Source organism: Puntigrus tetrazona, chromosome 19 (assembly GCF_018831695.1).
Source record: "Puntigrus tetrazona isolate hp1 chromosome 19, ASM1883169v1, whole genome shotgun sequence".
NCBI lineage: Eukaryota > Metazoa > Chordata > Actinopteri > Cypriniformes > Cyprinidae > Puntigrus > Puntigrus tetrazona.
This window is the reverse complement of record NC_056717.1, coordinates 4,792,177-4,864,265: the sequence shown is the minus strand read 5'-3', so window position 1 is coordinate 4,864,265 and position 72,089 is coordinate 4,792,177. Positions and strand designations below refer to the sequence as shown.

The 72,089-nt window shown below is 40.3% G+C and overlaps 5 protein-coding genes and 1 pseudogene across 7 annotated transcripts in view; 2 read left to right on the top strand and 4 right to left on the bottom strand.

Annotated features, from left to right (window-relative positions):
* Nucleotides 1–9,137, bottom strand: part of LOC122324248 (synaptotagmin-11-like) — a 19,246-nt gene extending 10,109 nt beyond the window's left edge. Inside the window, 1 exon segment of the mRNA XM_043218573.1 lies at nt 8,899–9,137. Within this exon segment, the coding sequence (XP_043074508.1) occupies nt 8,899–8,932 (34 nt within the window). The 5' untranslated portion in view covers nt 8,933–9,137.
* Nucleotides 9,138–14,363: 5,226 nt separating this feature from the next.
* LOC122323730 lies at nt 14,364–31,454 on the bottom strand (annotated as a pseudogene).
* A 455-nt stretch (nt 31,455–31,909) lies between these two features.
* LOC122323731 (SNARE-associated protein Snapin-like) lies at nt 31,910–35,848 on the bottom strand. Its single transcript, XM_043217806.1, has 4 exons — nt 35,688–35,848; nt 35,413–35,459; nt 34,155–34,273; nt 31,910–34,080 (listed from the first exon to the last, which is right to left on the bottom strand). Exons 1-4 carry the CDS (start codon nt 35,801–35,803, stop codon nt 33,973–33,975), a joined length of 390 nt encoding a protein of 129 aa, XP_043073741.1. The 5' UTR covers nt 35,804–35,848; the 3' UTR covers nt 31,910–33,972.
* Nucleotides 35,849–36,350: 502 nt separating this feature from the next.
* On the top strand, nt 36,351–42,529 carry LOC122323699 (chromatin target of PRMT1 protein-like). 2 transcript variants are annotated; one of them, XM_043217749.1, is made up of 6 exons: nt 36,351–36,624; nt 37,584–37,713; nt 38,671–38,821; nt 40,167–40,344; nt 41,138–41,272; nt 41,725–42,529. In XM_043217749.1, the coding sequence occupies exons 2-6, from the start codon at nt 37,649–37,651 to the stop codon at nt 41,922–41,924; spliced, it is 729 nt and encodes a 242-aa protein (XP_043073684.1). In that variant the 5' UTR covers nt 36,351–36,624; nt 37,584–37,648; the 3' UTR covers nt 41,925–42,529. The 2 variants fall into 2 exon arrangements, with proteins under 2 accessions (XP_043073684.1, XP_043073683.1); XM_043217748.1 differs by having other exon boundaries at nt 36,352–36,624; nt 37,622–37,713.
* A 1,709-nt stretch (nt 42,530–44,238) lies between these two features.
* On the top strand, nt 44,239–55,152 carry LOC122323359 (uncharacterized protein KIAA0895-like). 2 transcript variants are annotated; one of them, XM_043217137.1, is made up of 8 exons: nt 44,239–44,471; nt 45,849–46,513; nt 48,824–48,967; nt 49,160–49,292; nt 50,643–50,948; nt 51,276–51,373; nt 51,719–51,910; nt 52,299–55,152. In XM_043217137.1, exons 1-7 carry the CDS (start codon nt 44,444–44,446, stop codon nt 51,875–51,877), a joined length of 1,533 nt encoding a protein of 510 aa, XP_043073072.1. In that variant the 5' UTR covers nt 44,239–44,443; the 3' UTR covers nt 51,878–51,910; nt 52,299–55,152. The 2 variants fall into 2 exon arrangements, with proteins under 2 accessions (XP_043073072.1, XP_043073073.1); XM_043217138.1 differs by having other exon boundaries at nt 44,375–44,471; nt 51,719–55,152.
* A 579-nt stretch (nt 55,153–55,731) lies between these two features.
* Nucleotides 55,732–72,089, bottom strand: part of eepd1 (endonuclease/exonuclease/phosphatase family domain containing 1) — a 27,189-nt gene continuing 10,831 nt past the window's right edge. The window contains 6 exon segments of the mRNA XM_043217788.1: nt 55,732–56,169; nt 57,471–57,665; nt 57,736–57,871; nt 58,537–58,671; nt 60,235–60,345; nt 70,952–71,003. Coding sequence (XP_043073723.1) covers nt 55,973–56,169; nt 57,471–57,665; nt 57,736–57,871; nt 58,537–58,671; nt 60,235–60,345; nt 70,952–71,003 — 826 coding nt within the window. The 3' untranslated portion in view covers nt 55,732–55,972.

The window sequence follows — 72,089 nt, the reverse complement described above, 5'->3', positions numbered from 1 at the left end:
TTAGCGACACACTAATGAAGGCTAGCTGACATGTAGTTGCAGAGTTATTCATCTACTATGATACTATTAACAAAATGTTCAAAGCAAATCTGTCATGTTACACATTCATCTGATCTGACATCTGTATTGTTAGTGTTATTATTTGTCTGCTTTAAGTAAAGTAGCATAATTCAAATGGCAAGATATGAGACTTAAAATGCATTATAACTATGAGAAATATTGTAACTTAAGTGGATGAATATTGTGTTATAAATGCTCATGCTCTTATAAGCTATAACCAATAAATAACACATTACAACTGTTCCTATGAATATTTTTAAGATGATACAACATATTGTAATTTTTTTTTATAAAGCATTATACATTCATTTTTAATGCCTTAAAATATGCTTATAATGTATTATAAATACGAGCTTCATAGAAAGTGTTACCGATTGTATTTAAAATTTTGTCAATTTGTTTACGCAATTAAGTTGCATGTACAAAATTTAAGAGTATGGCACAATGGATTATAGAACAATTCTATTTAAAGCATCGATTTCACCAGATGCACATACAAAAGGTTTGTAGATTTAGAGTAAAATAAAAAATTCAGAACAAGCCGTTCACCAAATCTGTAAAATATGACATCGCATTGTACAAGCCCCGCCCACAATTGTTGAAGGACACTGCTGTATCATCAGAGACCCCGGCCTGAGTGAACCACACACAATCCTCCATGTTTATCCTCACACTAAAGCATGTCTTCTCACAGCTATAGAATTTATTCAGTCTGGAGGAAGTGAGTGGTTGTCAGTTTTTTAAGAAGTGTGTCTGAGGTAGGAGCTGTAAAGCCACAGATCTTTACTCAAAAAGGAGGCGGGGAGCAGCAGCTCATTTGCATTTAAAGAGACAGTTTCTGCTTCCGCTCCAACTTTTCAAAATTTTATATTAAATGATCAGCTGAGATATTTCAAGCTGAATCACCACAGACACATTCTGGGGATATCTGATGCTTATATTAAATCTCATAAAAAGGGGCATAATAGGTGCCCTTTAAGAAACGCTCTGGTTGGTTCTGTGTGTAGAAAAAGTGCTTTCTTTGATAGACTGGCTTCCACTGGCTCCATTTTCTTTGTCATTCCCTTTCTATCTCATCCTCTTTCATTTCTCCATTTACTGACTTGACACTCTTCCCTATTCTCTTTTTGTTATATTCATTTCACACCCTTCTTTCGTCGCCCCTCTCTCCTCCCCTTCACTCCTCTCATCTCCTCTTTCCTCTTGCCAAACTCCGAACTCCAAGGCCCGGGGTGGTGAAGTGCTCGGTCGCCGTGGCAACGACAGGTCCCTTTCTTTGCTCGCGGCCGTCAGAGCTGACTGGAATTGTGAGTCGGCCCAGCTTCAGTGAGCTGATGAGAACAGGATGTGCTCTCCTGCCCCGCACAACAGCCGACAGCCAATGAGAACGCAGGAGCCAACCACACGCCCGAGCAACAAACACACAACAATAACGTCTAAGGACGAGAGCCACCAACAAAACACTACCTGCTGAAAATGAGTTTAACGAAAATTCTTTGTGAAAATGACCAAATTATAATTACCAGGCTAGTAAAGCTGTAAATACCATTCAAACAAAAAAGATGTACACTCTAGCATGCTTCTAGAAGGAGTATGATATACTTTAAGAGCATATAGATGCTTGAACCAGCTACTGAAACCTGCACAAAAGATTACATGGTTTCGAATAGAATTCAATTATTATATGCAAACAGAAATGACCTCAAATGTTCTCAACCGCAATTTTGAAACACTTGAAGTCTTACATCTGAAAGTGCAAGATGAATAAAGTCACAAAATAAAGAATCCACTCTATGCCGCCTAAACGAGTCGTTAGTAATTCGAATCCCCCTTCGCAGGGTAACACATTTGCATAATTCCCATCTATGTTCTACACTGGAGGTAATATGAGTATAACACATATTTTGAGAAAACAAACGCGTTTTTTCACCTTGCATGAATGTAAACCTATTGTACGAGACCTCCACAACTATTTTTGAAGACGGTGTGCTGCGGGTCTGTTACTGAGGATCAGAGCAAGAGCCTGCAGGTTTACAGGGACCTCAATTAAAATAATGTGATGAAACCTTTCATCTAAGGTGTGAGTTAATGAGCGACGGTTGCTCACGGAAAACTTTTTAATTTGACATTATGTGCACAAAAGTGCACTTTAAGCGTGTTAATTATAGAAGCCCGTTTCCACTTCATTGCCACTTTATGTTTTACGATTCTGACATGTTTTAAATTTCGAGTTTTATATTGTAACTGTATATCTCGCAGTTGCTGATTGCAAAGCGTTATGAATATACTTTTAAGAGTTACACTAAAAAAGCAGATTTAATGCCATCAAGTGAACATTAAAGCTATAATTTCAGGTACCACAAAGCTGCTCTGCCCCGAGAGTACTGAGAAACATGCGGATATTTAGTGGGACGATCAGAACATAGCCGTTTGATAATAAGATGAGACAAACAGATGAGAAAGTGGGGGGAAAACATGATGTAAAGATACTGTGTGACAGACGGAGAAGAAAGAGCAATAGGCAACGCTAGATTAAAAAGAACAGAGACGTTTGAAACTCTTGACTGAAAGCTACATCTCCGAAATCATCTATAAATCACGGGACTGCGTGACTCTGACGTCCGCCAGCACAGACGTTTAATACCACTCTGAGATGTTTGACCCTGATTTCGACCCCGCTGGCTTTATATTTCCTGTCGTTCACCCAAATGATTCTGCCTCTGTTTCCCCCTCCCCAGCCCGGGCCGACCCAGCCTAGCTTCGGTCCACACAAAGGCCGGACCCTCCCCGACTCGACTGGACTCCAGGGACTCCAGATCACATGATGTCACTTTTGGCCGCACGTTTAAAAGCCAGCTGCTTCTGTTGCTTGGAAACAACCCCTCTGAGAGACCAAGAGTAGGGGGAAAAAATCATTTTGCCAGCTGATCCACTCAGCTCCCGCTCTGGTAATGGCTTTATAAATGACAGATTAGCGTCAGTATCCTAGCTGAAATCTGACATTGTGTTTACGAGGAAACGAGCGTCTTGATGACCTCTGAATGGCTATTAGTGGTGTTACTATCGCTCGTGTTTATGGTCTAGGTTTGGACAAACACCTGATTGTTATGATTACACGTTTCTGTTACAAACACGAATGAGGCTTCAAATCAAGTGTGCAGTTATTTTTCAGTAATAGTTATAACGTTAAACTATAAAATGGTGCAAAAATCCCACAGACTTAGATTTAAAAAGCCATAACCTCCTGTGAAAAATAAGGGCACTTAACTGTATGCTAACACGCTTAAGTAGACTTTTGAAAAAGTGCACTTTATAACAATTTCAAATTAAACACTCTAGGATAGGGGACACTTGTTCACTAATAACTATGTAACTTTTCCCTCAATAAATTCTCAATGTGCTGTTAATTAATAGTTATTAAGTTGAGTAATGCTTTAATATGTGCTTAATTACTAATAATAAATGTCTAATATTCGAGTAATGCGCATGTTAATAAGCAACTAGTTAAGAGACCCTAAAATAAAGTGTTACCATGAGTTTTATTTTAAGGTACATTTGAAATCATTTTAATAATCTTTAACCAACATACTAATACATACAATTTTAACTGTAGTGTGTTATTATTACATTTCAAGTTGACATATTTTAAATGTGTTAAGTTACAACTTCCTCTTTAAAACACACGACATACGAGTTTCAATAGAAATGACAAATTAGAAAATCAGGATATGTTGGATGTATGTGCGTGTATAATGTGAAGCGGGATTTTGGACAATGAGTTTTGACTGTGGGCGGAGCTACCTAGTACAAGTGCACTTAATTGTATTGAATAAGCAATTTAGTTTATCATGAACGCTAATCAGTGCAATCAGCAGTAACTTTAACCACAGGCAATAAAAGTAATTCTGAAATCACATATAAAGATGAACTTAAGTCCTACTTAAGTAGGTTAAAAATCACTCTTGAGTTCAAACGAATTACATTTAAATTAAATGAAACTGCAACCCACTGTATTTAATTTCTAGTAACTTTGAATGCCGGAAAATTTAATTTTCTTTTTGTAATTTTCTCTTCTTAAAAGTATACTTAAGTGTCCTTTTTTTCCAGGAAAGTCTGAATATGTGGTCTCGTACTGGTCCAAAACCAAACTTGACCTAGCAACCACTTAGTAACGCACTAAAATAACTAAAACAACCGGCACAGTGACAGCAACTTCTACACATCACTAGTTTTTTTTTCCATTACATTTGAATTTTTAATGCGACATCTTTTAGCGCTCCAGAAAGTGCGGCGGCCTCCCAGCAGATATTAATGTACGTCAGCACGGCTCGCTCCTCAAAAAAACCAATGCATTATCTCCCCCAAACACACGCCTCTGTTCATGACACCCTCCATAGTGTGCTGCAGACGCGCGCGCGAGCCCAGTGAGTGCGCGCGCGTGTGTGGGCGCTCGTGATTAATAAGCCGGACGAAATGGCCCACAGATGAGAAACGATGGCGCTCGTCTGTCGCGGCGGGGCGGAGAGCGAGATGAGCACAGATGAGGAGAAAGCAGGACGGGAAAACGACGAGGTTAAGAAAAGAGCACGTGCCCTCGGAGGAGAGGACAGGTGTGAGTGACGACGCTCGGCTTTCATCGCTCTTGTTTTGGCTCGTAAGCCGCCCGCCGTTTCGCTCTCCTTTCGGCGGGATCACGAGGAGGTTTAGTTAGCTGCCACGTCAGGCTCTCCGCGTCTGCCGTTAGGGGTGATACGACGGCGGCGGCAGGGCGAGTCGTGTCGAGGAGAGACACCGTGTGCTGGATTTCAGCCGGGACGGAGAAGACGTGTCACTCCGACACCAGTCACACGCATAAATCAAGCCATTGTTCAATCACTGCAGCTTCACACACACACACACACACACACACACACACACGCGCGCTTGAGGGAGAGAGGAAAAAGAGAGAACGAGGCATGTACGCTTTGCAGATATCTGCGATAAGCTGAGATCAAATGTAGTCAAGGCTAGGACTTCGCTTCAAAGCCTGTTCAAAAACAACCCTCGAATTGAATTATTAATTACTTGCTACTCTGCAGTGAAAAGAGTTGGGAAATATTCCGTTTTAATATAGCCATCTAATGGTGCAAAGATATAATACAAGGTTAAACTATAAACGTGCTTTGTCTAAAATATTGTTTATATAGTTTAATAGTGGAATAATTCTGAAATGGTTGTATAATATATTTAGTAATTACATTTAAGGCAAACCAGAATCAGCTTAACACCACTGTTACACAAATAAGTTTTATGCTTTTTTTTTTTTTTTATATATATATATACACACATATGTGTCTGTTCTGTGTGTATATATATATATATATATATATATATATATATATATATATATATATATATATATATATATATATATATATAAATAAATACACACATGCAATATATAAGAAATTATTTACATGTATATAATTATATATACACATGTAAATATTATATATTGCATGTGTCCGTATTTATATATGCATAATAAATATACACAGAACACACACACATACTATATATACTATGTGTAATATTATTATTTATTACATGTATATATAATTCATTTTCTTGCTGCAGGTTATAGTGTGTATACTGAACTTCTAAGCAATTTTGAATCAGGCTCACTCAAGAAACGTGACGTCACTCTATCTGCGTTTGCTGCCAGCGTTAATGATCTCAATCAGACGCTTGAATCTCCATCAAACGAGCAAAAGAGAGCTGCTATTGACGTTCGAGACTTGACCCGAGCACCTTCCGGCCTCAAAGCATTTTCTCGATCCCGTTTCGCCCGTGAAAACGATGACCTACAAAGTGAGTCGATTCTCCGCTCAATCAATGAAGACCCTGTTATTATCTGAGAGGACTTGACATTTGATTAATATCGATGCACAAGTCACAAACCGGCTTCTTAGTTGGCCATTTTCAGTCATTACCACCCTTCCCTAGACGTTTTCAAACTTGAACGCATGATACATTGTGGAGCATACTCAGAGCGCATAAAGCGTGTAATCTATAGTTTTGTGGAAGTGGGATTTTGGACCAGTGATATTTTAAGTGTGGTTGCGGCAGTACAGCGTAAACAAGCTAGAAACCGCTTATCTGGTAGACCGTGGCGTCATTATCCGTCATCATATCTGCCTGGTTAAGATACAGTGGTATACAGACTTGTTTTATTGTCAGCATTTTAGTAGACTCCTGAAGTACATCACGCGTGCTTTAGTATGTTAGTCAACACATAAAAAACACGTGCACCTAACAGAATGTGCTTTAAACATTCATTTTGAAAAGCTGAGATTGCTACAAAGTGCGCTTTTTAAAAGTGTAGGCTACTTAAGTGTTAAGTACTTCAAAAAACAAGTGAACTTCCATAATGCACACTGATTTTGTACTAAAAACGATTCTTTAGTACTTCTTAAGATCATCTAAGTGTACTTAACAGTGCTATTTTGAGACATCACGAATAGGAACTAAAAGACACTTTTAACACACTATGTCTGTATTTGGTCACCACTTGCATCACACCCGAACCCCTCTTTCATACACTAGTGCACTCGAGTGTACCGCAAGTGTTTGCTAAATACATTTTTAAATACAACGGTAGTATGTTAAAAGCGCATTTTAGTTCATATTCACTTTGTTTCAAAAAGGCACAGTCGAGTACACTTAGATGATCCCAAGTTTATCTTAAGAAGAACTACAGAATCATTTTCAGTATATTAAACACAAAATTAGTGTGCGAAAATAGAGCACTTTAAGCACATTATGAAAGTGTACTTGTTTAGTCATGGGTAGTCATGAAAGTTAGCTTAAGTGGCCTTTTATTTCATTAATATTATACTATTTGCAAATAAATAGATAGATAGATAGATAGATAGATAGATAGATAGATAGATAGATAGATAGATAGATATGAGATATGAAGTACACTACAAATGCTTATTCAATACAATTAAGTGCACTTGTACTAGATAGCTCCGCCCACAGTCAAAAGTCATTGTCCAAAATCCCACTTCACATAATTATACACATATATCCAACATATCCTCGTTTTCTACCGTTTCTTCGCTTAAAACAGCATTTTTTGCTTTGAGAGCGAACAGACAAAGTAAATCTAAGTAAATCTGTGTTTATCTAGCCGGCTCTTCTTTTCCTCCCGAGCTGATACTGTCCCCAGGCTCTGTCTCCCACGCGCCGAGCTGCGATCCAAGACGCCTCAGACGTGCTCCTAAAATACCTGACCCAAACTACATCACACACATCCAGCAGGAAACGCGTCAGGACCCTCCTCCTCCTCCTCCTCCTCCCCAGCGTGTCACATAACCCTCGCACAAACTCTACCAGACGATCAAAATGATGATATTTTCTATAAATATTCTCAGCAATGTTTTCTGAGCCGTCCATTAGCCTACGGTATTTATACATATTTTTATATTAGCCTATACTGTGTTCTATTGGGTAGGCGACTCGGGTCATTGTTGATTAAAACAATGAAAATTTTGCTACTCATTTTTCTGGTCAACACTTTGCCTTTCAAACGTGAGTGGTGTTTTTGACACATCATCATGACCGTTCAGTCTTGTCAAAATCATCTATACTCTGTGTGGTATAACAAAGGCCCGATGATAAGAGTGATGAGAAGTAAAGCATGCTCATATAAAGGTGTATTATATAGACGTTGCATTTTATAAGATCCAAAGTACAGTATTAGCGACAGGCTACCTATAAGTAGCATGGGTATATTTACAGCAATGGCCACCAATGCATTGTGGGTACTCAAAATTATACATTTTTCATTTATGCCAACGACCAAAATTAAGATCACGTCCCATGACGATATTTTGTACATTTCCTGCAGCAAAACTTGTTTTTCTGATCAGCAATACGCATTAACAAGCGCTTCATTTGCGCCACCGCAAAGGCGGTTTTCTCAGTATTTTGATTATTTCCGCACCCACAGACAAACACGAACCCATACGTCCACGGGAAGCCTATTTATTCCGTAAAACATATGCAAAAAAATCTCATTTCCCAAAAATGTACCCTCATAAGCGCTTTTGTGGTCCAGGTTCACATACGATGCTCGGCAGATAATAATAACATGTGTTCGTCGCAGGAACAGGCCCGTGATAACTGCAATGTGTATGAAAACGCATGTAAACGACCAGCGCGGACTGCACGCCATTACGAATGTCGCTATGAATGATGTTTTGATCCCAGAGCCGGGGATGAAGCGAAGAAAAGCAGCTCCAGCTGACGCTCGCGCGCGCGCGCCCCACAGACATGACGTCATGCGCGCGGGGCCACGGCGGCGAGAGCTGAGCTCAAATAAACACGTCTGTCTTTATTATTATTATTTTTTTTTTTTTACAGAAAACGCAAGTATGTTGGACTTTTTGAGCGACACGGCGCGCGCGCGGACAAACACACTCCACGCGCGCGTCAGGTGGATCGCGTGCGGGCTTCGAGCGCGTGTTTCCGGGGCCGCGCTTTACACTTCACCGATGAACACGGCGATTTAATGTTTTATCTTCATTATTCACCGCCCTAACTCGCTATCATACAACACGACACGCAGCGGTATAAAATGCAGCACATACCGTGAGCAACGAACAGCATACAGCGAAGAACATTGAGTGAAAAATAAAACGACGATAATGCCATGAAACACGATTCCGAGGTGAATTAAGCGAGTAAACGGGTGACAATCGTGTAAGACGGCGTTTCTGTGGCACCTGTGCGTTAAAGCCTGGTCATTACCTAAATATAGATATATAGATAGATATAGATAGATTCACTCACCGTAGGTTGGTTTCAAATTAGTCATCTCAGCCATTTTGGAGTCCAGTGGCTTGGCTGTGATCAGAAAACAAAAAAGGAAAAGCAAAGGGAATGGATTTCTATTTTATTTCCATGAATTTGTCCCGGCCGATCCTCCAGCTGAATGGTGGCCGAGCTGTGGATGTTTTCTTCTGTGTCTGCGCGCTCCTTAAGGATGCGCTCCTCCTCCTCCTCCTCCTCCGCTCCAGATGCGAGTGTGATGAAGATGATGATGATGAAGATGATGATGCTCAGGGCGGATGCAGCACCGACTCGACCTAAAATCACACGTAAACCCCTCAGCTCCCCCTACAGTCTACAGCGAGGACAACACCGAGCACACCCTCGCCGCCTGTTTTTACTAATACATCTTAAATTATATATGAATTATATACTTCAGATAAAATCATTTTAATTTAAAGCTTAACATATTTTACAAATATAGATAATTATATAAAACGAATTTTATATTTGTAATATATTTATATAAATATGAACTCTTTTACCAATGAAGGAATGTACAGGTCTTCTCCAGCTGCTTGGGATTACTGTCATTTATAAGTCAATTATTTTTCTTATTATTTTCATTGTTGTTGTTGTTGCCATTATTATTAATAATATTAAAATGGGAAAATATATACTAATTCATATTATTATATATAACAGACTGTGAATACACACACACACACACACACACATTTTATTTATTTTTTACAGCTTTTTATGAGTGATTTATAAATAATTTAAATAAAAGGCAAGAAAATTATATACTAATTGTTTTATTTTTTTACATAATATTTTAAGTGCTGGGCAACTATTAATTACATCCAAATTATTATTATTTTTAAATATAAAATGTATGTCTACTGGTTATATTCATTATGTATATATAAATACACACAAATGCATGTATATATAATAAAAATAGGTTATATGCACATATATACATTGTATGAATATAATTGTATACACATAAATAATTTCTAAATATTTACTGTATGTGTGTGTGTATTTCAATATACATAATAAATACATACAGTACACACATATATATATATATATATATATATATATATATATATATATATATATATATATATATATATATATATTATATTCACAAAAGCCTTTATTTTAGAGACGCAATTAATCATTGCCCAGCACTAATATACAATTTATTTAAAAATGAACTCTTTTGCTAAATAATGAGTCGAAAAACACTATTTTTTTAAATATTCTGATACATCCAGGTATGCATCTTCGTATTTAACTTGATATATACTCCATTATAAGCATCATGTCACACAAATAAATACAATCACAAAACATATCTGTATCAAAACGATTTTTTTTCCTTTACTTTGGTGTACAGTCAACATACAGGAGCAGAACGTCCTTTAACGATAGAATAATTATAATAACAACAAGAATTGAAATGACGATATCAATAAAATAGTCAATTCAAATATATTCACACTGGATAACATACTGATAAATACTCGTAAGAAATAGTTTTCGTATGGAATGCTGTTGATCTGACTTCCAGTTGGGTGATTGTCATGTCACCGACACACATGATGCTCGTATCCTTACACAATACAGTATGCGCCATCAGTGGAAAAGAAACACACGCGCGCGCGCACACACACACACACACACACACACACACACACACACGTTCGTGAGTAGTGTTACAAGGGGGTTGGGGTCATCCTTTGACTTGAACGAAAAACAGTGGTTTCTAAACCTTTGATACAGTCGATGAAATCTGAAGTACAGTGCAGAACACAGCAGCTAACGGGGGAGAGATCACGTGACCTTACTCTACAGCGGAAGTGGCATGCTTGTCACGACCACGTGGGCTCGACTGTAAAATATGTTCATCTTTTAAGGCAAAACAAACCGCAAAATGACGGAGGAGCGTGTAGATGCAATCGCCGAACCGACAAAACGTTTCTAATCAAGCCTGTAAGTCTAAACAAGCTATGACGTTTAGATACCTGCCTATGTCTAGTTTATAAATGTTTCTATACAACACGTATGTTTTTGTTATTTTACACCGCCGAGGTGTGCGTTGGATGTGCAATGCGAAACCACCTCGGTTTAGAGAGAACCCGACACTGATTGCGAAGTGCCTCTGAAATCTGCATTAAAACTACAGCTTTACTGTAAGCCTTATAGCACGTGACCCGCGGCGTTAACACGCATCCGATGAAGTACAGCACAAAGGCACTCATCAAAACAATGAGCATACCTGACATCTGAATCAGACGTTTTATAGCAACCGACGGCCACGGAAAAGAAACGAAACAAGGCATCGCGCTTTCCGATTCGTTTCCCGAAAGGCTCACGATCCTCCACGCGACCTGAGCCCAGGCGAGCAAACCCTGCAGGGAGGAGTGTTGCATCTTTGCATCGCCCGATTTACAAACGACCGGAAACATCCCTGACGCGCTTCATTGCTTAAAACCACTGGAACACGCGGACCAATAGAAATGATCGGGAATCAGAGAAAGGAGCACGAAGGAAAGGCACAGAGATCACCACGATGGAAACAGTACTGGGATCGTGAGATCCTCTCATAAATAGTTTCTCTGAAGTTGTGACTAATGATTAAAGTCAACATGAAATGCGTTTTTTTTGCGAAACGTTCGCTGCCGTAACGTAAGAGATTTTACAGCAAAACGCTGTAGGAAGCGTCGTAAACAACGTCTTTCGGCAGTTTGGGGATGGTACGATTTTGTCATCTATTCGTAAGTCTGCATTCGTTTGATCAAAAAGTGCAGCGAAAGCCGCAGAGGCCCTAATCGGAGGAAAAACTGTATTTCAGTGCTTTTGCACTCACGATTAATTTCTGCACGTTTTGCGAAGATTTTTTGGGGGGATGCAAAGGTTTTACAACGTCGCGAATATACCGCGTGATTTAGGAGACATGACACAACGGTGTCACCAATTTGTGTGAGGAATCCCATTTTTTTCGTAAAGAAATCACCTTCTTTTTGGTAGAGGTGGCAAATGTTTGCAAGAGATTACGTTTTGCGACACTGCAAATGTTTTACAACAGATCAGAACTGTTTTGTGAGAGATTTCAAGGGGTTTTTTTCAGAGTGATTTGCAATTTCTTTCCAATAACTCACAATTGCAGGATGACAAATGTTGTGCAAAAGATCTAAAATATTTTGTGAGAGATGGCAAAAATAATCGCAATTTTTTTTCATATTTACGAGATGGCAATGTTATGAAAGCGATCACAAATACTTTTTTACAGGATCATAGACGCTTTCGAGAGATTATGCTAATTTGCCACCAAAAACGCACGTTTTTTTTTTTTGGTGGAATGCGATGCTATGATATAAAATTAAAGTACAATTTTTAGAATTTTACTAAAATGTAATTTCTCACATCTCGTGTTTTTTTCCATTCCCATGCCTCCTAGCCCTCTGTAAAAACTAAAATAACGATGAAATATTTTTCACGACCCAAAATAAGTGTTTTCTACTGAAATGAGTGCCGTCGAGTGATTAATCGCGAATAATCGCATCCAAAATACGAGTTTCTGTTCGCATAATACACGCGTGTTGTGTGTATATTCATTTTGCATAAACGCACACACATACAGTATTGATTTTGAACATATTTATATGAATATAACATATTATAAATATATATTTAACATATAAACCTATTTTTGTGTTCATTTATACGCATGCGCACGCGCACACACACGATATGCAAACAAACGCTTATTTTGGATGTATCCCAAACGTGTTCAGAAAGTAAACGGGATCGATCTGGATTTCATGTTGACTCTAACGAAGTTCTTACTAACTAAATATTCGCATTGGCGCCGAGCGCACATCTTAAACCGACCAAAGTGCAGGACCTTTCCTTAAACGCGTGGTTCACTGCGAGCCGACAGTAAAAACACGAGACGTTTCGATTCGGGAAGGCAGCCACACGACGTTCATCGCTCGAAGCCTGGCGTTTAGATGATCTACCCGTTTGTAAAAGGTCATAGCGGCATAGGGCTGAATTTTGGTCAGATAAACGCTAAAGCTAAGTCGCTGGCGTTGGCGAAAACCCGTGGTTTGAAGCCGGTCGGTCGGCGCGTCGAGGCTCTACATTCGGTTCAAGACGCGCCCCGTTTGGATTTGGTTAAAGTATGAGGTGAAGCATGACGTCCAGGAAGCAGATCCCAGACACGTTTTGGCATAAAGAAAAATCCACCGGGTTCATGCTTGATTATCATGAGGTAATCTGGCTTTGGTGACTCACACCACATGGCGAATGATTTGGTTACGAACACCGAACTGCGTCACGATACTAATACCACCATTTTAAAGCTGAACAATATTTTTTCTTCTTTTCTTCTTTTTTTTTTTTTTTTTTTTTGGTACGAAAATAAAGGTAGCTGGGAGGCTATTGCGAGTCTAACTAATAGGATGCCTGGATAGCCGGGTTGAGGTCCACACGTAGAGGAGCACAGCACAAGCACGGAGATGAGGAGCGTTTCGTTCGACGCGGTGTCTGTCCCGGGACCCGTCGGCCTCGCGCTCTCTCTCGGGGGCCGGTGCACACATCTAGCGCTACCGGAGCCGTGCACCTTCACATAGTCTGAGTTCATGCGAAAAACCTGATCGGAGGCCGAAAAGTCTCTTCCTCGCTTGTGTGTGTGAGACAACCGAATGGCTCCAAAAGCACAAACGCCATTCATTTTCTCCATCTCTGATATCTGGACAAATATTCTGCAATAAACTTATATATATATATATATATATATATATATATATATTTATAATATATGTCTATAGTATGTTTTGTAAATCGTGGATGGAGAAGTACTTCTGGGCCCAAGGCCACTGAGAAAGCGGGAGCTGTTCTTGCCTTTTGTTTTGTGATCAGACGCGACCCAGAAGTTGAAGTCTCGCGAGGACAGATGTTAAGCTTCTTCTACCGGTATTGCAAAACTATTTAGGCTCTAAAATTCTCAGTATAACTCTTGCGATGTGCAAAGCTAGAAAGGCATATGAACAATAAAGCTATTTCCCTGAACTTAATCTGCAGTCAACCCTGTGTAAACTTGCATTCATTAGTAGACCTATAGCGCTAAGGTATGTACATCTAATTTTAACGGAGGGCTCTCACTAATCCCATCAGGAACATGTCAAGGTCGTATTTCACCATCAAAACAAGAGAAAGAAAGAAAAAAATATATTCTGTGTAAAAGGAAATGCAATTGATTTTGATTTTCATGATATTCAAAAAATATTAAACAAAAAATTATCATAATATATATCTAACATTATTATTTTATTCTTTATTATTCTTAATAAATATACACATACACGTATATATATATATACGTATATATATATATATATATATATATATATATATATATATATATATATATATATATATATATATATATATATATTATCCCCTTAATTTAGGCTGAATTTAATCAAACAAATCATTGTTTAAAATAAAAAAAAAATACACCATAATCTGATAAGAATCACCATTGCATAAACAAACAACTGAAACATTTTTAGCAGGAATGATTCAGAATTTGGCAGGAAAATGTGATTAACAAAAAAAAAATTTAAGGCATAATCAGCGGCTGCAAATGGGGCAGAAAATGTTCTTGTCCAATGTTTTTCGAAATTTCATGAATTTTTTTTCTCGTCTCGTTTCCATAAAACGCCCACCCCTCGCAACCCTAGCGATACGCTAAAAAAACATCCTCTTTGAGCAGATGCGATGTAATATTCGAGCGAAACACGACCCAGACACGTTTCTGTGAGAGCGGCCCGAAAGGAAACGCAACATTTCACTACAGAACGATTAAAACGCACTGAAAGACTTTTCCGGGAACATGACTTTAGGGTGAGTGGATTCCTGTGGTGTTTTCATTGGTATTCTAACGAAGCGCACTCTTCGCAGGCTTACTGTAGTGTGTCCAGTATCTGTGTGGCGAGTGTTTGGCTCTCAGTTAGCGGGGCCGGGGTCGGCGAGCGGCATGGTGTGCAGCACCTCGTCCAGCAGCTGCAGAGCCCGGTGCAGATGCACCTCCACCCAGCAGGGGGTGTGCTTGATGCTCTGCCGGGGGTAGTCCGGACCCCAGCCCTTCACGAAGCTCAGGCGCAGGATGCACAGCCTCCGGAGGTCGTCCACGCCGATCCCTGCTGCTGCCGACAGGCCTGCGGACAAGCATTCACAAACTCATCAGCAACCCAACCATTACGTTTACGTCATGAAACTCCACTCGTTTTGTGTTGTCAAGTTTCAGAAGCAACCGTCACTTAAATTAGATCTGCATAAAGCTTCAAGACACATCCTGTTACAAGCTTTAGCGTGGAAATGGTGCCTTAAATCACTTCAGTACGCTCCTCCTTTTAGTGAGCTGTGTCAAGTTTACAAAATTTGTAACAAGCAAGACTTCTGTTGTAAACTTTACAAAACACATTGTTGAGTCTCGAGGTTCCTGTTTTGGGGTTATCTTGTGACAGACATGATATTTTGAGAAATATTTTGATTATTTTTTACAATTCAATGCAGTTTGGGTGTCACCTGGTGGACATCTTTGGTATAGCGCTTAAAATCTCACAGGAACTTCACTTTTTGTAATATCTACCATCAAATTTGGAACTTAAATTGCTATAAAATCGAAGCTATATGTCTAAACAAATTAAGATTTAAAAATATTTGTTTCATATGTAACGTTTTTGCTTTCATAAACGTGATATTTTAGTGCTATGCAAAGATATATTATATTATAATTATATATATATTATATATATATATATATATATATATATATATATATATATATATATATATATATTTATATAAATATTTACATGTATATATAATGTATATTATATATAAATATATTAAATATATAAAGCATAACATTTTATTAAATATATACATGCATGTGTGTGTATTTATACATGGGTCAAAGACGTCAAGATGTCGCCATTAAAAGTGATTTTATGTCCATAAAAGTACATTAAATGTAAGTAATGTCTGTTTTTAAGGTTTTAGATAAACAGAATAAAATGTAAAAATTTTTACAATAATGTTACACTGTCATTCAGCCATTCACAATATTTATGTAAAAATTCAAACATGTTTATTCTGTACATATTAATATATATATATATAAAATAATCAGGGACCATAAAAAAAGAGCAAAACCTAGGATATTGGAAAATGTAAAAAAAATATAAAATTACAGGAAAGCAATTCATCTTTTAATCTGTCATAAATGGATTTTTGTACGCCTGAAAAGATTGTTATCTGAAATATATTTTATTGACTGTTTTCTGTAAATTAGTGCAAAAATATATAATATTTATTTTTTGCTCAGAAAAACAAAATTAATTTTGCAATTCAATTTAATGGATAACTTTTTAAAAATCAACACTTTAAGGCAAAATGACACTTATTATTCATGCTTAAACCCTTTTACGTCTTTTGCCCACGTACATTATAAATATACACAGCACACACACACACACACATATATATATATATGATGTACGGCACTCTTTTTTTAGCATCTTTGGGACTGTAGTTTGGGCTCAGCTTATAAAGCGATCCAGTTATGAAGCAGGCAGGTGCAGGTCGTTATATTTTGGCAAGTGGTCTGTACTGAAGTTCATCATGAGTTTGTTCTATTAGCTATTTTTTCTAGGAAGATCTGGCAACACTAACGGGCCAAAACACACCACCACAAACACAGAAAGACATAATGAGTTTAAATTCGTTTCTGTGGCCCCGTACCTGCATTTTCATTCAGGTGTAATAAGTGAGTATACTGTGTTTAACAGAACGAGATCAAGGATTAAAGGTGAACGGACACCTGATGTGACTTCCAGGTGAATGAGGCGGACACTCACTGACTGCGGGAGCGATTCCTCCGACACTTCCGGGTCCTGGGATGTTTCCGGCCACCGCCGCGGCCTGAGCCGCCGCCGCCGCCTGAGCCGTGGCCGCCTGCTGCTGCATCTGTCTGTGACACTGCCTGAGGTCGAAGACCTGCGGGGACCAAACAACACACTCAGCGCAGAGACCTCGCTGCTCTGTCCTCAAACGGCGGCTGACGGGAACTCATTCGGACAGGCTCTGGATCCGCCAAATCCAATGTGACACGAAGCAAAAATACACACAGAGCTCTCAAGTGCACAAAGGTATTCACTGCCCAGAGAGGCTGGGGTTATATTAGGAGAACTTGTAATACTAATAATAATAATAGCATGAATGCACTACCAGGTAGCATGAAAACACTCCCAAAAATTAGATTAAAAAAGGTCTAAATTTATCTGATATATTTGACATTTATGAAATATTTTCTTGTGTTTGCATTTTTGTGTGCACACACATATACATACATATGTATATATACACATACACACACATATATATATATATATATATATATATATATATATACACACATATTAATATATATATATATATACACACACATATATTATATATATATATATATATATATATATATATATATATATATATATATATATATATATATATATATATATATATATGTCTGTATAAATACACACACATACAGTATATATTTAAAAATATTCTTATAATGTATATTATATATAAATGCATCTACTATATAAGCATAACATATTTTTATCAAATATATACATGCATATTTCTCCATATTTGCAAAAGAGTCTAAAATGATCTGATATTTATGGGGTTTTTTTAATTCTGTTTGCATTTACAAATATGTGTTTAGTTTATTGCTACACGTAACTACATTTTACTTTTCAACTACACAAAAAAAAAAACAATAATTCATGTAAACAACTTTTCAAATGGATAAATAGACAAACTGTTTATTTGTTTTTTTAAATACTTTTTTAATGCACATAAAAATTTTCTAATTTACTTGCTTTATTTCTTTACATGAACTACACTTATTAAATAAAACACATAAGCAGCTGGTCTAAACTCATCCATTAATTCATGTCATTTCTATAAAACATTTCCATCCATTTATTTATATAAAAACATCACCACCATTTAAATCATGGAAAGTGTTGTATTTTAATACAAACTATATATTAACTACAAAAAAAAAATGAAATACAAATTAGACAATAAATAACTATAAACTATCATCTATTTGTTAATTTGAAAAGTTTTATTTTGGAATTAGTTTAATCGATGTAGTGGTTTTGTGATTTATTTTGCAGTTAACAAGTAAAATGTAGATTAAATGTGACCCTGGACCACAAAACAAGACTTAAATAGCAAGGGTATATTTTTAGCAATAGCCTTACAAAACATTTTGAGGGTCAAAATGATCGATTTTTGTTTTTTGACAAAAATCATTAGGATATTAAATAAAGTTCATGTTCCTCGAAGACATTTTGTACATTTTCTACCGCACGTATTCAGAACGTTAAACTTTTTGATTAGTAAAAGGCATTGTTAAATGCTTTATCTGGACGAATCTCTCAATACTCATCTAGAAAAGATTTTCAGAGCTCAGAGAAAAGATTGGCAATGTAAAAAAAAAAAAAAGTAAAAAAAAAAAAAAATGACAATAGTACAATGTCACAAATACAACAAAATAAAAAAATCAAAAGCTAAAAACGTCACCTACTATCTAGTTTTGCAGAAGAGTCACTGCTATTTGACTGGCACTACTAACATCGTCCCATATGGTGACCCCATCTCTGACCCAGTTTTTCCTTCACATCTTTTACCTTTATGTAGGCCCCTGGGTATATTTTGTGCACGGCGTCTCCTGGCGCTCGGCCCGCCTCCCTGTCCAGGTAGTAGCTCTGCACAAAGACAGCGTGGTCGCTCATGCAGCGCATCCACACGTCTCCCTCGCCGCGGCACTCCAGCTGCACGCCTTTACCTATGTGCAGCCTGAAACAACACAACCAGATCAAGACGGCTATTCTCACAGAATCTGTTTGTTTATTATTGTTCATCACGGTGTCAATCTGGCACACTGAGACGTGTGTTAAGGCAAACATAAAACCTGTGAAATTCATCTATACACAAACAAACACGTATCACACACATACAGACGCTGTGTTTGGACAATATAGCTATTTTCATTATCACTAATAATCACAAAATTAAAATATAAAAAAAAAATAATAATAATAATAATAATAATAATAATAATAATAATATATATATATATATATATATATATATATATATATATATATATATATATATATTGTTTTTTAATATTTAATATTTTAATTTTGTGATGTGCTTTGTTCAGTTAACAAAAGTATTTTTATTAGTTTTTAACATTTTTTAAAACTAAAACTTTAATTTCATGGAATGAAACAAAACTGCAAAAAAACTAAATCTTACAAAAACGGTATAAATACTTCCAATGAAATCATTACGATATTAAACCTGAAATGTTAAACTAAAACTGAAAAGTTAAATAGAAATAATTAAAATAAGAAAACAAAAATGACAAGCACATCAAATTAGCAACATGTAAACTAAAATAACATTAAAATAGAATTGTAATTACTTGTAAATTAATTTAATTAATATAATTGTATTAAATTCTTTATATAATTGTATTCTTTATATATGGGTAGTTGACAAATAAAATTTTTACTGTGTCCTATGGTGTGACATTATAAGAGAAAATAATGTATCTTTATTCTAGTCACAAACAGCATGAGAGAGATTTATCTTTGATGTTAGAGGGTTTTTTTGTTGTTGTTTGTTTTTTTCATTTTTATTTCATGCCATAGGACACAAGTCAACAATCATATATATATATATATATATATATATATATATATATATATATATATATATATATATATATATATATATATATATATATTTTTTTTTTTTTTTTTTCTTTGTTGCAATGATTTTATTTCATTCAAGTTGTGATGAAAGAATAAATATGAAACAATTCTACTAGCATTTTCCTCTAAAGCTTAAATAAACAGACTTATTTATAAATGTTATTTTTGCGTGGAGTAAACCCTACATAGTGGGTGCATGACTCAGCTCTGTTAAGCACACTGGAGTGGCGTGACACATACCTGGCGCGCTCGCTGGCGTCTGTGCGGTGCACGTTACTGAGCTGACCCAGGCAGAAGCGGTCGCCCCCCGAGGGGTCCACATACCCGTCGATCGTCACCACCGGACAGCTGGACAGCACTTTAAACATCTCCCCCACCTGCACGTCCATCTCGAAGTACGAGATGGAGCACCAGAACTCAGGACCTGTGGAGGCACCTCTGGTTAAAGTGTGCTTGCCGAAAAAACAGCGGGGCAACACTTTCAGTGAAGCCCGTATTAATAATACATAACAAAGGGCTTCTTAAAGCATTATAATGAATGAATAATGCATAATAAATATGCTGTATCATCTCATGAGCATTCAGTTGTAATGTGTTTTAATATTTACTTATTTGTGGTTATGGCTTTTAAAAGTATGATCATTTCTAACACATAATAAACATTTATAAAAACACAATAAGATACTGCATAGGTCCTAAATAAACAATGTCAAGATATGATATAGTCTCTTATAAATGAAGTAGATTTGATATGGTGTTATATATATATATATATATATATAAATAATGCATTATATATTAATTATAATGCCTTAAGAATATTATATATATTTTAAATGCATGCTTCATAGAAAGTGTTACCAATAGGATTGATTTCACCATTTGAATGTGTTGTATTGTGTGTTTTAGTGATGATATATAGATGATGTAAAGTATAAACCTGGATGGTTGGAGACTGGAGGAGGGAAAGACGCTGAACTGTGATGCTGAGACCCTGACAGAACGAGAAATAATAAATGGATCGATTCGGTTCCATTAAAAACAATGGTATATTTGCATCCATGTTTGTAGTAATGTTTCAGTGAAGCGTACAGAAGTGTGGGTGGTGGAGAGGAGGCTGGTGGCCACGTCCGTTCTGCTGGGGTCCTGCACGGGAGTGTAGGAGGCTGTGCTGCTGCCCGTCCAAGTTGCTGCGGCAATTTAAGAGATTAGAAAGGTTTTGCATATGAAGCATTGGAAAGATCATAACACTCAGGCATGACACAACAAGTTTCCAGCGGCAAGTATTTTATCTGTCTGTGCTGAAAGAGAAAGTACATGCCAAAACCACAAGCCAATATTTGTGATGTTTGATATACGGCTTTGAGGAGCAACGTGTGGATCAATGAGATTTTACTGTTGGGCGGGGGTTACAGGAACAGGGACAGATCTTATTGTTTACTAATACTAAAATTACTAAAAATGTTTCATTAATTGAAATGAAGAGGAAATAAAATCATAAATGTTAGATGGAAAAACTACAACTTAAAGCAAACTAATTACTAGGCTACAAATAAAATGTAAAGCTAAACAAGAATATTTTTAAAAAAAAAAAAAAAAAAAAAAAAAGTCAAACACAATAAAATTCCTAAAATGTAAACGATTAACAGTTTAAAATGTAAAAATAAGTATTCTAAAAAAAAAAAAAAAGAATAACTTTAATAATACACTATAAATACTAATAATACTATAATTAATAATAATATAAATAACAGAAATAAATAAAAGTTTAAAAATAATACTTAACTTATTTCTACAGTGTATTTCTGCAGATTTTATTTATTTATTCTATTTAAGACTTACTACGGATTTTTAAAAATGATCTTTCATGCAGTGTGTGGCACAGCTCTACGTGAATGAAGACATCCTGCAGAGTTTTGAAAAGTTATTGTCTCTAAAAATAAATATTCGATATTGAATCGATGAATCGAGTCATTTTTAAAACAAATCCCAAGTCGTTTCATGTTAAGGTCAACACGAACACACCCACTTGTTGGTCTGAATGAAAATGTAAATTCATTCTTTACCACTAGGTGACGCTTTGGAGCACCAAATAACAGTTTCCACGGTAACGACAGAAACAAAGCAGCACTGGGCTTCATCAGATATTACAGGCATGATGTAACGACCAGTCACCGCAGATTAGTGTCAGCAAAGAAGTGCTTCGGAAAACTAATCTTTCTAGTTAAAAAATGAGATAAAAATAAATGCATATTAAGTGTTTTTTGACCTTGCATGCATGTTAACCTCCCAAAACCGAAATATGACCCTTTCATAACCCATAATAGGTGTATTTAACTCAAACAGAATTTATCGCTAGTCCCGTCGTGATTGGTCAGACCCTGGTGTGATACTCACTGTGAAAGGAGCCTTGCGTCTGGGAGTGTTTGGAGCTGTTGTAGCCGTTCTGGTTGGGGGGAGGCTGGGGTGGGACGGGGTCTGTGGGGGTCCGTGTGTGGGGTGGAGGGGGGAGGTGTAGGGGTCATGACTTGACCCTGAGGAGACGCAATCTGAAGTAAGCCTTCACCGTGACCTCCCTGCATCGGCATCATAGAGCCTGAAGCTGAAACACAAGAGAGTTGGGAAGATGAGGCCGTGATCACGCCACCGTGAGTCCGGTGCGCTCGGGGGGCGCCGCTTACCGGTGGGGGACAGGGGCATGTTGGAGTACAGGGTGACGGGTTGGGGCGGGCGGCTGGCTTCTGAAGGCAGCTGTAGAGGAGGCAGTGGCTGGCCGTAGTGGTCCGGAGGAGGGAGTTTCATCGCCCCCTGGTGGTCCTGCTGAGGAGGCAGGCCTGGGGGAACGTCCATCTGAATGCAGTCGTGGCTGTACTCTTCCTTTATTAGTCTGCCAGTGGGACCTACGTACCAGCCAGAGGACAAACTGAATTTATTTTACCGAGTCAGTTCATTAAAAAAAAAATTGAATAAAAATCACTGATTCATTTATGACTTAATCGAATCAGTGAATCTTGTGCTGAATGGCAAGCCATTTTTTTTGTAGAAAGACGTAAAATAGCACTGTTCAGTATCTATTTGTAATTTTATCTGCTCATTAACATTCCAATATACACATTTATATTTTAAAATATATTAGAAATTATAGAATTGATCAGTTGATTTATTATTTCAATCTTTTTTTTTCTTTTAATATATATAATATTTTTGTAAATAATCATGTTTCTCGTAAAGCGGATTTGAATGATTCCTCCAGGACTATATTAACTTCATATATCTATCAATCTATCTGTCAGTTAGTTAAAAAGAGGTTCAAAATCCTTCATCACAAATCATAAAACATCTAACAACGTCCTGTTTTATTTACACTATATCGAATCAGCAACAAAGTTCTACTCTGTGTCCTAAACTCCTTTTGTAATGGTTAACGTTTTCAGAAGTAACTGTAATTTAATTACACTTTTTTTCTCAGTAACTGTAACCAATTACCATTACATTTATTTTGTAATAGCCTAATACCATTACATGTAACTAGTTACTCGCCAGCACCGATTATTGCATAACGTACCCGTGTTTTGAAGACTGAGACCAACTGGAGACGAGAGGAGAAAAAAAAGAAGAGAAAGACATACATAAATTACAAGGTGTTTTTTTTCCCTGCACTGGCAGAAAAGCGTGAGACTGTATGTGTTCGCTGCTGGTGATGAATGAAAGGCCAGCGGACTCACCGATGCCTGGCGACACCACTCTCTCATAATGGTAAGGGTTGACACAGACATTATCGTACTTGAGGTCGAATGCGTACTGGCAGAATTTCACATGCTTCAGCTCGTTCTTGTGAAGGTCAGGCCAGCGCCACAACCGTGCGTAGATTACATGAGGAAAACCTTTACGACCGGCAACCTACAGGAGGAAACAACAAAAAGGAAGAGTTTGACAACATGGTACAATAACGCTGAAGGGAACACAATCTGTGAAATACTGCACTAGAATAATATAGTTGTAGTTAATAGAACATTTTCTAATTAAAACGTCCCAAGCATTAAGAGAAAACCTGGATTAGTGGTTTGAATATTTCACACAATTAAACAATTCGGATCCTTTTCTAAATTACTGTCAAAATGATGCAGTCATACGCGTGCGTGATATCTGAAACGTGATTTCAGGTTATGATTTGGTTTAATATTTCCATACTCATTAAAGCATGGCTTATCAAACCTTAGCTATTTTAATCCTTTACTGAATTATTTGGTCACTACAGTGTTATTTTAATACAATAGTTTACTAAATTAAATTAAAATAAACTACAATAAATTACAGCATTTTAATCACATCCATAAAAACATAATGACTTATGTTTACATAATGACTGTACAGTGTATATACTGAAAAAAAAAAAATTAAATAAAATTAAAAAAAAAAAAAAATATTTTATATATATATATATATATATATATATATATATATATATATATATATACTTTTACAATCATTCTAACTAGCATATTTAATTTATTATTGTCCAGTTTTTTATGTATTATACATGATTTAATAAATAGGTTAATTAATATTATTTCAGTTATTACTTTTTGCTTTTCCATCAAACTTATATTTTATTTAATTTCAGCCTTGTTTCACTAACTTTCAAAGCTGCATTTTAAAGCTTTCGTTAACAATAACGTCGCATTTAATGTATTATAAATGACGTACTTCAGATTTTTTTTATACAAATGAACATGTTTAAACGGAGGCACTGTTTTTACTTTTGCCCCGCTTGTCTATCACTGAAAGACGGAAGCGAGATGAGGAACTGATCGAGCCCGTACGAGCGATACGCCACCAAGTCAAACCTGACGCACCAAAATGACCCAAAACATTCTGAGCACAGCCCGTGACGCGACAGAGCCGCAGCAGAGCGTGACAGAGCCGCAGCAGAGCGGGGCAGAGGACGTGTGTGTGATATGATAATCCTCTGTAGATTAACACTAGAGGCATGACGCTGCGGCGTGATACAAGAGCGAGCAGAGCACAGGGATAAACCCAGCTGTCAGTGCCATTTAGGCAGACGGACTGAAACAGACACAAACGTGGTGGGGCTGAGAACCAAAAGGGTCAGGGTTCAAACCCCACGCCCGCTGGTCACTAGAGCCCATCACATTATACATTCAAATATATATATATATCTAAAACCTGCATTTTAAGACGACCATGAATCTGTTCTGATGAATTATACTCCCTAACATCTAAAACCACGCTCTAGGGCTATTAATGTGGTTTTGGGATGTCACCGCTTTGCGAAAAACCGCTTCCTTTCATGTAGAGATACGGGTGACATCCACAACGTTGAGGATGACCTATTTTTTGCACGTTCATTTTTACGCATCAAAACATGATGCTCGCATGCATTCATGTGGGGATATTTTTCATTCTCGTTTAATAGCATGAAGTATCTTGGCAGACCGGACCGGAAAGATCAGCGTAAAACATGACCTCGTGAAAAACAGCACACTGTAACGTAAAATAATAATATCGTAGGTCACGCTTTCCTTTTTTAAGTATACTGTAGGCGTCTTTATCTACTAAACAATAATAATAACGATTTGAAAGATGTAGGTTTATGCACGCTGTACTTATTGTGTTCGTGTTGAATTGATGCTGTTGAGGGGAACATGGCTATTTTCATCAAACAGAGGTGAAAATTAACTAATTAAATGTAAGCACATAGTAATTAAGGACACTTAATACAAAGTGGGGCCTGGTAGCTTTATATAATACAGTATTATTTAAAACAATAATAAATTACGATATTAGTCAATCTTTATGTGTAATTTCATAACTATATTACTCTGAAATGCTGAATGGACTGACAAGCATTTATGTTAAACTAAAATAAAGTTTAACGTCACTTCTACTGAATCATGTGTGTATTTGTAATGATGAAGCTGTGATTTATCGCATTATATTAACATTAAATGTGTTTATATATTTGTCACATTAACATTTGCGAATTTATTGCTAATATATCACCAAATATATATGAGCATTGCACTAACATTAAATGAAATGTATTCGTCAAGATAAATGCGTGTCTTTAAAGCACGATTATTAACGCATAACGATTTTAAAATGTACATGAAAGTCTAAGTGAGCTCTCTTCAGTACCCTTTTGTAACCTTGTATTATCGGCAAGTTCATATTTTTAAATGTACTTTAAGAGCAAATGATCTAGAAATTATAATAAATAAGTGTACATCCCAAAGAGACTGTAATGACAATATTTGTGCTAAGCACGTAACAGTAGGTTAATGTGTGTTTTCCCCCATGCTCTCACGGCCTGTGATAAGGTGACACATTACGTCTTCACTCACTAGGTGTGCTGTACTGCACCAGATTCTCCAGTACCGCGCATACGCCGCTTTCTTTCCTCGTGTTGCCTGGATATCATCACATCTCATGTGTAAAGAATAGCACGGACTATCTACCAACGGCCCTTCTACGCAGAGGAAAAAATAGACGGCCTTAAGTTAACCCGGCCCCTTTCCTGTGTTTTAGACAAAACAACCTTCACCGCCTCTCCTCCACCCCTCCCTCTAAAATCTGCCCATGCCCAAGGGTGGGGAAACTGCGCAGACGCCGTCCTTCTCCGTACGAACCACCGCTTTTACTTTGAGGTCGTTGAGGTTTACGGTCAAAGGCCTCGTGATGAACGTCTCTTTGTAGCTGCTGTCAATCATCTAGTATCCATGGAGACCGATGCTACAGGCAGGAAGCTATCAGCATTGGCCGAAGCTGCGGCTGCATCCGTGTCTCTCTCTCTCTCTCTCTCTCTCTCTCATATGAAAGCCTTATGTTCAGATGTGGGCGGTGTGGACACGATTAGCGCCGGGCCTCAAAGTAACACCCAATCACTGGGTTTATTCAACGGACAATGCCTTGATTATTTACATTGTCTGGCTTTATTTATCTCAGGACTCACAAATAGATTAGGGGAAACACAATTGTGTGAACGATGTAGGAAAACACACTTTCCAAAGTTGTTCTAGACAGGGGAAAGGGAGTTTATACAGTGGCTGATCGATGGGGGTTTTAAGAGCGGGATAGGCGATACATTTTAAAAAGAATCTACGCACTTTTTGGATTTTCTGGGCTGCTTTTTTTCCCCAAGGAAACTCTGTGGTATGGATTTAAATGTGGTAAAATATATTTACTGCATTTGATTACTAGACTTCCATTGTTTGTATGTGCCATCAAGTTCTATGTGTGGTTGTATTAAAAAAAAATGTTGTGTATATTTTTGTCCAGTGATGCAATAATTAGCTTTGCATGTAAAAAAAATAAAATAAATAACAATAATAATAATAATAATAATAATAATAATAATAATAATATAATATATATATATATATATATATATATATATATATATATATATATATATAATTAATAAATAATAATGATTTAATAATTTGACAGCTATAAATATTTATATATATATATATATATATATATATATATATATATATATATATATATATATATATTTATTTTATTTTGCTGTCAAATTATTAACAAAAAGTTTGTGTTGGCATAATGTATGCGTGTCTTCTGTGTATATTTATTATGCATATATTTTGAAAATGTTTACATGAATTTGCATGTCTATATTTATATAATTTATATTAGAAATAAACACATTAATATCTAAACATTTTTTCTGAAATATATACATGCTTGTTCACATGTATTAAGTATACTAAAACTTTACTAAAAATGTATTGCAGTTACTCGTTTTATAGCATTACTGTTTTTAATTTATCATCAAATAAATTCATCCTTTGTGAGAGACTTCTTAAAAAAAAAAAAAAAAAAGTATTAAAAATTTTCACCAACAACAAATTTGGAAATAGAAGCGTATGTAATACAATCTATTGATCCTACATTTACATTTATGGGATTTAAAGGAATTATTTGACACAATATTTACTCAGAAAAGAGAATCAATTTACTGTTATTTATTTATGCATGTACTTAGTTTGATTTATTTGTGTTTTATTTGTAACCGCCGTCACAAATAATTGAAATCACAAATCATGACCAAAACATTGCTATCTCCATAAAATATTGGATTTCTTAAAAATCCGAAAGCATTGGGGTATGCAGGGGGTATATATGTATTATTATGCGTTATTTATTTTTTTACATATTTACTTCTATATTTTGGGGGGTGGGGATATGCATTAATGATTGACAGCACTAATCAGCCAACGTCTACCAAATAATCGGCCAACCGAGTCACTAGTTCACTAGTTTTTTCGGGACAAAGACGCATCCTGACCGAACAGGTCCCGTGAAACCCTTTAAACACCTTCACCCTCGTGTCACGTCCAATCAAATCTTCACATTGACAGAATGACAGCCTGAAACGGCAATTCAGCGCCTGTCAGAAAAAGCCATCTAACACTGAGCAAAGCAGACAAGAAAAACCTGCCAAATGCAGACGTGACTCATCCATTCAGTCCATTCAGCACGAACATTTGGAGGGATTCCTGGAATTCGCTACATTGAAGCACGAAGGCGAACGCCACCGGTTGAGCGTCAGTTACTGTAAGCGCGCCTCACCTGCAAGCGTCCGTCCAGCGTCCTCTGGATGGTCACGCACTTGCTGGGATGGACTCCGTTGGTGGTGATGGCGGTGATGAGGGAGTCCAGCTCGTCCTTCTTCTCCTTCAGTTTCTTGACCAGGCTCTCGATGGCGCGCTTGGCGAAGCCCTCGTTTTCGCCGCCCTGCCTGTGGCACATGAGGCTGTGCACGATGCTGAGGCAGGCGTCATTACTGTTGGGAGGGTTCACGGACATCCTGCTGCTCTGACAGATGGGAAAACAGAACAGCAGCATCAACAGGCGACGTCTACTACAAACAACACACTGCCAGCAGAGCCTCACGGACATCGCTCAATACATCGTAGCTAGAATTATGTTTCCTAAAAATGAAAATCTTCTGTAATCATTTACTCAAGATATTTTTGATGCTTTCTGACCCTCCATAGACAGCAACGTTCAAGACCCAAAAGGCATTAAGGACATGATTAAAACAGTCCACGTCAACCGCAGCAAAAGAAGCTACGAGAACAGCTTCTGCGTGCAAAGAACGCAAAAATAACTTCATTGTTTTCTCTTTGACGCTTGTTGAACCATAGACCATTTTAACAACGTCCTTGCTACCTTTCTAGGTCTTGAAGGTGTCAGTCGTGTTGCTGTCTAGAGGTCACAAACCTCTAGGATTTCACCAGTCTTAATTTGTGTTCTGCCGAAGAACTAAGATGTTGAAAGTTTAAAACGACGTGAGGGTGAGCAATAACGACGGCATTGTCATTTTTGGGTGAACTGTCTCTTTGACCGTTCGTGTCTTTTTAATTCCTTTTCCCTGAATGTCAAGATAACGCCCAGTCATTTAGTATCGTTGTATTACATTTTGTATAAAAACGCCGGTCTTGTGGCAGTTTGATCCGATAATGAGTCAAAAAAAAAAAAGACCATCTGTCAAACTGAGATTGGAAGTCAAGTACACCGAGTTATGGGATACGCTTTTACATACGGTGTGTTTTGTCATACTGCTGCACATTGTAATAGGTCATCTCCTCCGTGCTTATAATAACGGCGTATGAAACACTGCGGAAATAGTACGAGTAGTAGATTAAGCAGGAGATTCCAGATATTCCAAATGTTTAAAAAAGCAGTAGCATTTAGTGCAAGGAGTCAACCAGCAAATGGCTTATTCTGCCTTCAAGTTCACTTAGGAAACTCGTACTTTTAAGTCGGCCATCCGTTATTACTGAATTTGCATTTAAGATGCGCCAGAACAAAACAAAGCGACTGTGAACAATAGGCCCGAAAAAGTATACCTAATTTGTATTGAAAAATCCAAGTAACTGGCCTTACATTGTTCCCTGCAGAAGCGGATCACTTGCAGACCGGGTTACGGACAGGCCTGCGGTATCTATGTTATAGTTCAGCGTTTCTACAGCAATCCCTTGCAACGTCACTCAGCGAGCCAAGCTTCGTCAAGACATCTTGTGGACATTCAAGGCCGTGATACTCCCGGTTTTCCACGCACGATAAACTGAGATCTGACGACAAAAACCCGCGATGTGCTGCAAGTGACCGGGGTGGTTTACACGTCGGCGATCAGCTTGAATTTGTATTCTGTACAGAAGAAGCAGGACTTCGTGTTGCGGTGACGAAACCCCCCGTGATCTTTGCATGAGACGTCGCAAGTGCAAAAGTGCAATATTTCTAGAGTGCAGTGGTAATTGAGAGCCGGTGGAGCGCCGACGGATCCTGACACTTCAGATCTCTGAGCATCATCAGCTCTAATCTGGGGGGAGCTTCTCTGAGACCCTTATTATCAGACTCGCCGATGCTCTCCATGTCTGCGCAAGTGGCCCTTGAGGCAGAGCGCCAGAGGAACAACTTTACATTAAGACAGAATGCACAATGCTATCAGATGAAGTGATTTCATATGCTGTAATATTTGAGAAAGCGGTTTCTTTTAGTCTTTCTGACAGAAACACTCATGCATTATTCTCTCTTCTTATCTGGGTGTATTACGCTGTTATTTCATCATATATAGTACAGTGCGCTTGACTAAAGCACAGCGGCCCGATTCTAGAGGACAAACCCGGCTTTAGATACCACATAACAACGAAACCCCAAGGTTTATGCTCTCGTGAAGACGCAGGCTTTCATATATGCAATGCTGTATATATAACATGAAATAATAATAATAATAATAATAATAATAATCTTTGGCATAATTCAATAGGAAGCCCTTATGTTTAAACTACACAATGCTTTATCCGACACGTTCCCGGCGTGCTGTAGGATAACATTACAGCTCATTAAATGTCATGCAAAGTTACAGGCAACTGTTGACTTCTCTGCAGGCAAACAAACGCAGCGGCGCAGATGCCATATTTGGTCACATGACGTCATCGAGTCCGCCGTCTAAACATTTCACGCGCTCCCGCTGGATAAGAGCAAGTTAAGGTGACATGCGAAGCCACTAACTAGTCGGGTAAATAAAATCGAGGCGAAGTGCTGAACGAACAACCTCCCGCTCGCGAACTTGCTGTGAGAGGGCGGACGTGTCAGCGTCTCGAGACAGCGTTCAAACGCTGGACGGATACGAAATAACGTCAAAGCTCAGACAAGGGCAAAGATGAGTTATTACGACACGGCCCGGACGCGATACGCTCCCTAACGAGCGAGACGTAGCGCGGGGTCCGCTCGTTTCCTCACACGGTCTCGAACGGCGCAACGTGCGTTTACAAAAAAAAATGAATAAAACGGGCGCACCGAAAACGTTGAAATACTCACACATCGGTCGTCTTGTCGGAGAATAGCGGAAAGCTGTCTTGTGGACGAGGACGGAGAGGTAGTAAATCGTGTCCCCTTCCCCCTCCAACATCTAATTTGAGCGTATCGGAGTCGATAGCGGACTATCAGGCTCGCTGTCTCCGCATCCTGGCCGCTCGCTACAATAACAAAAGCGGGTAGACATTGTGCGAGTGAGCGTCTCGCCCGGCTCCAGCCAATAGGAGGGCGAGTCTCAAAAGGACGGCGGCTCTCAGCCAATCAGGACGCGGCTCTCACGGCTGGGCCCCAGGGCCGAGGTCTGTCTGGGTCGCGTCTGGATTGACATATCGGCGCGACTGTTTTTAAGGTGGCGCCGCTGAGATTACTCCGCCCCGTATCGGCTCTCCCCGCCCCATTCATCCCTCCTCAGTTTCCATCGACGATTGAAATTTACAGCACTACTTTTAGACCGGCGCTCCGGTGCCGCGTGCGACGAGCGCTAGAAAGGCGCGCGCTTGTGCGCTATTCTGTGAAGTTTTGGAGCGCTGTGTTTACATTGGAAACTCAAAAACGTGCACTTTAAATACCAAGACGACCAGCTTAAAGCGAAGAAATCCTATCAGCGCAGTTTTGAGATGTTAACACGTGTGGGTTGTACATCACTGAAAACAATATCACTCATTATGTCTATATTATTATTATATTATATTATATAATATATATATAATAATAATATATTTTTATATATATTATTTTTAAATATATTATATAAAAAAGAAAACACATGGTTGAGTATATGTACTTATGTACTCAGACATGTATGAATTTAATAAAGATATTTTTTCATTCATAATGGATTCTGATAGCTACATAATTAGAGCTACAACAGTTAAGTGCATGAAGTATAATATTCCTCTCTTCATTGAAGTGCTACATCCATGTAGTGAAAGTGTACTTTTTCTTCACGTCTCAGAATAGTGTACAAGTAGGCCTTCAAGATTTGTGTGTATAATGCGTAGTGGATCATTTGATGTATTCTTTTTAAATCCCTACTGACAGCTTTAATGAAGGACTAACATACACATCGGACCCCAGAAGTTCACACAGAAAATCTGGGATTTCTTTCATTTAAGGGTTATAAAACAAATAGCATAAAAAATTTTTAAAAATCAAGCATTCGAGCATTTTCATTACTTTTGGACACAAACGGATACACTTTACAGCAGCAACATGCAGTGACATGCACACATTTCAAGTTTGCATATGGAGTGAGCGCCAAACATGAGCAGACTCCGAAAGCCTCTTTCATTTTACTTAGTTAAGTGATTTCAGGCAATCTGTCTTGAATCTCTCATCAGCAGAGCGGCTTTTAGGAGGCCCCTCATATGATTCCAACTTCCTCTGTGATAGATTCCCTCCCTTGACCTTTCACCTGTCCTCAAATCTTTTCCTAACCCTCTCCCTTTCAGCTAAAACAAGAGGTCACCTTCATATGCCCTTTCTCATATCCTCTTACAAAGCATCCACTATTTACAAAAAGACACGTGCATGCCTAAGATTTTACTGCTGATTCAATTATAATGCAATGCCATACTGTGGATACCTAGGGAAGATTCTTTATACCCCTAACATTGTCATTTATATAACAGAAATTCCATTCTATACATTTCTAACGCTCTTAAATAGACAACATGAATTATGTATTATGTAAAACATAAGAATATAAGCTTTGAAAGATGGCTAGTGCACACAAAAATGACAATTCTTTTCATGTAGAGGACAAAAGGACTTGAGACTTCACTCGCTCACCGATGGCTCCTCAGCAGTCAATGGGTGCCGTCAGAATGAGAGTCCAAACAGCTGATAGGTATTAAACTTTAAACTGTTGTTTTCGGCTAAAATACTACTAATACTGCTTTCTCTAGTGAAAAGGTAAGCTGTAAGAACACAAGCGATGGACTTTTCCATTAATTTGACATTATTGTGGATCATTTTAGTTTGGACGGAGGCAACGCTAAAAAGTCTAAATGATGAATTTGTTTCCTGCAAACACGCACATTTCACTTCACCAGATATTATTTGATGAATTGGAGCGGTGTGGATTACTTGTAGATTATTACTATGTTTTTAATTGGCTGTTTAGACTCTAATTCTGACGGCACCCATTCACCGCACAGCATCCGTTGAGCAAGCGACGCGTATGAAATCCGTGGCATGAAGAAACAAACTTATTTACATCCTGGACAGTATATTTTGGATGAATGAATCCTTTAAACGCATGAAGCACATTTGCAAAGAAAACAATTCGATGTGGACAGAGTCTGAATCCAAAAATAAAAAGACTAAAAGCTGAATATGTACAGGTAAATTAGACTAGATCAGTGGTTCCCAACCACATTCCTGCATGCTTTCTATGTCTCCATAATAAAAACACGCCTGATTTAGATCATCAGCTCATTAGTAGAGATTCCCAAGATCTGAAATTTTGTGTGTTAGACAAAAGAGAGATGCAAAATTGGGGAACATGCTTGGAAACCACTAGATACTTTAATAATAATATTATTAGTTATTCAAATCGTACATTTGCAAATAACTAGTACATCCACAGCATTGCATTTTTCAGCAACAGTGACATTCATACAGACAAATATTTGATTAAAAAGTCACACGTTCAGGAAATAAACGACTGCTGTCCGTCTCCCTGACTACTCTTGAGTGTGTTCTGTTAGCAGTGCTTTGCATAGCCCAGCGCCCTTTAATGATAAGAGGAAGATTCTGCAACTCTACAGCGTTGGTCCTTGGCATTGAGCACAGTGTAACGGTGCGTTCCCAAAATGCGAGATCGGGGCCGTCATGGTTTGCTGGGGGAGCGCGGGGTAAACGCTCCAGACGCCTCGAGCATGGTCTTCCTGCGTGCCGTCTCTTTAGCAACATTATGGTTCAGCCTTCGCAAGCGCTCCTGCAACGTACAAATGGTAAAGATCGGAGGACGGCAAGCGAAGTGATGTCTTAAGCTCAAAGTCAAAGTCTTACCTGCGCATTCTGGAGTATGTTGTTGACGAGCACCACTCTTCGTCTGGCATTAAGCAGTTTTTTCACATAGGGGTCTAGGTCTAGCGCCACCTTCTGGTGTTCGTTGATCCTACACAGCTCTGCAGAAGAAACGTTGGCATGAGATGATGATATAATTGACATGATATTTATGAATACTGCAGGAAGGGGCCGGAGAGTTGCATTATAGAATTTGTAATGTGGATGGATCACTAAACACTTAGTAATACTGAAAACAGATGATTATGTAGAAAGCAAAAGTCCTTTTATTCATGCCTCATCCAAGTATGAAAACATACATACACACACACACACACACACACGTCAACATTTGAAGTGGCTCAAACTTTGATGAACCTTTTTGATCTATAACCCGAATGCCGGAAATGTTGGAATGGTTTTTTTTTTTACTTTTTAATAAAATGAAACCTAAGAGAGCAAATACGTTATTCACAGAGAACAAACGTTTAAACCAATAAATGTTACGCTTTTATCCACTAAATGAGCTCATCTTAAATTTGATGCCTGCCGCAGAAAGCTGGCCCAGGGAAAATAAAGGGCTGAAGAAGCAATACATTTTGAAAAGACTTAGCTGGGAGAACATCTAGCAACTAATTGACGTCAGGTCTGTAACATGACTGTGTGTAAAAGGGATGTTTTAGGATCTGAAAGAGTGTGTGTGAAAAGACTGTGGAATATTCTGCGTGTAAGGGACAAGGCTGAAGACCTCTGTTGGATATCGGTAGTCTTCAGGCCCTCGGGAGACACTGCATCAATTCATCAACATGATAAATGGGCCCAGGAATACTTCCAGAAACCACCCGCCAAGTAATCTACAGCTCTATCATGCAGAAAGGAATCCATATGTGAACATGTGCTGCGGTGTCCTGTGTGTCAAGGTTTTCTAAGTTTTATATACATTTGTAATGAAGTCTTTTTCTGCATGAAATTTTACAATTTCACAGTTTAAACCATTTTTAAGTTACGTATCTTCCATTGTGAAAAATAAAGTATTGCCTCGTGTGCTTTGAAATTCGTTTAGTTTTCATTTCCAACATTTCCAGAATTTGGTAGCGTCGACTATTGCATATACGCTTGACTGGTATCGTTCCTATATTATTACTATTGCATGTCATTCCCCAGTTTAGCACACATCAACAAATACCCAACTTAATTAACCGCCGAGAAACAGAAATCTCATTCAAGAAGCAAATGGATAATCTTCGTTCTGTGAACTTACCAGATGCCAAATTATCAATGTGTTCCCTAAGTTCCACTTGGCTTTCTCTGTAAAGATAAATTGACAGTATATGAACGATACAGCTGTATATACTTACTTACTTACTTATCTTAACCGCAAACATCTTACGCTCCCGCGAAAAGACGGGAAATAAACAGCATCTCCGAGTCACGAGACCCGTCTTGTTGACAGCCGTTAGCGTGTTAGCTCACAGAAAGAGCCGTCTCGAGTTAAACGGTTCTCGGGTTGACAGCGTGTTTCCCACAATACACCACCTGACTGAGTGCACGTGTAAGTCGAGCTGCTGCACGGCGGGGCTCAGGAGGTCGAGCAGACCCTCGGCGAGGGCGTCCTTCCCTGAAGGGGTCTCCAGCACCGCTAGCGCCGCCATCTTCACCGAGCTCTGGTTTGACGCGCGATGGTTTGTAAATCAGCGACCCTCGAGACACGCCTACTTCTGCGTCACACGTACGGCTGTGCCCAAATACAATCACGGCTACTGGCGTATTGCTCACTACCTAGAAAGAGCGTGAGGCTGACGACAGCGTAGATGTGGGATTTATAGCTATATATGAAAAGAAATAAGCATAAACACATAATAATGTCTCTACATAAACATGCATTTAGTGAACCCCTCTGATTTTGTAAATGTGACCATTTTTTCATTACACACTATGTGTATTGTCGCATAAAAATGCCAATAAAATACGAAAATACTGATCTTAAATGTGGGCCTGTTTTAATAGGCAATACGTTTACATTTAAAACACAAAAATACCATTTTGTATGCGTATCTTAAAAGACAGGTATCTGACACAAGGCCCCTCCCTGACTCTAGTACTAGTATGGTACGCTGCTATTTGGCACGCAACCTCTCGTGCGTAAATCTCGCGATATCTGACGTAGTAAGCGGCGCTCCATTTTCCTAGCTCGCGCAGTTGTTAGCACCATTTTGTGATGAATGAGGGGAGGGGAGGCAGATAGGGTTGCGGATTAGAAGTAGATCGGCGTTAACCGGACAGTTTCGTGGGATATAGTTTTGTTTTTAAAGTTCTTAAATATATTTAGAAGAGGGGCGGTAGTTGTACAATTTCCGGGCGTCAAGTAGAGAAGTTTGGAGCGTGATTTTGTCGAGTCCGTGCTCCGGCGACCCGCTAAGCTACACAGCTAACAGACCTGCCCTGACTACTGCACGAGCGTTTCAGAGAAAAGGTGAGAGTTAAATGTGTCTAACGTTTTACATGTAACGTTACAGTGGCTAAGATGTGAAGTTTTGTGCCTTACTTTGATATCGAAGCGCAAGGTTGATGAAGAGTCATACGGTTTTGTAAATACATTTGTCAAACCGGTATATCTAGTTGCTTTACGATTATGTTGACGCCTGGTATGAATAACAAAATGTTCTGAAACCGGCTGAGCTTCTGAACAGCGCTGTTATGCCTACGATCATACTGCAAAAGTATAAAAAATAAATGCTGTTTATTAACTTGGGTTTCAGAGCGGGGCCTCAATGGAGGTTCGGGGAGTTTGTGGAAAAGGATAAATAGAAAAAAGTACAAGTTAATACTAATGTATGCGTGTATACACTTAAAGGGAATTTTTAAATGATTGTAAATCATTTAAGAAAATAAATATAAAACATTCAACTAAATAAACAAGGGCAGCCAAGTCTGTGGAAGTATTTTGAGAAAACTGTTTAGAAAAAAGGCTTACAAATGTAAAGGATTAATAAAAAACAAACTATCTAAAAAAAATGTAAATGAATGCAAAAATTAATTAAACAGGGACAACTCAGTAGCATGGTTTGGGGTATTATTTTTTTTTAGGCAATATGGAGAAAAAAACTTGAGACTTGACTTCAAAAATCACAGTACTCAAGGAGAAGACAGGAAATAGGAAAAGTCAGCCTAATATAGAATTTTTTGTTTGTTTTAGACGTCTTTTCACTGTATAAACTTGGTCTTTATTTAATAATCTATTTAGTTGACTTTTTTATATTTTAGCATAGAGGGCTCTTGCATTAATAATGATCATATTTAGGGGTCCGTTGTGTCTAAAAGGTAAAAAAACAAACCCTGTTATAAGTAATCGGCTCACAAGATTTTAAAATCCAGCCAGCATATAACCTCAGATTTCACCGTTGACTTTCACTTTCGTTTCATGGGTTACAGAAACCTAAGATCTTCATTCTTCCGTTTGTCCTCTACAGGAGAGATCCCTGCGAGTCTGAAGAAACATGAGTGCCCCTTCTTCTCAAAAAGTCGTCCTGAAAAGCACCACCAAGGTGTCCCTGAATGAGCGGTGAGGCGCTACGCATCCTGACAGCATTATCTCAAGGCCAGGGGGAAAAGCATACAAAGATAACTAAGGCATCAAGCCTCAAGACACGTGTACTATGGAGGTCATTGAGGGGGAGACATCAGACCTGACGTGGACGCTAGACTGCCTGCACGGTGTGCGCCGCTTACCCAAGAAGACGGCGCTTACGCGAGTCGAGAATAAAGACCTGACGGCGTGCCGCGTTCGGCGAGCTGTCTCTTGTGTAAGCGGCGCACACCCGGAGGTGAGAGGGTAACGGTGAGGTAAGCCGGCTGCGCTTGAGTACGCTGCAGAAGAGCATCCTCAGCCGTGGGAATGAGTTGATAATGCAGGGTGGCGCCTGCGCCCTCTCTCATACAAAAAACACACACTCTCTCTCTCAGATGAGTTTTTTTTCCCCTCTGCCTTTCTCGCTTTCTCTCTTCAGAATGAGGTGCTCAGTCCGTACCTAGACGTGACCCGTCTCCTCCCAAACCCCTTCCCCTCGTCTCGTCGGAAGCAGGACAGGCGTACCGGGGGTCACGGTCTGGGTTGTAAGTGGCTGGGTTGCCAGACACCCCTCTAGCCCCGGGCCGTCTCAGCGCGTGGCGACGTCGCAGTGGGTTGACGGCGGCCTGTAAGTGGCAAGCGCTCGGAAATCTGCCTCTCTTCTATCTCTGTCTTCTCTTTTTTTTGACGCGGGAACCACATCGTAGGCGTTGAGTTTAAGCCACATATGTTGGGGTGTCTCCACACGTAATGGAGAGAGAGAGAGAGAGTAAATGAAAGCAGGTGTGGTCTGAAAAGAGCATTCTCTAGATTGCTACAGGATCGGCTGTAGCTGCGTCCATGCTGTGTGAAATGATTTGATTTGGAACCCTCCTTTCCTCGTATCCCCCTTTCCCTCCTCTCTCTCTCTCTCTATCTCTCTACCCTCCTCCTTCTGTTGTGTCCCACAAGCTTCACAAACATGCTGAAGAACAAGCAGCCGACAGTGAGTAGCATCCGGGCGACCATGCAGCAGCAGCACATGGCCAGTGCGAGGAACCGCCGGCTCGCTCAGCAGATGGAGAACAGGCCCTCTGTGCAGGCTGCCCTGCAACACAAACAGGTAAGAGAGGACATGACGCATCGCGGTGATGTAGATGGTGATCTAGCTGATTACTAGCACTACTAGGGGTCTACTCTGCAGATGTGCATTAAATTCAAAAGTGACACAAAAGGCTGTTATCTGTCTTTCCCTGAATGTAAAAGTAAGCCTATGGGAAGCAGATGCCTTAGGGAAATAATGAGGGGGAAAACATGTAGCAAACTGCACAGCTGTTTGTACTAGACGTCAGTGTGTTCATAATTAAGATGATAAATTAAAATAACATGCTAGGACACACCATTTTTCAGTATCAAGCAGCAAAGCAGTTGCTGGACACAGATTAGACAGGAAACTATACCCATAAAATTTACAAAATTGGCCACATGCTGGATAATTGGTGCTGTCAAATCATGAATCGCATCCTAATTAAGTTTACATAATATGTATTTGTATGTGCTGTCTATATTTGTGTATAAATACACACATGCATGTTATATAGAATAAATCATATGTAGAGAAATAGATATTTTCAAAATATGTGTGTGTGTACACAGAACACGCATTATGCAAACAAAAATGCATTTTGGATGCAGTTTAATTGGAATTAATTGTTTGACAATGCTAGTTTTTATTTAAAAAAAGCTTTTTTGAATTTGACATTGATCAAAAATCCATAAATGAAATTTATTAAGTTTAACTGTTTATTCGTAACTAATATTCATCACTCTTTCTTGAGCAGCGAATCGGCACACGGTGGTGATTTCTGAAGGATCACCTGACACTCAAAGCTGAAGTAATGATCAGCTAACAAATTCAGCTTTGATCGCAGGAAGAACTGACATTTTAAAATATTCAAATAGAACATTTTGAAATATTACAAATGATTAAAAAAGTTAAATGAAATTTCACCTTTCTTTGCTTTCATTAAGAGAGATTCTTTGTCTAATTAAATGTTTTTTCGTCATGTAATATTTTAGTTTTCTTGAGAAAACATGCTACATTTATAAAACGATTTGTTTTCAGCTCCTATCACAAGCCTCACTGGCTGTCGTTTCATCTCATTCAATTTCCCAGGGGTTATTTTAGGATAATGTTTTCAATCATTTTCAAATAGTTTACAGGGTGGTTTAATATTTAACAATGCTGGTACCTTTAATACAGTAACGGTAAGACTTCACAGTCTGAAGTCACAAAACTGCAGGCTTACAGTTCATTCTGAACCCATTTTGAATATCGTGCGTATTATTTTGAAATGCAGATATGTTGTGAAAGTCATTTCATGCTGGCTTTATAAGCTAGGCATACCACGTTTAATTTCATCTCAAGTCAGCCTAGAGAAAGAGTCCTTCATATCGCCCACCTGTAGAGCCTAAAACAGCGACTTGGGAAGAGCAACATCCAGGCCAGGCTGGGTCGACCCATCGGGGCGCTGATGCCGGGAGGCGGCAGAGGACGGGGATTTCCTGGAGGATTACGTGGAGCTGGACGAGGACTGCGGGGAAGAGCCAGAGGTGGCGGCATGAGAGGAGCACTCACTCTTAGAGGTGACGGTCTCTTCTTCATCACACGGCTTTGTTCTCCCTGTTCTTAGACCACTATCCTGAGTTAACGCTTTTAATTAACACAAAGCTGCATACCATCTATTTAAATTCACACACACCAGTTATAATTACGATCTGCTTCGGTTTTAAATATGAGGGAGACAGCTTCTTAACATTTCAAAAGAAGCCTGCTTCATTTGGAGCTGTCAGTCACAGCTGATGTCTTAGTGTTACGCACCTGCCCTCTAAACCTCACGATTGGTCTAAGCTGTGGTTTTACAGCTGTTAAAGGGACCCCTGGTGGGTTACGAGGCTTGTAGTTCCTGCACCTGTTGAGCAGCTGCGGGGTGATAACAGAAAGAGACAGCTGAAGCCAGCCTTACTTCTCTTCTGAAAGAGTAGTTGATCAGTGGGATAGTTCACCACAAATTGTAACTTGTGATGTTTTGCCCAATCTTTTTGACTTAATTCTGTGAATATATTTTGAAAAATGTTGGTGACCAAACAGTTTTGGTTCACATTGTATGAACCCAAAAATAAAGTCAATGGGAACTGAATCCGTTTATTATCCCTAGATTTTAGCAGCTGAAATAATAGTGTCCACTTTTTGAGAGAAGTTAACCGTAAAATACATGGCATTGACCTGTGTAGTAAAACAATGAGGTTCTCGGGTATGATGTTATAAATGAATGGCGCTAGCTTGGTAACTTGAGAATGCCAGACTTTGCTAAGTACTCACTTATGAGCTTTGGAAGTAGTTTTCACGTTAATGTTCCTGTGGTGAAATGATTGTTAGGTGCAGGTCAGATGAGAGGTAGGGGAGGTCCTGGACGTAACGGTCTCCGTCGAGGCATGCGTCATCGTGGAGGAGCTCCAGGACGAGGAGCTTTGGGAGGCCGAGGAGCAGCACGCGGAGCACCTGGAGGAAGAGGTGAGGAATTCATTTAATTATTTATTTATTTATAAGTTTCAATGCAGCTTCAAAGGCCTCGACTCGATCCCAGCAGAGGAATAATGGTCTTATCTAGCACAACAATCTGTCGCTTTCTTTAAAAAAATAAAATAAAATGAAAAAGAATAATAATAAAATACCATTTTTAACCCCAAAGGCTTGGCCTGTTAATGCACATCACATGAAGACACGCATCGGAGAGCTAATGCTATCCAAGCATAAAAAGTGTGTAAACTTTTATTCGTTTGGCTAAGTAAGGCCCTTATTAGGGTTCTGTAGAGCTGCATTGAAACTGTATTTTTGACTTTTAAAATAATATATTAATTTAATAGTTCGCATAGTGAACTTGAAATTTTAAATTAATGCATTATATGGCCTTCTCATTAAAATGCTTGTCTCCGAACATTAAAGTGTATGATTGTCCGTCTTAGGCCGCGGGGGTCTGAGAGGTCGTGGAGGGTTTGCAGGAAGGGGTCGTGGACGCGGCAGAGGCCGGGGAGCGGGCCGTCCCTCCGTCACAAGAGAGCAGTTGGACAACCAGCTCGATGCGTACATGTCCAAGACCAAGGGCCACCTGGACGCCGAGCTGGACGCGTACATGGCCCAGGCGGACCCTGAGAGCATGGAGTGACCACAGCCGAGACGGCAGCTCCCCAAAGATCTGCAGATAATAGACTGATTGACAAGATACGCGTGTCCAGTACCATTAAAGCTGTTGCTCTTTGGACGCTCCCGGAGAAGACATTTTAAACTTGAAGGCTGTACAAAGTTATGTATCATCACCCCCTTTATCTTCAAAGATTTGCTAATCGCCACTCGTGTTTTCTAAACTGAACTCCGTATCATCAGGAAATCCTCACCACACTTTTAAAAGTCAGTGAGGTGAAGGAACGAAAATCTTGTTTTCAATCGAGCTATATTAATAGATTGTTTAATGGGGTTTTTTGGTTGTTGTTTTTTTTAAGTTCAGTAAATGGCAACAATGTTTGAGGAACCGTGAACTCCCAAGTACGTTTGATCATCCGCTGTTAAAATGTGGTTTATATAGATGAACAGATGTTAATTACCGTAATGTTCTACAAATGAAACTTACCTTTTTATTAATGTATTTTTATTGTTTTAAAGTAGAACTTTTATTCAGTATACGCAATCTTGATATCTTTTTTTTTTCTTTCTTTTTTTGTCAAAAGATGTTTTAAAAATATAATGTAACCCACAATTTTTTTTTTTTTTTTTTTGGCTTAAAATAAATCTTGGCCATAAGACTCATGTGCTTCATTAACGATATTATCAACACTAACTTTCTGTACTTGTGATTATTTTTTTTATTTTTTTATTACTTTTTTTGTGTCTCGTCTTACGAACTTTAAATGTTCAGCATCTCCACAAGAGGGAGGTACAAAGCTGTCCGCGTGATATTGTAGGGATGTTTTCCTTCAAAGCATGACTTAGATGGGAATCATTTCAACTTTTCAGGGGTGTATGAATGTGTGCAGTGCACTCAGATTGACCTAAATAGGATTTATTGTCTTAGCATATCGATATAAAAATACAAAGAGAAAAAACCCTTTTGTTATCGGCTAATGTGCATTCAACATATTAGGTCAATGTTTCCCAAACGGGTTTGCAAGATTTACATGTAACACGGTTTTAACAGATAATGTAATAAAAAAACTGATAGAATATAAAAAGAATAGATAAGCTATTGTTGAGACCTTTTTGGTTTTATTATCTGTATAATACATAAAAAGCAAACAATTTGTAATGAATACAGTGCAAGTCTAAAAGCCCATTTTTATTTTATTTTTAATTAGGATAATGAAAAATCGAATAAAGGTCAAATAGATGTATTTTTAGCCTTGCTAAGAACAGCAAAAAAGGAAAGTAAGTTATGAAAGAAAGTAAGTGGCAGATGAATAAAATTGCAGATTGCAGAAATGCCAAAAGTGTTCTAGTCTAGGATTATGGGGAAAATAAGACCGGGACATAGTATATTTAAAATGTCATTCATTCTTGGACATTTTCAGCATCATTACTCAAGTCTTCAGTGTCACGTGATCCTTCAAAAATCATTCTAATATGCTGATTTGCTGCTCAAGAAACATTTCCTAGAATTAGTATTAAGGTTGAAACCAGTTGTGTTATTTTATATTCTAATTTATGCAGCATCCATGACAAACAGAATTATTAATTTCACAAAAACAAATCTTGCTAAGCACAAACTTTTAAAAGTATAGTACATAGAAGGGTAAAACTTTATTTCTGTATCCCACTTTAGAAGTTCTACTAAAAGTAAGTTACTTTGCAACTATATATCAACATATAGCAGTCATTAGAGTATCAGTAAACGGTCTGCTTAATATCTTCTAACACAACATACCACATACTGAGTATATGTCAACTTATCCTGTTTAAATCTTAATTGAGATAAATGTAAAATTACCATCACATAGTAACATCAATTAAAAAAAATTCAACCCTATTCGTGTACCTGCATGTGACCATTAACCAAAGTGGATATGCAAATGTGATTCTTGATTATTACGTTTGTTTTTACTTCAAATAGTCTAAATATATTAGGTGAAAAACGGTCAAAAAATGTGCAGTTTAATGTGTTTGAAAGATAAAAGCCTCCCAAATGGCAAAATAGTATACCGAATTATGCTGTTATGAATAACGCTGCTGAATGAATAACGTAATCACAAAAAGAGTTTTTAAATGTAGTTTTGATCTAATTACAATTTTTGGGAAATGATTAGCCCACCTAATCCAGAATAACGAATACTTAATACCAGGACTGTTTAATAGTAAAGTAAGCGAAACGCGCTGAAATATCAGTACTGTACGATGTATTTTCAAGCCGGCTGAATAAACTGTTTCTCGACTCGAAGCCGCTTCGAAACGGAACTGACGTTTTGTTTAGGTGACGTTGACAGCGCACCATGGCAACGCTTCGGACTCTAGACAGAAGAGATTGAGCGCTCGGAGCGGATCCTGCGAGCGGAGATTTGAGAAACGAGGCGAGCTGCCCTGCGCCGGACGCGTGCGAGATATTATAACCGCATTACCGAGTATTAGTCGCGTCGTTCGTGCGCTTCGTTCATTTCTATAAACACTGGCGAGAAGTTGAGGCTGCGCGGCACGAGCGCGATGATGCTTGAATCCATCGAAGTTACAGGTGAGTCTGTCAGCGTCTTACAACATAATGCATAATGCCCTTTTTCACAAAACCGAAGCGGAGATTCTTAGAAATAATCGCAGAGATTTGATTTCATGCGTTGGGCTCCCGCGACTCTACTTAATTATAAAGTGGCTCCAGAAAGTAGAATAAGTTCACTTTCTTTCGTGTCGAATGGGTGTTTTGGTGTTTCTACCCCTCGGATTTTAACACAGACAGTGCGTGTTTCTTCAATGCTGAGGCTGAGGTCCTTCTGCATCAGTGCACCTGTCAGAGATGTCCTCTGTGATAAAGCCTGGGATCATTTCTCACAGGCACGTGGACCAGTGCTGCCAGCGTGTGCTCCACATGAGCTAACACTGATACGGTATATGCATCCTTATTCGATCCTCCCGAGGTGATGTAAGACATGCATTACAGTGCATACATTTAGCAGATGCTTTATCCCAAGTGATATACGTGGAAGAGAGTGGGATTACGAAAGCCTCACTGAATGATTGTCAAAGCCGTACCTGTCATGCTGAATGGGGAATATTGTTTGTTGTGATTCCTAATAGGATTAGCCTGGTCTGTGAAGTCAACTCACCAGACAGTGAAAGAGCTGCTTACAGCGTTTCTCGTCTTTTGTTGGATTCAAGGTTAAGTGGGCGAAGGAGATTTTGTTTCCGGGGAAATGGGGACGCAGCACTGAATCGACAATGACTGGGCTGGTCTCAAGTTTAAGACCAGCCGTATTTCCTTTACTTGAAATTCCACCTGGTGCTCTCTGTTATCACATCCTAATATATTTCGATACTTTCAGGACAGTTCAGGTGAAGTCAGTCAGGTGAAGATTGCACGGTGTGCATCTCCAACCCGAGTCCTCACAGAAATATGCACACGGCTTTTTGCCATTAGTGAGAGTTGAATATTTAATATGTAAATGTGTACTGTATATGGACATGAAAACAGAGCTTAAAATCATTTTTTTTTTACATTTATTCATTTCTATAATTTGTTTTCTGCGTACGCAATGGTTATAAATGAATCTCAGAGTCTCAGAATCAGCCCTCTCAGGCCTGACTTGCCTTAAAGTGACCTTCTTATAATCTTGGATTTGACTCGGACATGGCCCTCTTCTGGTTTTGGACTCAGGCTTGACTTGAAGCGACCCTTTTTTTGGTTTCAGACTTGAAGCAAGCCGTTTTTTTCTAACCTACACATGTCTAAGCCCTGAATCAAATCAGCTTCAAGACAGCAATTTACTGTAGTGCATCCTTAAGTATATATTACTTTTTTTGTATAATATGTTAAAGAAGAATCACTGAAATATGTCTGTGTGTTCAAGCCTCGGTCATTGAGTAGATTATTGTGGTTCTCGTTCCATTTTTGTTCCAGAACGGCTCCATTGGCCGGAGATGGAAATGTCTAAGAGTTGTGTCCTAAGCCCCACGGAGAAGCCCGTGAGCCCCAGTCAGCTGCATCTGGAGCGCATGTCCTCTGGCGTTCTGAAGGACCTGTTTAACACGGCCACCAGCAGCTACAACACACTGCTGCAGAAAGAGTCAGACGATCAGGACCCCAAACGCTCCTCCTACAAGTTCCCTACACGAGTCTCCACGGCAAGGCATCGCGGCAGACCCCTGCCGACCCTTGCACCTCTAACGATGAGCGGCCTGGCTTTCGGTTGCAGAGACAGCAGGCACGCTCAGTCGGTGTTCTCGTGTTTCTCCAGCAGCAGCTCCAAACAAACTAACAGCATCACCATGCTGGGCAGTGCCATCCGGCTGTCCCCCTGCCCGATCCCCAGGCCCAAAAACAGCTGCACGGCCGGCACCAAACTCCCGCAGCTGTCCAGAGTGCTTCCTGCTGCTCGCGACGTAGAGAACTCAATCAAGAAGCTCTGCATCCTCGCTGCCATAAAGCCGTGTAATGTAGAGAAAGAGAAGGCCAGGTTTTTCAAAGCAGACTTTAAATACAATCCTCAGTTTGAATACAGCAACCCTCTACCTCCACAAGTACTAGCCAAGCACAGCGTCGCTTCAGACCGCTTCCTCACACAGGTGAGTGCCCACACTCTCACACTGACTCAGGTTATCCGGTCATAACACTACACTTCAACAATACACGCCTCCGACTTAGCACATGACATATTGCATTCAGACTTTGGCGCACAATGCTTGTGTTTGCACATTAGCATAGATTCCTTAAAATTTTCCAAAGACATGCATTAATACTTTGCCACCGTTTACAGATGAACATGAGCTCCATCAAATGTTCCCGTTCCACTGTGCAAAGGGTTATGAGTGACGCTAGTTTGAAAATCATGCAATTATGCATACTCAAAATGATCATAGTTTGTACACCTTTAGTATATGAAGTTATGCTACTCTGTTTAGGCGGATAGTATGCAAATCGGCATGCGGCGTCAACATGTCTAATGATTTTGTTTTTCATTTTATTGCATGCTGCATTGCATAAAAAAAAGCCAATGCTCTCTCACTGGTCAATGAAACTGTCGGTCAGGCAGATAGACAGGCATACTAGTTCAAGTTAATTGTGTATTCAACAACCGTTCCAAACCAGTTTGGCAACGAAAATCAGTATCATAAATATAGTTTCCTTTGATACGTGAGAACTTTTTTCTGTTTTTTTTTGGCACTTGGCACTATCTATTTGGCAACAAATGATAGACTAAGGCTGTGTTCACACTTGAGGTCTGTTTTGAAGCTGCCAGCGCTTTTTAAAACATCACCGCCAGCGTCTTTTTCTGCAGCTCAGAGCGTTTTTTCGAGTTGAAGTTGACAGCTGACCAATGACCAAGTGAGTGGAAAACGCTGTACTTATTCAGTCAACAGTTCTTTATTTACCTTCAGACTGCAGACAAACAAAGATGCTCCAAACTATGCCGTGTACTTTATTGACAAGAGAGGTGGCAGGAATAATGAGCTTTTTTAACGCCAATGGCGTTAAGAGGTTTAACGGTGGTGGCGTCACTTACAGATCCTTGATCAGTGATCTTTAGAGGTTGTATTTCTGATTTGAGTCAAGGTTCAGAAAAGCTTTGGAAAAATTAGCTTTTGTCAGCGCTACCTGATTAAAATTTGAGCTTCGCTACTGAAAAGTGATTCAGAAAACAGTAAAGCTACCTCCACGCTACAGAGAAATGTAGTTAAACCACTGGGATTTGGTCATGTTTGTGTGAGAGCTGACCTGGCCTGAACTTTGTTAAAGAGCTAGAGTGTGCCAGAGGTCCCAGCAAATCTGCCCTCAAGGTAGTTTTCAAATAATCCAGATGAACGTGATTAGCGGGATCAGATGTGTTTAATTAAGGTTGAAGCTAAACTCTGCAGGGCCGTGACCATCCAGGAACCGAGTTTGGCACCCCTGCTGAAAGGTCACCGTCCTGTAAGTGAGATTAATAGGAATCGCTCCTGAAATATACACTGTGATTCTTTAGTTCTGTACGTTCCACGTGGATTAAGTTAGCAACAGGTGCTTTATCTTTATAGCTGCATTTTTAGGCTCAGCAGCTCAAAGCGATGTGCTACAACTGTTTGTGTTGCCAACAACACAGTCAGACTAATAAACCCCTTCGAAAAGTTCATTAAATCAATCGAATTCCCTTTCTCGCTAGCTGTTAACAGAGCCAACGCTGACAGACCAGCACAGAGCACTTTACAAAGCCAAGAAAAACAACACAGAAAGTCCTATTTAATGGATTAATGTGTATATGTGGGGTATAGTGGCTGTATTAGAGCTTTGTGTGCTGTAGCAAAGGATAAATGGATTCATTTCAGAGCATTATATTGATTATCTCAGAGTGCCGAGCTCATTGTGGATCAACCTCAGGCATATCCTGACGGGTCCCAAATCTGTTTTCATAAATCCACACAACACCAAAGGCCTAGCCGTGGCCTAGTTATTTACTGAGGTCTGTACATGACATAACATTTGAGCGTTATATACAGTTATGGTTCTGCAAGCATATTTCACTTGCACAGCTTTATCTCAAAGCACAAGCAGCCCCAGATATCAGTCATACTACATAAGGGACCTTTACTCATTCATACTCACTTAGCCAACAAAATGTAAAAAATAAAAATGTCATTTATTGGAAAAATCAGCATTACCCTAGTCATAATCTCAAAACCCAGTCCAAGGCTAAACATTATTCATTCTTAACATCAGATATTAAAGTGTTGTAAAGTAAAACATTTACATCATAATCAAAAATCTGAAGTGCAATGGTACGTTGTTTTTTTTTTTATAGAAAAAAAAACTGGCGTAAACAAAAACAATGAAGCCATCATGAGGCCTTGCTTTGCTGAATGTCTGTGTTGTAAAAGTTGTCTCCTCTACTGTCGTCTCAGGCTGTGCGGATCATGGAGTTGGCCTTGCAGAAATACGGCTCCTATGAGAGGTTTGAACAGGCTACTGGAGGAAACCTCCTCACCAAGAGCCGCATCTGGTACCATGTCAAAAAATACATGGAGAAGGAAGGATGCATGGGAGAGGTATCGGAGAGATCGTTAGAGATGCATATAAATGCACAGTCTGTAAACTGCACTTTTAATTCAACCAACCCATCTCAAAAACTCCAATAAGAGTATAGAGCATTTAAAAGAAGTCAAAAAAATTCAATTATATGTAACGGCGCATATAACTCCGTTATTCCCACCACTGATTTTGATGTTCTCTCTCTGCAGATTGTGGTTAATCTCACTGATGACCTCCTGTCCAGAGCGTCTATGACTGTGGTGAACGGCAGACCCACCCTCACCATCAACATCTCCACTGCCAGAGAGCAATGGCTGGAGGGCATGCTGAGGCATGAAGTCGGTGTGTTCGGTCCCAGACGTGTTAGATCGGTCTTTCATGACCCACTAGCTCCACCCCCGTGTGTTCAGTGCTGTGGGTCGTGTCTCGGTCACCCCAGAAAACCCAGCCGTCCGTATCCGCAACAGCTTGTGTTCCTGCTGTCAGGGCCTGTTACACCCCGAGCGTATCAGAGCTCAGCGTCAGGACCACAGTAATTACACTCCCACGCTGGTCCGCTCGGGCTGCTGGAGACCTAGCAATTGTTTGCACTGTTTTTATGTTGAGTATAGTCACAAGTGAGTCACTTCAAGAAAATGAAAATGAAGTGTGGATAATTGTTAATGCACTAGAAAGCTACTTGCTGATCATATAATAATAAAAGAAATGAAGCTACGTTAAAAATACCTGCGGATCATGTAATAATAAAATAAAATAATATTTAAGTGCACTTAAAGAGAGACACTTTCATGAATAAGTTTCTTAACACACTTAAGTACATTTTTTTTTAAAGTACAAGCTTTACTTTAAAGTATATTTCAGTTTATTATGTTTGCACTTATTTTGATGCATTGCCTGACACACTAAAGCACATGGAAAGTAGCGTTTGATCATAACTGTAACCGGCATGTGATTGATATAATTAAATTGAAAGTAATATCAAATGAATATAAAATCCATTTAATATGCAATTTTTATTTTAATTGCAGTTAGTGTTCAGTGTTTCACATTCAGTCTATTATTTTAAAGTATATCAGTTTGCACTGTATAGACGTATGTTTATATTATTTCCATAAAAGATTATAATTGATAATAAAATTACATTTTGGAATGTTAAAAGTATATGTGATAATAGTTTTTAATTGTAAATCAATTTAGCTTCTCTGTAAAATTCAAGCATAATGTATGTACATTTTTATACGTATTTTAAATGGTCAAAGCATCTTTATTAATATGGCTTATACTTAAAATTTGTTAGGTTATGCTCTAAATTATTATTATTTTATAATATATTAGAAATATGATTAAACATTTTAATTAATTTGGTAACTAGAAATTATGAATAATATCTAGAGCTGTGATGTTTGTCTGACTGCTTTAAGTTTTACATATAAATTGTGGTCAGTTTATATGAAGTGGACAGTTCCTGAGGGGTTACCACGGTTACAGTAGTACACTTTACATATTACCCCCGGATCAAGCTGTTACAATTACTCTTATAAATACTGTTCTTACAAATTATAGTCATATAATTCCTGTTACATAAGCACTCAGTGAATGTGTGTGGTTACATACTACATAAGCGTCTAGTTACTGTGTAAATACACAGGTATCAGGGACACTTAATATAACATCTCTACATCTGTCACACAGGTACGCACTACTTCCGCGGCATCAACAACAGTCAGCAGCCGTGGGGCAGCAGCGGAGGCAGGAAGAAACACGGCCTGCGGCCCATCAACCCCACCGAGGAGGGCCTGGCCAGCATCCACAGCGTGCTCTTCCGCAAGGACCCCACTCTGTGGCGCGCCGCCCTGCTCTACTACACCGTCTACCAGGCCAGCCGCATGTCCTTCTCACAGCTCTTTCACAACCTGGGCCGCTTCCTGCATGACCCCAACACGCGATGGGACTACTGCGTCAGAGCCAAACGGGGACAGACCGACACGGCGCTGCCAGGTATCTGAGCGGGGTGGCCTATATGAACCCACATGAAGTCAGTTCAGCTTTATTTGTACAGAGCTTTTTACCTACATGTCAACTAACCTTTATCAGAGTCTAGGTAGAGTATTAGTACACTGGTAGGGTCAGGGTTGGAATAAGTTGGCATGTTCTTGAGAAGTTACCTACAGTCAGTATAATGTCTGTTGGGAGATCATCACAATAAAGGGTTATTAGATAATAATCATTCAGTCTACTTAGTTGACATGTATTTGTCATGCTTACAGCTTACAGGTTTATCGTTGTGTTTATGCATGCAAATAATTAAATATTTTTCTTACTAAGGTTGTTTCAGTAAGGACCAGGTTTATCTAGATGGCATCCTGAAGATCCTCAGACACAGAGACAAGATTGACTTCCAGCTGCTCATGGCTCTGGGAAAGGTACTAATGACAATCTCAACGTGATTTATTTGCTGCAAGATTAATTGAAAGGAGAGCTAAATCACAATATTCAGCGCTGTGTTCATTTACACTTGAGAAGCTCAGAATTCGAGATTAAAGGGAATGCAGCTCCACACGATGCCCATCTCTGAGTGTTTTAACATGCATTTGGGAACAAGACGTGAGCCAGCCATCTTCTCATACTCGTAATGAGAAGCACAGAAGAGAAGCTTTAAGGGCCTCCTGCGGTTTTACGTCAAAAAAGCTTGATAGGAAAACTGCCTTTACATTGTTTACCCAAATCATGCAGCCCCGTGTGTGTGTGTGTGTGTGTGTGTTGTGCAGGTGTCGTACGAGGACGTGGAGCGCCTGAAGAGTCTGGCTCTGATGGAGCACGTGCGGATTCCTCACTTCCTCCAGGACCAGGCGCGTTACGTCGAGCAGCTCCATAAAATCATGGAGGTCAACCAGCTAACCGACGAGGAGCTGTGCCTGCTTATCTGAGCACGTGACCTCTGACCTCCAGCACCTGCCCAGGTCGTGCACTACCACTCGTAAACATGCGTTCACGTCGCACTTCACTAAAACACTGAAGACGTAAAGACGAAATTGCGTTTTGCATTCAAAATTAAGCCTATTTTTAAAGGCATTAAATGTTTTTTAATTATTGTTCTGACCTTACGCCTCATTTAGCGTGAGATCTCAATTTGATTACTGTAATGTGCTAAATTAATTGCATTAGTCGTTAATAATTACCAATCTTATGAAACATGAAATCAAATGGATGAATGGATGAACATAATAGTTTAAAAGCAGGCAGACTTCAGCTCTAAACGCTTTCTTATTTTCTAGAATAGAGACTGAAGTCTGTACAGGGGCCTGTGGAGCTCTGTTTGTTTTCCTAATTTTTTAGTCTCTTCTGAAGGTTCTCAGGACATCTTCAATCTCTTCCTAGAGGATATCGAGGGGCCAAACTACAGATTGCCAAACCTTCATATGTACTACAAGTTCCTTTTTTTCCTGACTTTATATGACATTTTGATTTGTGTGTCTTATGAACTGCTTTCAGATAGTTTTCATATTCATGGCGGCATGCGTTTAACAATATAACTTGTGGATGATTGGAATTTTAAGCAGCTGATGATTACAAAAGGAGTCATTATCTGGGTGCCAAAATGTTAATCTTTGTCTAAAAAGCGTCTTTCGTGGAAGCAGACGGTCTTAAACGTCATATACAGCGTATGAATCATCTCTCACGACTGCTCTACCTTGATTGTATTGTTGATGTGTATGACCTTTGACCTTGCTCTGTTCCCGACAGATCAAAAAGCACTTTAAAGTTGCCTATAAAATGATTTCATGGCCCATGACAACTTCTCAATGTGATCTTATTACTAAATAAAAATTTAATAAATGCACGCCTTGCTTTCAGACGAACCCTACTGAGAAGCGCTCAACTTTTAATCTTCTACAAACTAACAGAAATAACAATATAGTTTCAAACAGGCAGGCAGAACAAAATCCACACGCATTCAAGACCAACTAAAGTCGGACCAACTGAATGCAAACACGCTGGACTTAAATACACACAGGAAATGACTAAATTAACTAGACACAGGTGAACACGCTAAGATAATTAACAGAAAGTAGGTCACAGAGCACATGGCACAAGACAAAAACAACAACAAAGGACTCCACGTGTTCATTATAAAGCATGCTAAGAATGTTCAATTGAAATCAGTTCAAATATTTTTCAGATATAGGTACATTTTTGTTCATAGAAAACAGCTTTAGTTAATTCTCTCCAGGCTGATGGCTCTATCCAACCGTTTGGTGGATTTTTGAAAAATAAGGATGTATTTTTAGTCTTATAGGAAGAAGAGAATACCCGTCTTTTAGAGAAACACAGCGGAAAAGATCAGGCCCGACATAATAATCCTGACCAAATATTTCAGTCACATTCTAGATCATTTTTCCCACAATGTTACATCTTTCCAATGCAATGTGTTACTGGGTAGATAGCTATTTTTTATTTTAGATATATAACATGTATTAGATGAAATTATAACATGTATTAAAAGAAATCAGATAAATCTAAAATGAGAACTACTATAGCTCTTGGGGTACTGATCGAGGGGGACGTAGAGTGCACTGAAGCGTAGAAATCTTTAATTACAGGTGATCCGATCCAGACTTTAAAGAATGCTCATTGTTTACAGGTGAGCAATGATCAATCCATTCCCACAATGCCCTCTCAAACACACGGTAAGTGATCTGGAAAACTCTTTCCACGGCCCTCTGCTCTCGCATGTCTTTGTAACCAGATCACCTGCTGATTGACACCTACAAGGACACAGGGTTCGAGTGTCTCACACACACACACACACACACACGCGCGTCAGGGCTCATTAATCTCTCTGAGATCTTGGCTTTCACACTTCCTGCAATCTGTGGGATTAATCAGGGATTGCGGTGTCATGGACATTCATGGTTTATATTTATCTCATATTATACTCATAATCGCGTAATAATGTATAAAATCATCCTATCATAGTTGCATTAGTAATAACTAATGTTGTCTAAAAATGCAAATGCAATCAAAGGCATTTGAGCAGAATGGAGGATGGGATTCAGGTATATTAGTTGATTATGAAATAGAAATGAAGCCTTTTGCACATTGTCAGTTAAAAATGATAGGATTTAAATACTACTTTAATAAATTACATTTACTTTTCTAATATTATTAATTTACATTTTTTGACAGCTGCTCTCTTATTAATAGTCCATGTAGTTACATAATGCACATTTAGGCAGTAAAGGTTAGTGGCCACTAGAGGACACACTGGACAGCTTTTCTGTCCTGCCTGAGAAAAATAATATAAAACAAATCCTTGTTTTAAATGTCTTTATAGGTGTGTATTTGTGTGCATTCAATTTGACCTAACACGCACATTTAAATATGTCCAGCACACTGTAAATAAAACCAGGGCTTTGATACGTGCACAAAAATGTTTTTTTGAAAAGCTAATAGATGATGTTTGGAAAGGTCTGTAACCCAAAGCAGAAGTGCTGTGTCTGATCAGAGAAGTGCGTTTTACTCGCTAGTATTTTTCACCAGATCTCAGTGTAAAGTTCACTGATCATGTGTCAGATCCTAACGCTGAACAAACAGGTGGATGTTTGCTTGATAAATAGCGGAAGTAGGACAGAGCACTTGATGAAACTGACCAAAACTGAAATAACAGTGTATAAAAAATATGATTTTTTTTTTTAATTGCATGCAATAAAAGTATTTAAACTAAAAATAAAAATAAACCAGAAAATACAAAAATAAAAACTATTTCAAAATATCAAGATAATCTGTATCTCCGTAATACTAATATAACACTTTTTTCTAAAAGTACACTTTTGCGCAATTTCCTACCAAAAATCTTGTCACGTTATCAAAAAAATCTTTTCTAATGTGATCAGTTTGAGCGAATGCAGCACTTGATGACGACCAGTAATTAATAATATTACAATAATAATATTAAATATCACAAATCCACAATAAGATGCAAACGCATTGACCTTGATGCTTGTAATCAGTGTTAGTCAAGAGCATGTGAAAATTAGCCACTAAGAGAGAAAGAAAAGAGAGCTCACACTCTGCGGGACAATAAAAGATGTATGTTTTTAAAGTCAATCTCTTCCGTCTGTAAGGACACAATGTTAGTTTTATAAGGATCTATTTTTATTAGTGCTGTCAAAAGTTTAATCAAATCCAAAATAAGTTTTTCTTTTCATATGTGTGTACTGTGTATATTTATTACATGTATATAAATGCACACACACATTTAGGAAAAATATTTAAATGTCTTTTTATTTATAATATAAATTCTAGGAATAAATATATATTTCCAAAATATATACTGTATATGTGTGTGTGTGTGTATATATATATATATATATATATATATATATATATATATATATATATATATATAAAATGTAAACAAAAACATTTATTTTGGATGCGATTATTCATGATGAATCATTCTAAAGCCTAAACTTTTATTTGTGACATTCTTATGTTTAATACATACAGCTGTCACAGTGAACGATTGAGCTGCTTCATATTCTTGTGGAAACACAAAGCTACTTTAAATCAACAAAAAGCTCAAAACCAAAGCATTGATTAGAAATAGAAATCTTATTATTATAAAGGTCTTTGCTGTCACTTCTGATCAGTTCAACGCATCCTTACTTAAAAAAAAGGGTTCACTTCTTTCAAAAAAGTGGATAAATAATCTTTCGAACCTCAGTATGCTACACCTAGCACGCGTCGCTTAAATCACAGCATTCGAGACGCACACTCCGCTTGTAAATATCCATTTATTGTTCTCACTTAAAAAGTTTTGGCACGCTTCATTTGTTTCGTATTTGACTTCATTGTATGTACATGTGTAGTAAATCTCTTTAAATATCTCTCTCATCATAATGTTCTATATTAAAATCAGCTCTCTTCTGTACACTGAATGGACAAAACAAAGGCAATCACGGTGCGCTTCTCGCTCTCTTCATCTGTACTCGGGACAGTCCAGCGTCAAAGGTCAAAGGTCATCGCTCGTGTTTGGACATGGAGTCTCCTCTCTCCACCACGGCCACTCGGTTTCCTCCGCACAGGTGCTCCTTCAGCACGACGTCCACGAAGAACTCGGCCACGACCGGACAGTGTTGGGACGCCACCCCGCCCCACGACCAGTTATCAGGGATCCAGGGGTTGGTCAGGCCCTCCCGCACGACCCAGCACTGACCTGCAGGGGGCGGAGCACGCACAGATAACAGCATTTAGGATCCGCGAAGCTTTCTGCGAGACGGCTCTTATTCTCACAAAGGCCGATCCAAAATCAAACTGAAATATTTTGCGAATATTATGTTAAAATGTCATTTATTCCTGACATTCCAGCATCATTACTCCACTCTTCAATGTCACATGATCATAGTCTAATATTCTGATTTGCTGATTGAGAAAATACACTTGCAATACAGATCTTCCTCAATATTGTTGATTTTGCTGATTCAAATACACTTTTAATACAGATCTTCCTCAGCATTTATATTAGTGCTTTCTAGCATTATATAGTTATTTATTTTTTGCATAATTTATTATGTGTTATTATATATATATATTTATTTATTTTTTAATTTATATATATATATATATATATATATATATATATTTTTTTTATATATATATATATATATATATATATATATATATATATATATATATATATTAATCTGAAATATATACATGCATGTGTATTTAAATATACATAAATATACACATTAACATACATATATTATGTAAACAAAAGCTTTTATTTTGGATGACCATTGAAAGCACTAATTCATATCTTTACTGATATCAAGCAGTTATTAAGTAAATGAGTTAAAGTTATTAACCCATTTAAGTTAATGATACATAAACCCATTTAAGTTACATATATACCAATTTAATTAAAATTCATTTATATATTCATTTATTTGTTTAGCAGAATTAATTAGATGAATAAAATGTTAAAGGCCCTAATATTATTAACCCTATAAGCATTCTCATTTTCTTCTCTTTAAAACAAATAAATCAAAAAATAAATGAATGGATGAATAAATGCATGAATTAAAAAACGAATAAATAATACGTTAAATGTATTAATGCATTTATTTCTGCATTTATGTATAGTTATCTCATTATATATTTAGTGATTTATTTATATAGATTTCAACACTTCATTTTTAGTACTGGCCCCTCAAGATTTTTACTTATAATTCATCAAGCATGCATTAAAGTGGCAGTAAATCTGAACTTTCTATACATTGCAGAATCACCATTTGCACAAAAATATGAAGCATGATTAAATTATATCAGAATGATATCTGAAGGATCACGTGACACTAAATAATGATACTGAAAATTCAGCTTCGATCACAGGAATTAATTACATTTTATGATATATTACCACTGAAAGCAGTTAATGTTTGACATTTGTACAGTATTTATCTTATTTTTGATCAAATGAATGCAGCCTCGATGCATTAAGCCCCGCCCCCTGACCTGTGTAGATCTTTCGGAGCGAGCGGCTGGTCCAGATGTTGTCCAGACAGAGGGACCCCTGCGGCGTGCGGGTGCTGATGTTGGTGAAGACGGACGGCGCAAGGAGGGCGGACAGTTTTTCTTTCCTCAGGCACTCCATCTCGGGGCTGTCGGGAGCCACGCCAAAGTGTCCCAGCACCAGCAGCTCTCTCTCACCTGCACAAACACACGGCCATGAGGAGCACAGAAAAGATCGAGCGTGAAGAAGCGTGGCGCCGGAGCAGACCTTTGAGAGCGTCCTGGATGCCGGCGCTCAGTCGACGAGCCCTCGGCTCCTCACACGTGCTTCTTCTCTTCTGCTCGGCAGACGACGGCGCCGCGGTCAGGTGCAGATTGACCAGAGTCAGCTCGGACGACCCGATCTGCTTACAGACAGAAACCAGCGAGGCTACTGGAGTCATCCAACGGTTAACGTTCAGATGTTCGTGATCGGGAAGACTTTTTAACGTCTCTCCCGCTTACAGAGGACGATCAAAAATACTTTAAATCACGTGCAAAATATTAGGTTTGCGTAATATGTGTGACCCTGGACCACAAAACTATTGTTTTTACAGCATCTGAAAGCTGAATAAATAAGCTTCCCACTGATGTTGTTATAGGACAATATTCAGCAAAGTGCTTGAAAATCTGGAACCTGAGGGTGCAAAAAAAATAAATCTAAAAATACCTGTAATTAAGTCCATATTAAAGTCCAAATTAAGTCCATATTGCTCAAGAAACGTTTCTAATTATTATTATTATTATTATTATTATTAACGTTGAAAACAGTTGGGCTGCTTAGTATACATATAAAACATTTTTTCAAATTTCTTAATGAAAAGAAAGTTCATTTTCGATCTATTTGTGAATCCTAGAAGTACTCGTTTCCTTAACAAATAAAATAAAAGAAGACTTGGTGACCACAAAAATGTTTCAGCAGTAATGTATGTAGAATTGCTGAAATAAAGTCATCTGAGGTTAACCGTAGCGTGAAACAAATGGCTTGGCATGAAGAACAGCTAAGGAGCTGTATTGCAGGTTTACTCACGTAAAAGTGTCCCAGGTAGGGCTGAGGCTGAGGATGTTTCCCGTTGCTGTTAGTCGCAGCATTTTCCAAAACAGTGGCATCCTTCATTTCGATCCCAGAAGAGCTGTCCCACAGGAAACCTGAGTACTCAGCAGCCTACGGGATCACAGCACAAGCTCAATAATGACCAGAACCCAGCAACGTCCCACCATACAACTGAAAAAGCACATTACAGCATCATTTAAAGAGCCTGTGCAACTCTCACACTACATACCAAGTCTTTGGAAATCATACGATGGCAAAACTCTGAAATTTACGTCTTATAGGTGGAGTAAGTTAGCTTTGAGAAACACTTGAAAGTGGATCAGACCAATCGCAAGCAAGGGGCGTGTCCACTAATGATGGGGGAGGCGCGTGTTTGCTTTTTTAAGGTGGAGGCGGGGCTACCAAGATAGGGGTGTGGTCTATTTGGGTAGGGCCATGTTTGTTTCGGTCATGTTAATTATCGACAGTGTTTGTCACAAATGGTTACTGTAGCTTTAATGCCCGTTCACACCGAGAACAACAGCTAAAACAACTATAACTATTTTAGCCAACGTTTTATTTATTACAAGAAAAGGCGGTGCAGCTTGTCGCTTTAAAAGTTCAAGGATGGATTTTTAATTGCGTTTCCCAGCAGCACAACACCACACAGCCTGCGTCAGATTTGCATAGAGAGAGAGAGAGAGAGAGTGTATGAATTGTTGATTGTTCATGTGACTGTGCGTGTTTAGCTCGAGGCCACAGGATCATCGTGTGTCAGTTTGGTCTTTACACGGAGGGAAGACGGCCTTTGTGTCCGACGTCTCATTTGTACGCACAGAGAAAACACAGTTTGTATTGAAAATGAATGGCGATTGTCTTCGGACTGCACAAACTTCTTAAAACAGGAAGCTGAATTATTAGAAGACTTCCAGACTCTTTCTTTCTCTGAAAGCACATTGCGGTAATACCGCATAACTCAACTAGAGGAAAATATCCGGTCTAATGTGTCCCAGAGCACCTCGATTCATATTAACGTTTACAGTGAGTCTCTGTGATGAAGAGCAGACCAGACTTACATTCTCCTGCGAAATCTCTTTCATTTATCTACGTGACAGCTCAGTTTCTGCGGAGTTTATAAACGGCGCTATCCAGAAAACATCTTGTGTTTATCCAGACACCTCTATAGACACGGCCAAGATCTTTAACTGTTGTTGAAGTTTTACGGTTTCATTCATTTCCACCCATTTGCATAAACTCCGCCTCCAGAGCAAGATAAAGATGAACTCTCTCGCTGTAGGCCCCGCCCACTGACATTCAGTCACTTAACGGCTGAGACTTGATTAGCGTCTGAAGATTTTGCTTCGTACACGAGGCACATCGTCACAAAGAAACATTTGTTAAAAGATGAAGCGGTTTGCAGCAGCTTCGCAAACCGCACATAATTTCAGAATGCTTTGTATCGAAATTACGTTTTATTTTGATCATGCTGTCAAAACACTCCAACCACGTGATGGTGAGGGAGCACTGATAGCCAATCATAACAGTGGTTAATGATTAATGATGAGCCTCCCCTTAAAACAAGGTTGTGTTAGAAATAGGGTGAGAATAAGCCTAAATCATTTTTTTTCCTGTCAGGACCCCTTTAAGTCTGCCTATATGAGTGTGTATATATGCGTTACAGGGAACTGCACTTACGTTATTGGACAGTCCGGTGGGTTTCTCCGAAACGGCACATTTCCACAGGCCTCTGGCGCTCTTCCACTTGCGTACGCTGCAGAGAGCGGGCTGATTCAGCTCTGCACAGAACTGAAAACAAACACCAAGTGCAGCTGATTAGCAGTGAAAAAGTAATCGAGAGTTTCGCTTCCTTACGGGGACTCCCCCGTTTTTTTTTTTCATGGTTCAACGTATCTGCAAAACATAGTGAAATTGAGATCTTTGTTATTGGCCAGTTTACTTGGGTCAAAAGAGAAAAATATAAAATGTTAGAGAAATCTTAAACTGGATTTTCTCAAAAAATTTAATAATTTGGTGCTCTCAATTACGCTCCTAACGCAAGTGCTCATTGGTTCCCGCCAAAAATTAAAGTGCCTTTAAACCGCTTTTACGATGTTTAAAAGCCGGCCTAACTTGGGTCTGCTCAGACGTTAATCTCTAGTATTAAGTATAGTATTGAAGTGTGCAGGTTGTAATTTCAGCGTAAATGCATTCATGCCACCTCTGAGCTGCGTGAAATAGTCTGTTTGAAGACTCCTAAACGGCAGCTCAAATCTGTGCCACCTGCCATTACCTAGTGCACCAGTCAGATTACAGTGTTACAATTTATTTAGTTTTTTCATACGGGTAATGATTTTTGACAATAACGTTTAAACCATTAAACACAGACTTAAAAAATGATGACGGATTAAGTTGCTTGATTCATGAACTACAGATGTAATTTAGCCTTTTACTGACCTACTGAGAATCAATAATGTTTGTTCAAGTCAAGCAATCATGTTCGAACTTTACCATATTCGATGTGCTCTACGAATAAAAGCCTAAATTAAATAACGCTTTCATTTATCGCCTCGAATATGAATGAGTTTGGGCGAACTAACCTTCTCCGGTAAGATTTCGACCAATAAGATCATTCAAAAGTTTCCTGTGTGCTTTTCATTTTCCCGCTGAAGGACTAGGAGATACATAGCGCTGGGTTTTACATTTTCAGAGCCTTGGTAAGTTCGCATCTGGGATTTTTCTAGCAAACCCAACCTGGCATTATTCTAGCAAAGAGTACGTGCCGAGTACATCCACGGGAGCTGGGAAATCTGATAACTACATCTGACATTCCCATTACCTCCGACTCCCCCCCAGTTCTGTTCTATAATTAACCGGGAGAGTTTCCTGTAGGGAACCAGGACACGGAGCCAGAGCTTCAGCAGAAACAACACTATCATCAGCTGATCTGTAAAGAGCGCCGGAGGAATGCAGCTCAACGGACCTCTCCACTGATGGCAAAACAAACCAAAAACTAAAACAAAACCCCTAAAATATTTAGGTCCGAACGGGCGTCTGCTCTGCATCTTGTGGGTTCTGCTGGAGATCTTGTTTTCCATTAAATCTGTGAATAGCCCAAAGAGGGACGGGTGTAACTAAATCAGTGGATTGGCTAAAGCAGGTACAAGCTAATGAACACTGAGAACTAACCAAGAGAGGGGATCGACCAGTGGAGGAGGAGGATGAGCAGATAACAAGTCCTACATCTACTGAATGTGTTTTCATAGTCAAAGTACTGGTAAAAAACTGAGCAGAAATCCACAAGAGATACAGTGTTATTTTAGTATCCAATTATAGATGATACATATTTCTGAATATAAATGTAGTATTTATAAAACATTTTGAATTGGCTTTTATTATTACAGTTTAGTTTAAGTAAAAAAGAATTAGCTTTAGCTTACATTTTTTTTCATTCAGTTTTAAATTATATTAGTACTTATATTGCAAGTAGCCTATGTATTATAATTTTTTTTTACCAAAAAATAGTAAGGAAAAAAAACCCACACACACACACTTGTTTTATATATATATATATATATATATATATATATATATATATATATATATATATATATATATATATATATTGTGACGAGCGTCCCGAGGATCGATCAGCGTTGCCCTGGGAACAAACACGGAACACCTACACCAGCCACTCAACGACGGATTCGCCACACCTGGAGCTCATCAGCCGCGGGCCAGATAAGCCCGGCCAGGCGACGGCTTCAGTGAGCCACGAGACTCCGGAAACGCAAGCTAACCTGTTGTCTCTTTCTTTGTCTCCCAGAAGCTACAACGTGACGGGCCTGCCTGAGCTACTTCCCCTACTACCTCACAGTGGACTCCCTCACGTTACTAAGCACGGGAAACACAGAGACGACTCACCGCTGCACTCACCGGATTCACCGCTACACCACCCCCGGACTCACCGCCGCACTCCTCGCACGGACTCACCGCTCACCTTCTGTGTATTGTCTAATAAATACACCCTCCGGGGGTTTTCACTGCACCTGTTTCTCTTGTGCTTCCTCTGCCTCGCCACAAGTGGTGGAGAATGCGAGCAGTTTTTAAGCGCAAGAGAACGGAGGAAACAAAGAGAAAAAGGAAGAGCGCTATCGCCGCCTCTATTAAAGGTTCCCACAACATCAACTTCTCTCTTTGTTTTCCCCCCAGGCAAGCGCTCGCTTCCCGGCGAAGATGGAGGAATTCCTCCAACGCCTCTCAGAGGTTTCCATTCGCCAGCAACAGATCGTCGAGCATTTGGCTACCCGCCAGAACGAGACCGAGCAGGAGCTCGCTGCTCTCCGCGCCGCCACTCAACCACGCCCGTCGTGCCTGATCCCCGGATGCAAGCCACACAGCTGCTACCCAAAATGGCCGCCAGCGATGACCCTGAAATATATCTCGAGATGTTCGAGAGCGTCGCGCAACCACGGAAGGATGGGACCGGAGGGATTGGGCACGCGCGCGTGGCCCCGCTGCTGTCAGGAGAGCCCCAGCGCCTATTTCAGCATGCCGGCCGACCTGGCGAATGTATACGACGACCTAAAGAGGGAAATCTTGGGCAGGGTCGGTCTATCACCGGTCTCGCGCAGCCCAAGCCTTCCAAGAGTGGGTCTTCCAGTCTCGCCAGCCGGCAAGGACCCAGGCCGCCGAACTTACTCGGCTAGCGCAACACTGGCTCCTGGATGGGACACCAACCCCCGCCATCATTGTGGAAAGGGTGGTGATAGACCCGGCTCCCGCGGGCTCTCCCCGGAATTATCGCCAGGCGGTCGGTATGAGAAACCCCAAGAACGTCATGGAGTTGGTTGAGGCGGTCGAGCTGGCGGAGCCGCGCGCAGCGTCGAGAGGCCGGGGAGCGGGCGCCATCTTTTCCCCGGAGGGTGTCCCAGGAGCGACGCGCGCCGGAGGGCACCCGGCGACCGATGGAGAGGGCGGCGGTCCCGACCGTGAGAGATGAGCCGATGCCAACCGAAGAGGCTTCCAACTCCTCTAGAGCGTGGCTGGCAGGCTGCAGTCTCCACCGGGAGCTTCCCCGCGCCGCACCGGAAATCCCCATCGGCCTGAATGGACGGAAGTTCAGAGCCCTCCTTGACTCTGGCAGTACCATCAGCCTGGTTCAGTCCCGCCTCCTACCCCCGCGCACGGAACCGCGGAAACGGCTGCCACTGACCTGCGTCCACGGGGACACCAGGAAAGTCTCCACCCGTCTCATCACCGTGACGACGACAGGAGGAAGCTGGCCCCTGGAGGTGGGCCTCGTACAGGACCTGCCGGTACCAATCATCCTCGGGCGGGACTGGCCGGGTTTCGAGGAGGCGCTACACACCGCGACACAGCCTGTCAGCCCCCAAAGCCCTCGCCGGAAGAGGCGAGAGGGGAGAGGAAACCGCCGCCCTGCCGTTCTCCTAGCATCGGACAGCGGAAGAGATGGTGAGTCCCCTCCGAATACTACTAATGTATTCTTTGATGTGTTCCAACAGGTAGTCGGAGGGGGCTCGTTCGGCCGGGCTCAGCGGGAGGATGACCGGCTCAAGAATTGCTGGAACCAGGTACATTTCATGGATGGAGAAGAGACGCGGCCCGGCCCCCATCCTCTTCCCCATTTTATTGTGGAGAACGGCCTACTCTATTGTGTCGCCCAGCGGAGGGGGGAGGAGAAACGGCTCCTGGTGGTGCCCCGAGGGAAAGTGGACACCATCTTGGAGCTCGCCCACGCCCACCCGCTGGCCGGACACCTCGGGGCCGCCAACACTATCAAGAGGATCCGGGACCGTTTCCACTGGCCGGGGCTCGACGGAGATGTGAAACTGTTCTGCCAGGCCTGCCCCGAGTGCCAGAAGACCTCGCCCCGGCCACCTCCCCCTAGTCCACTTATCCCGCTGCCCATAATCGAGGTGCCCTTCGAGCGCATCGGGATGGATCTGGTGGGCCCGCTGCCGAGGTCTGCCCGCGGCCACGAACACATCCTGGTGATCGTGGATCACGCCACCCGTACCCGAAGCCATCCCACTCCGCAAAGCCACCGCCAAGGCGATCGCCCAGGAGCTCTTCACCCTGTCCACCAGAGTGGGGATACCCGGGGAGATACTGACCGACCAAGGCACCCCGTTCATGTCCCGAGTGATGGCCGACCTCTGCCGGCTGCTACGGATCCAGCAGCTGCGCGCGACTCAGTGTACCACCCCAGACGGACGGACTTGTGGAGCGGTTCAACCAGACACTGAAGCAGATGTTGAGAAGGGTTGTCTCCGAGGACAAACGGGACTGGGACCAGATGCTCCCCTACGTCCTCTTCGGGGTGCGAGAGGTGCCCCAGGCCTCCACCGGCTTCACCCCATTCGAGTTGCTGTTCGGCCGACAGCCGCGAGGCCTGCTGGACGTGGCAAAAGAGGCCTGGGAGCAGCAGCAGCAGCCGGATGCCCAGAGGTCGGTCGAGAACACGCCCAAGCCATGCGGGACCGAATTGAACGGGTGATGCCCCCTCGTATGCGGGAGCACATGACGCAGGCCCAGCAGCAACAACAACGACACTATAACCGCCCTGCACAACCCCGGGAATTCCAGGTCGGCGACCGGGTCATGGTACTAGTCCCCACCAATGCTTGCAAATTCCTGGCCACCTGGCAGGGTCCATATACCATCCTGGAAAAGGTTGGCCCGGTTACTTACCGAGTCCGCCAACCAGACCGTCGACGCGACCGAACAAATATACCACATTAACTTGTTAAAGAAGTGGGTGGGGACTAGGGAACACCTTTCCACACTCGCCATTCAGGAGGGCCCGGTCGTCGACACCAACGCCTTGCTCGGCTCCCGCACAGAAGACGGAACTCCAACATTTGGTCGGTCAGTTCTCGGATGTGTTCTCGTCCACGCCCGGGCAGACTAACCTCCTCCAGCACGAGATCCGGACCCCTCCCGACGTCATCGTCCGGCAGCGGCCCTACCGGATCCCTGAGGCTCGTCGGCGAGCTATTGAGGAGGAGGTAAACCAAATGCTGAAGTTGGGGGTGATTGAACCATCGACGAGCCCGTGGTCCAGCCCCATCGCCCTGGTTCCAAAACCGGACGGCACCCTCCGCTTCTGCAATGACTACCGGCGACTCAACCAGGTCTCCGAGTTCGACGGATATCCCATGCCCGTAGACGAACTGCTGGAACGTCTTGGAAGGGCCGGTATATCTCCACCTCGATCTCACCAAAGGATACTGGCAGGTTCCGCTGTCAGAGGAAGCCAAGCCAAAAACGGCTTTCTTTCTCCACCCCGGCGGCCACTGGCAATACCGGTCCCTTCCTTCGGTCTACACGGGCACCAGCCACCTTCCAGAGACTAATGGACATCTTACTCCGACCCCACCAACAGCACGCGCGCAGCCTATCTCGACGACCTTGTGATTCACTCGGAGACCTGGGAAGACCATCTGGAGCGCCTGCGGAGGGTGCTTCGGGATCTTCGACGGGCTGGACTCACCGCCAACCCCAAGAAATGTCACCTGGCGCTCTTCGAGGCGAAGTACCTGGGTTACCGAGTGGGCGAGGACTGATCCGCCACAGGAGAGTAAAGTCACCGCGGTCCAGGAGACCCGAGGCCCACCAACAAAACCCAGGTACGCGCCTTCTTGGGGTTGGCAGGGTACTATCGTTGTTTCATCCCCGACTTCTCCTCCATAGCGCCCCTCTGACAGACCTGACCAGGAAGGGGCAGCCTGAACGGGTTCTGTGGAACCCCGACGCGGAGGAAGCGTTCCAGAGGATTAAGGCCGCACTCACCTCAGACCCTGTCCTGAGAGCCCCGGACTTGGCTGCCCCTTCCTGCTACAGACGGATGCTTCTGATGTGGGTCTGGGAGCCGTGCTGTCCCAGATCCAGGAGGGTGAGGAGCATCCGGTCTTATATATCAGTAGGAAGCTGACCCCGCCGAGAAGAACTACGCGCGCGGTGGAGAAGGAGGCCCTAGCCGTCAAGTGGGCAGTCCTGGAACTGCGGTACTACCTCCTGGGCCGGCGGTTCACCCTACTTACCGACCACGCACCCTCCAGTGGATGGCCAGGGCCAAGGACACGAACGCCAGGGTGACCCGCTGGTTCCTCGCGCTCCAGGACTTCCACTTTGACGTGCAACACCGCGCGGGACAGCCAACGCCAACGCCGACGGCCTATCGCGGATGTGGTCGGCTTTTGCAGGTCTGTCAGGGGTCACTCCCCACCCACCCCAAATTTCCCGTTATTACGCTCTGCTTTATCCACCAGGACCAGGGAGCAGCGCTTGGGGGGTGACGACAGCGCCCCGAGGATCGATCAGCGTTGCCCTGGGAACAAACACGGAACACCTACACCAGCCACTCAACGACGGATTCGCCACACCTGGAGCTCATCAGCCGCGGGCCAGATAAGCCCGGCCAGGCGACGGCTTCAGTGAGCCACGAGACTCCGGAAACGCAAGCTAACCTGTTGTCTCTTTCTTTGTCTCCCAGAAGCTACAACGTGACGGGCCTGCCTGAGCTACTTCCCCTACTACCTCACAGTGGACTCCCTCACGTTACTAAGCACGGGAAACACAGAGACGACTCACCGCTGCACTCACCGGATTCACCGCTACACCACCCCCGGACTCACCGCCGCACTCCTCGCACGGACTCACCGCTCACCTTCTGTGTATTGTCTAATAAATACACCCTCCGGGGGTTTTCACTGCACCTGTTTCTCTTGTGCTTCCTCTGCCTCGCCACAATATATATATATAATAAAATAAAATAATAGATGAAGGTATTTATATAATTTCTGTATTTTGGAATAACATTTACATATACAAATATTTTTATAAAATAATACTTTTCTTATTTTTAGTTAAAAACATTTAAAGAAATGAGTGGCTCTCATTCATTCCTGATTTTTTTTTTTTTAAATATGTTATGACTGAAAATAAATGGGAAACTTCCAAAACAACAATTGAAATGAATTAAGTTTGATTTATCTATTTATGTCAATAACTTTTAGCACTGCATGAAAAGTTTGTGTAATCTGCACTTTTTTTATTGAAGCAAAGTGACGTGCATCGATTGGCCATGAGGGTGATTCTGCTATATTTTGGGGGAAGTTTTCTGATAATGACTGATAGACAGGGATCATAATATTTATATGCTCTAAGAGACCATGCAATAACACTCTAAATATAAAAAAATATTTATGGTGTCACTGACTCATTTATTCCTTTATCATACCACCCACAATAACCTCAACCAGGACATAAGAATCAATACTGTTTTCATACCTTTAGAAAGAGAGATAAGCAAAGGTCTATAACAGATAAGAAGCAAATTCAAAGAAAGCTCAGCTTCACTGACTCAAAGCATGCGATGCAATAGTGTGTGTGTGTGTGTGTGTGTGTGTGTGTGTGTGTGTGTGTGTGTGTGTGTGTGTGCTCTAACTGAGAGAAAGACACGCAAACAAACGGAAAGAAAGTGTGAGTTTTTTACCAAGACGTCCCATTTGCCCGCTAATAAACCCGCCGGTGATGATGACTCACAGCTCTGATGTCTGAGAGAGGTCGCTCTGGTCATGAGGAGTTTGGTGGAAATGTGCGTTTATAGCAGAGCAACGGCTAAACCACAAACTCCATGGAAACCAAGACCAGCTACAAACAAACAGCCCAAATCACGTCTCGTCCTTTCATCAGGCCTGCACGTTTAAAATCAGCGTGCAATCATAACCCACCCCATTTACTAGATGAGTGTTATACTGCGAACAATTCAACCATACGCGTGTTTATACTCATTCTCTTTTTGCATTAAAACACATAACACTTCTGACATATGCTGAATGTTTCTTACAGCTGCCCTCAAGATCTGCAATCTACACCATCGCCATCCTTCCAGGAAAACAGACCACACATACTGATGAAATCTCTGGCTGAAGCTCATATCAAATGCTCTTTTGTAGACGACTGTAGTCACAGCGGTAGAAGGTGATGGTTTGGCTATAAACTATCGAAAAGCATGAGTACTGTATTCCCCAAATTCCCGTTTCGACATATATGAAGAGTTTATTTGCAAAAACGCATCCGTGCAGTCTATGATTACAACCATCTTTGTTGCGGATAGCATCTGTGATGCCATTATTTGCCATTATTAGAGTTAATGTCAGATTGTAGCGGGAGTCCGGAGAGGCATTCAGAAGCCCACGCCATTTCATTCTGGCCCAGAAGTCAGAGAAGTGCGCCTTTCCATCTCTGTCCGTCCAGTCAGCATTTGCGAAAGCAGTCTAGAGGAAAGAACATCACGCCGGGTTCACTGCGGCATAACACCAGCAGAGCTCCTAAAAATCACTGACGACTCTCGGTCGAGGACAAAGAGAGCGCAGCAAACTATGAAAACAGAAAACGGCAATCCCTCCAAAGCTTTCTACTGTACACTATAAAATAAAAATGATAAAGACGTCACTAAATGTTGAGTTTACAGAATGACAGAAGACGTTTATTTGACCAACATCTTCTTTTGCAACATATAAGTAAGTTAATGTCTGCATGTTCAGGACTTCAGATTCATTAATAACTAGAAGAACACAACTATTTGTGCAAAGCAATGCGTTTATAATAATAACAGCAACAATAATACATACAAACACCTTAATACATATAAGTAAAATGATAAGAAATCCTTATTAAGCATAACTGTTTTGGATAACTGGAAATGACTGGAGCCTTCCAGAAGTCTCTGCACTGATCTCACAGGACAAACACGGGGAATATAGCAACACTTACAGAGAGGGGTTTTTTTACTTCCGAAAACTGCACTTTGTAAAATATTTCACTGTTAAATTATACTCAAAATGTCCCAGGAAAGAAATCATGCGTTTATATTGGGTCAGCATAATCTACAGATATTAAATCAATAAATCCACGGCTCTCTGGAGTCTAAACGGTGTTGTGAACAGTTTCTCCACGGCATTAAAACACACTAACAGCGGTGACGGAAACATGCACATTAAGGGCCAATAATATTACAATAAAAATACCCTATTTTTTTTTTATAAGCTTGCTAATGCTTTACCAAAACAATTGACTTAGTTGTGCTTTTTGCCGATTCTCAAAGGCCCAATGGTGATCAGGTTCAAAGCTCTCTCTCTCTCTCTCTCTGCGGGGACCGAACCATCACGAACCCTACACTTCATCCACGCCGAATCAACAAGGTGCGTCCCAGAAAGACCAGCAGGAGAGCTCTCCCCTCTGCAGAACAGAAATAGCGCGCGAGTGAAAGAGGAGAGGGGAGAAATATGGGTTGACTCTGCCCTAGTCCTCTCGCTGACAAACTGCTGCTCCGCTAACCTACTTTACTAGTCTATTCCCAGCATCGGGCAGAGCGGAGAACACCTCAAACACACACACACACACACACACACACACACGCGGTCAGGCTGAGAAGGACACCGCATAAAAACACCACCTTAAAATAGAAGAGGATCATGATTTTGGTAGGTTATGTAGAAAATAGAGGAGAGAGAGGCTTATAGAGATATATATTAACGATAAAGAGACACAGGCTTTTGACATAAATACTCATTTTAGCATCCTGAGTTTGTGTCTTGAGGATTGTAAACACTGTGTGGACATTTTAACATATATATTATATTATATACATTGACACTGAATGAGTGCGTAGAGGGCATGATCAGTGTACAGTAGAAGTAGCAGTTACTGTCTCATGTCTGCGCTAACAGAGTGTGTGGAGGTATTCAAATACACGGCAGGACAGCCAATCGTAACGCTCGGACCGAATAATCTGATTGGTCGAAACTGTGGAAGGTTCCATGCCTCCCACAGATGAAAAAAAAAGGGTTTAGAGCACTTAACTTGGTGAAGGCTATCGGGATGTGAAGAGACTTTCCTAAACACAGAGTGAATGAACAACAACCTAAAATAACCCAGATTTGAAAATCAAAATTTAATATTGTCGAAACTTTTCCCCATTCTGTTTCAATGCGAATATTTCTTTGCAGAATTAAAACGCCGGTCGGAATAGTGTGCGCATATCCTCACGGACCACAGCAAGGTCTGCCCTTGACTGTTTATTAGTTATTATTTATTTATTGTAATGGTGTAGTAGGTATTATTAGTTATAGCTAAAACTAAATATCCTAATGGAGAAAAAGTATTAGGATGATTTGGTCTATGTAATAGTCATATGGAAATGATGGCACGCGCATTTGTTCTCTGAAGGATATCGGGGCTTTTTAACCACTAAAACATACAAGTTTAACAGGGAGGAGTTTACAGGGTGGTCCTTCATAGACACGCGGTGTACAAGGGCAAGATGTGAAACACCAAGCTAGTGTGTAACAGTGTGCTAAAGAGCGGCGTAGAAACATAACAGTACCTTGTCGAGAGCCTCCCGATCGGCCAAGTCTTGAACCGCTAGCAGCTTAATGCTGGAGAGAGAGAGAGAAAAAAACAAGGCATTTAATACCCTGTCATAATACCTTCAGTGTATAAATGTGCAGCAACTGGATATTAAATCAAATCTAATGAACGCTAGATGGCATATATTAAAAGGTATGTGTCCCACAAACAATCATCAAGGGCCTCCTTTTAATCATCCTCTCCACATCCCTTCATCATACACTATATATCATTTGGAGAGTCTATTTACACTAAGTACAAACAGCCCATCTTATTGGCAGTAGATATTTAGCTCCGCCCACCAACGTGTGATTGGGAGAGTCTTCGTTAAATAAAGACCGTTGCCTGACACCGGTTGCAATCGTATTTTCACGTGGGTTGTTCTGACGAAAAGTTTTCCCCCTTTTTGAATTTTAAATCACATCATAAAAGCATTTCTTTTTTAATAATAAAGAAGAAAATAATCAAAAAGTTGAAAATGAAGTGTTGGGTAGAGTTAGGGCAGGCCTTCATTGTCAACTGTTTAATAATATGAATTCAAATTAACATTTACACTCAATAAGTTGCATTCTGTTTTAAAATGTACTTTAACACTGAGGTGCAGATCATTGCAATAAGTAGTATAAAGAGCAAAAAATGCACTTAAATAATGCTGCCGTTTTCAATTAGTGTACGTAGAAACCACTGCTATTTGAACTAAGTGTAAATAGTATATCTGCTAAAAAATGCTGCTTTTTCACCTAGTGTAAATAGAATAAATCGCTATTTTCACTTAAATAGCCGCTGCCTACATCATATCTCCCTCAATATGAAACTAATGATGTTGACGATTACATCCATAATAACCGCAGAGCTGTTTGTTTTGGAAAGCGATTCTCCGGGTTAGTGCTCAAACAATATGAAGCAGCAAACAGCAAATGGTTCTGTGCAATGATCAATTCTTAAACACATGAGAAGAAATGAGTGTGTGAAGTTAAGATGAGACACGCCGCCTTGGGAATCGGTCTCAGAAACACCGATCCGACCCTCGTCTGAATGTGATCTTATTGTCCTCGGCAGTTCCACCCCTCAACAGTGCTGTGGTACGGTGATCCTCCGGGAGCAATGCTAACCAA

Excerpts from the sequence above, each read along its gene's own strand:
- LOC122323731 (XM_043217806.1), bottom strand. The coding sequence starts at position 35,803 with ATGGCGGCGCTAGCGGTGCTGGAGACCCCTTCAGGGAAGGACGCCCTC. Across the intron at positions 35,460-35,687 it reads TTACACGTGCACTCAGTCAG|AGAAAGCCAAGTGGAACTTA; the intron begins GTGGTGTATTGT and ends TTATCTTTACAG. Across the intron at positions 34,081-34,154 it reads ACATACTCCAGAATGCGCAG|GAGCGCTTGCGAAGGCTGAA; the intron begins GTAAGACTTTGA and ends TGTACGTTGCAG.
- LOC122323699 (XM_043217749.1), top strand. The coding sequence starts at position 37,649 with ATGAGTGCCCCTTCTTCTCAAAAAGTCGTCCTGAAAAGCACCACCAAG. Across the intron at positions 37,714-38,670 it reads AAGGTGTCCCTGAATGAGCG|CTTCACAAACATGCTGAAGA; the intron begins GTGAGGCGCTAC and ends GTGTCCCACAAG. Across the intron at positions 41,273-41,724 it reads CGGAGCACCTGGAGGAAGAG|GCCGCGGGGGTCTGAGAGGT; the intron begins GTGAGGAATTCA and ends TGTCCGTCTTAG.
- LOC122323359 (XM_043217137.1), top strand. The coding sequence starts at position 44,444 with ATGATGCTTGAATCCATCGAAGTTACAG. Across the intron at positions 44,472-45,848 it reads TGAATCCATCGAAGTTACAG|AACGGCTCCATTGGCCGGAG; the intron begins GTGAGTCTGTCA and ends TTTTTGTTCCAG. Across the intron at positions 51,374-51,718 it reads TGCTCATGGCTCTGGGAAAG|GTGTCGTACGAGGACGTGGA; the intron begins GTACTAATGACA and ends TGTGTTGTGCAG.